General features: G+C 40.9%; 1 protein-coding gene across 3 annotated transcripts; it reads left to right on the forward strand.

Annotated features, from left to right (window-relative positions):
- The first annotated feature begins 3114 nt into the window (after positions 1 to 3114).
- On the forward strand, positions 3115 to 40929 carry LOC148039008 (Rab3 GTPase-activating protein non-catalytic subunit). Of its 3 annotated transcripts, none has more exons than XM_087674876.1 (9): positions 3115 to 3130; positions 3324 to 3805; positions 5613 to 5747; positions 5850 to 6047; positions 6126 to 6187; positions 39810 to 39979; positions 40121 to 40269; positions 40345 to 40488; positions 40568 to 40929. In XM_087674876.1, the coding sequence occupies exons 2-9, from the start codon at positions 3428 to 3430 to the stop codon at positions 40772 to 40774; spliced, it is 1443 nt and encodes a 480-aa protein (XP_087531002.1). In that variant the 5' UTR covers positions 3115 to 3130; positions 3324 to 3427; the 3' UTR covers positions 40775 to 40929. The 3 variants fall into 3 exon arrangements, with proteins under 3 accessions (XP_087531002.1, XP_087531000.1, XP_087531001.1); XM_087674875.1 differs by lacking the exon at positions 3115 to 3130 and adding an exon at positions 3200 to 3245; XM_087674874.1 differs by lacking the exon at positions 3115 to 3130 and having other exon boundaries at positions 3190 to 3805; positions 40568 to 40928.
- Positions 40930 to 72089: the final 31160 nt, after the last annotated feature.

Below are 72089 nucleotides of genomic sequence, written 5' to 3' on the forward strand. Positions count from 1 at the left end.
CGAAGAGACCAGAAATAGTTTTCATCTTTATGGATTTACTCTCTCTCTCTCTCTTCTTGGTGCACAGATCGGTCGCCGTATGTGCGCGTAGTGAGTGTCAGAAGGTCCCCAAGAACAAAAGAACTCTACTTTTTACACAAAAACCAATGAAGAAAGCTTGCACGACATGAACAAGAGACCAATTGGGTGCAATCTTCCCCCGGGCCTTGTGTGAGTGCTCCACAAAGCATACATTTAATATATTATTCATCTTCAAGCTCAAATAATAGCCCAATTTACAAAATAGCACGCTTTAGCTTTTGAGTTTGCTTTTGTGCCAATAAAGAATTAAAGTTAATGGGCACCCAAGAAGTCAGGTGATACCCAAATACAATGTCCAATACAAGTATTTAAATCGTGCGCCCATGCGCATACAAAAATAATAAATAAATATCAAATGCTTTAATAAATAAGCGCGTCAAAATATAGGCGCCATGCCTAAGATACGCGCCCATAAAAAATTGATGATAATTTGAATACACGCTATCCTCCAATGCTTCCCAATGCCACTGCTGCTTGCTTTACACATCAACTGAAGCATTCACAATTGTTAGAAAAATAATACAATTAAACCGACAAAAGTGAATACCTAGCAGTCTTCAGTTACATAAAATAAATTGGTTAGAAATCAATCCTAACCTTAATTTATTACGAGTGCGCACTCAAAACTCATAAACTTTTATTAATTTAAATATGTATTTTGTGGAATCACCCGCTATGGAATCACCCATGTACACATAAAATTAACAAAACGCCCGAAAAGGATAGGTATCCCCATCGACTTTTCGCACAAAGAATCCACTTTGTGTATGAGCCCCAGTAATAAAATTTTACGGAATCCACCGTGGCACGGAATCCACTGTGGCACGGAATCCACCGTAAAATATGTCTCCTGGCATCACTTCTATCTATGCCAGCCTCTAATGGAAGCTATTCTGCTATTGCAACTGAACCATGAGAGCAGGAAAGTAAAATATAGGGCAAAGGCATAAGCACAAACATAGGGTGTCTTCTTCATGTTAATCACCATAGTAGCTCTTCGAGAGGACCTGATCTTGCCACCTATGTCTCCATCGTAGGATGCCCTATCATCTCCATATGCTCCAACCCTTCTTCTACCTCCATACACTTGATATTGGATGGCTTTAGAGATTGGAATGAAAGTAGACTTGTACAAGGAGAAGAATGAAGGGGGAACAAATTGTAGAGCTTGCAAAGAATAAATCACACCACTAGCTACCTAGCTTAGCCATGGCTCTGATACCATGTTGAGAATCATGGACTTAGAATTAGATGAGCTATGTTAGACACAAATCGAACGCACAATATATGATAAAGAGAAGAGATTGTAACTCAAGTGAATTAGCTTCCAAGATAGATTATCTTGGACTCATAAACACAATCTTGAGTGACTCAAATTGAAAGTACCATTCCTTATTATGAGTATCAACCAAGTACATGATTTTATAGCTTTTTGGATAGTACCACTCTCCTCACTGTGCATATGGGATTCTGAACATCTATTCCTAGAGCATACATCATTTGCCTATCTTCTAGCCTCTATGGGCAAGCATCATTTGCTTTTCTCAACAAAGGTATGTAACAATGTACTCTGATTCAAAGACAAATGGCTCTAACTGCAAATAAGGCCAATTTTGAAAAAACAATGTAGATCTTGAAGGACTATGAGGAGGTGGCAAGATTCAAATTTAACTACCGCAAGTCCAAGTTGATAACCCTAACCAAGGAGAGATTACTTGATCTCAGTTGGAAAGGAAAAATTGTGCTAACATGTACAAATATTTTGGGGTCCCCTTGGGCATTGATGTTAGTGAAGCAGAATGAGTCCAATGGGTTCTGGACAAGCCCCAAGTCAAGCTTAGCCAATGGGAGAACACTAGGTGGCCGTTGTAGGTTAGGGTCAAAATTATAAAGCTCTTCATTTATAATGAAAGTAAAGGAGGAGTTGGTGGCACTCAGAGCAAAAGTGCTACTAGAATGCTGGAAGTTCAACATGTGATAGCAATGGCAGAGTTGCTTGCAAAGGAGAATAGGAAAGCAACAATAAGATGGGGACTTAGTAGTGAAGACATGCTAAAGTCCCAGTTCCTACTTAAAATTCGAAGGCATGGGTTAATAGGATCTCTAATAGAATCATGGCAGAAGTTGATAACTTGCAGCAAGGCCACTGCTATTGGGTGTGAACCCAACTTTGTGGAGAATATGTTTTGGCTATGGGGCTTCTCCCCAACACTAGCAGATCATCTTGGCAAGAGAGCAAGGCCTCTCATCTCAATGGGGGCCACCAAGGTGTCTCATTGGATTGACCAAAATGGTCAAATTCTCTCAAGTGATTGCACTTCCTTTCCTCACCAGCTAACCAGAGTCAGTGGCATGGCGTGGGATATCATTGTGTTCATGCTCAAGGAGCTCCAAGGAGTATCAAGTTTTAGTACTAGCATGGACTCCCTCTGGATTGGGAAAAAGAAATTGATTCAAGGAGCGATTGTCATCATGGTTAAGACTTTGTTGCCCCATGGGAGGATTGGCATATAGAGATTCTAGGACATTTGGGGGTTGGAGCTCTCTGAGGAGGAACTCGAAAAGGCATTTAGACTACTATGGGGTGTCTTAAGCTCCCATTAGCAACTGATAAGCTCTTTACTTGGCAAGTGCTATGAGGTGCTCTTTGGTTGGCAGAAGAAATCAACAAGAGGTGAATGTTTGATAGGAGATGTAGCTATGGAGAATTGGAAACCATTAGGCATATCTTTTGGGATGATTGCATGGCCAGGAGAATCTGGGATCAAATCTGTAGATTCACGGGGGCAAATGTTGACAGAGGGAATCTCTTAATATATTGTATTTTTGGTCTGAAGGGACCTAGGAGTTTGTTATGTAATTCAATCCATATCTTGACCCTTAGGATGTTCAGGAAAGCCAAGAACATGCTATGTTTCCAAAAGAGCATAATTGAAGTATCATGGGTTCGTATCAAATTTAGGGTCTTAAGTTTTTGAAGAGCAGCAGCATTGGTTAGAGGCTATGGACAAAGAGAGCCTCGTTCGGCTTGAGCAGCTAACCCCATACTGTACGTAGCGGTGGAAAATATTTGACTAATTTATATTCTCTTTTCGCAATGTGGAGTGAATCCTCCTCGTACATGAATATTGGCAGAGGGAAGAGAGAAGAGTTTCTACCTATTGGTAGGTTCACTAGTTCTTTACCTGTAATTGTCACCTTCAGGACTTCAAAATCGCTTTGTTATTCCCCCTTGTGAACAGTTTGCTCATCAATGGAGATGGTTCGAGGAAGACGATGGCCATGATCTCTCTCTCTCTCTCTGAGTTTTGATGCAAACTGACAGGAAGAAAGAGAGGGAGAAAGAATGAATTTGGGCTCCAACAAGAAGAGGCCGCAAGCCACTCGCCACTGCGGCTTCATCGTCTCCGATTTGGGTGACGTGGGGGCAGGGTCCGAAGGATGGATTCACGACCCCTCCCTATCGGTGGTCATGTGCACACACCCGCAGCACAACCTGATCGCTCTCGCCAAAGGAAGGAATGCAGTGATCGTGGGTTGGGAGGGCCAGGACAGTGACGCTCCTCCCCTTGTCCCAATCCACTTGCCCCACACCGAAGACGGACCCCACCAAATCAAGGCCCTGCAATGGCTCGTCTTCCGCAATGCAGTGGCCCTCGCAGTAGGCACGTCACTCGGATCAGTGCTCTTCTACTCCAGCAGAGGAGCTTTGCTCTTGAGACAGGTGCATTAACACTAGAAGTCTTTGAAATTTTTCCGTGTGGGAAAGGTGGACTCTTTCCCTTGCTTTTTCAACATCACAAGCTTCTACTTGGGAGGCACCCCATACCTAGCTAGGTGCGGTTGGGGGAAGGGGGACTGCTCCCTCCCAAAAGCTCATGATTTTGTCGTGATTCACAGTGTGGGAATCATCTTGGGAATTTGTTTAAAATTTCTTGTGTTAGACTGACATGCCAAATACTTGTTAGGATTGAGATACACATTTATTGCAGCCCCTAGTTTGCCTTTTGTCTAGCTCTGGAGTCATGGTTGAAGCATACAAAACACTCTTTCCCTAAGTGTTCTCTCTTGAAAATTTCAAAGATCTGAATCACCTGAAAATCTGCTGACGAAAAAGGACAGAGGACACTTCCTTTATCCAATTGCTTCCAAATGCAATTTTTACAAATAGGAAGTACCCAAGCTTGAATGAATTAGAAAATTGTAGCAAGTCTAAAGGCTTTGGATTGATTTCAAGCTCCTAGCTGCACGGCCTGCTCCCACTCCACTGGTGAACATCCTAAAAAACAGAAGCATTAGAGCTTTGTTTCATCATTGATATCGAAGATCAGTTAAAGTTATTTGGTCTATTAACACCAAACACATAAATGAGTTATCCAAATCTATAGTTACATCCTCTTACTAATGTGTTTTTTAAATGTATCTAAACTTTGTGTGTGGCAAGGGCAAACACTAGATAAACTAACAAAATCATGATAGATTCTGTTTAACAAACGAAACTAGCCTGCCCAAAGCATACAAGTAATATGATCTTCTCCAAATTTATTTCCCAATCATCATTAATCTTCTTGGCATGTTTTCAAGGACATTTCAATTTGGAGTTTTAAATATTATGGGGGCACATGATAGCCCACCCCATAATAAAACATTATAGATATGTCATATGATCAATTGATGTTCTACAGATGAGAGAATATTGTTTCCTTCATTGGTTATTTCATCATAGTTGGAAAATTTCCAACATAAGAAGCTCATTGAAAGAGCTTTTCACACTCTACTTTCCTATTGAGACAAATGATTCCAACAAAGTCTTCCAATCAGAATGTTTTTCATGAATGGAGAGTGATTACCTTTGCCTTTGGCAATTTCAAAACCTCTGCATACAAACGAGGTTGTCTCTCTAAGGTATTGAGGTATTCCAAGAGTATTCAAAAAATCACTCGCACTCAATCCCCTCATCATATGCAATAAACCAAAAGTGATATCCATCTTGATACAAATCAATACACAAACGCTTTACCATCTTTTAGATTCACACCAATGTGCAAGGAGTCCCTAAAAGCAAATGCTCCTATTAGCTTTTCATGATGAAATGATAGAAGTATCCAAACTTGAATGAATTAGAAAATTGTAGCAAGTCCAAAGGCTTTGGATTGATTTCAAGCTCCTAGGTGCATGGCCTGCTCCCACTCCACTGGTGAACAGCAAGCGGAAAGTCCACTTCTATTCCCTTAATATGCTCAGCATATGCAAGGTCACTCATCTTTTTATCATAGAGTCTGATGTATTTGTCGCAGATCCACCAAACTTGTGACCTCATAGTCATGATACGGCACTAACTAGAACATCATCTACATTCAAGTTGTAAAGCCTTACTGTCAAAAGGGTTTAGTTTCATGAATATGGTCAATACACGAATGGTCAGAAAATTTGACAGTTTAACATTCTAGTACATGCATTCAGGTATTTCACACTACAGTAGTTAGAGTTTGAGCAGGTCACAACTATTTGACATTGTAACATGCATTCAGGTATTTCACAGTACAGCTGTTCTACAGCTTCGAGTTCGGGCAAGCCACAACAGACCATCACGTCACAGTGTTGTAGAGGATCTCTGTGTAGTGTATTCGAAAGCCATAGTGCGAATTGACACTCTGGAACTGCAGGTTCCTTATTCCTTATGCCTATCTACACTAATGATTTCACCATTATGCAGTTCCTTGTTGTGGGATTTATGGGATCACATCTCATGATGATATGGGGCATAGCCATTGCTGCACAGGTGTTTGCAGGATGCAAAGGAAAGGTCAAGGAAGGAAAAAAGTGCTGCAGTTGATGATGCAGGTTTCCATTCACCAAAGCTGGCACATCAGGTCTGGAACATTAGCAGGAATATAGGAGGGAATGCCACATGTGTTGATGGGGTAATCACAGGTGTTATGGCTCCCCCCTTACTTGAGCATCAGGTAATCAATCCTAAGATGCCAGAATGTTATCCATTCTATTGGCCTAAGCAGCATTTACTAACTGCATACTATTTGCAGTCAACACAGAGGTACTTCTGTGCCATCACAGTCGGGCCAGACTGCGCACTTGCAGCACACAGGTATTTGCTCTAATATCATATGACTTACAATTGGACACAGGAAAAATAAGGATCTGGAAATGATTAGTGCATCAGAGTCTTTTAACTTTCGGAAAATGCTGTTATGAAAGATGAATCACCTATCACACTAGACCAGGAGAAATGTCTCTACAGAAGTAGTGTTCCTTCTATGACTTGTACAATGGATCGCATGACATTCTGATGTTGGCGCAGTGGAATATTGTATCTCATTGCCCAACACTTTTGAGGTCTGTGCTACTTGCAACAATCTTGTCTTCTCCATCTTCAGAATGCTGTCTGGAGAATGTTTTCTGTTGTTTTGCTCACAGACATGGAGCAAGTTGTGACTGTTGTACTACACTTTTGTGCAAGCAAGTTGAATTTGTTTTGAAGTATAGTTGGATCTGTGAACAACAGCAACCAGTTTCATCATCTATCTCAATTGTAATTGCTGAGTTGTTGCATGTTGTTGGCACACATAGCATATGCTATTGCATTTCAGAGTCCCTAGTTGCACTTGTGACCTTGGACTCCTTGTGATTACCCCATCTTAGGATTAAGTCACCAAATGCAATAGGTGCATGCACTTCTAGGTGTACATTTCACCAAGCACTTAGGAGCACCTCATAAAAGTAGTCACCTTCCTTTAGGAAGCAAGGAACCCTAGGACATCATCACAATGTCATCACACATCAAGCTTGATACCAAGGTCCTAGTCCCTTAAGGCATTTTGTAGCTCATCAAAATGCACTTCTCAAATGGAGCCTTGGTGCGGTTCTTCTGACGTCATCTTGCAAATGGAGCCTTGGTACAGTAGTGAAGCTGAGCTGAAGAAGTAGCAGATTTAGATTCAGCCTTGTGAGGAATTATTTTCTATCAAGTTAGGGAACAGTAAATGCAACACAGTTTCTCTGCCTAGTATGTGTACCCATATCAATATGCATGGCCTATGGGCTGTGAGGACATGCTAGGGTTCGCAGAGAAAAAATGGTGTACAAATACGACTTACACAATGAGTTCAAACAAGATGCAAATGAAGAGGAGAGCCAAAACACAGCAGTTTCTGATGAGCACAGGGATGATGACTAGCAGCAAAACACAGTGAATGCATTAATGAGGAGCAGTTCGGACAGCAATGCCACCAGCATGGATGATGACCAGCAGAGGAGGCAGAAAGGGACAAGATTCAGCAGCTGAATGCGGTCGCAGGTGGGCAGGCTGTAGGCTGCTGAGAAAACACAGCAGTCAAGATGATGGCGACAGTTGCAGATGGGCCTTCAATGGTTGAGGTGACTGCAGGATGCCAAGGACAGCAGGTTGTAAAGAAATGGTATGGCAAACATAGAAAACAGAGAGTGTATGATAACATGTAGAACAAGATCTTTAGAATGCTGAAAGAGAGTAAAGGAATCTGAGAATATGAATGATACAATCAGGGGACCTTGAACCTTCGTGTCTCTAGGATTGGTGTAGAGGTGTCTGAGAGTGGTGTTGGAGTCTGCCATACTTGATCCCTGGCAGACCCTGAAATGCAACATCAGTCCACCATTGGCTCTGATAGTGTTGGATGAAGATGTCAGGCATTGGCAGCAGTAAATGCAGGTTGATGTTAGCACTCCAGACTGTGATAGGAGGCTGGGTGGCAGTAGGGTAGCCTCTTATCTGCAGAAAATGCAGGTTGGAAAGTATGGACAATTGTAGATGGTCTCTAATCAGCAAAAGGCAGCAGTCACCACCAGTGGATGTGCCTACAATCAGATGGACTGCAACAAATCTGATGTCACTGGACTTTAGCAGCTATTGCTAGGTTGTGGCAGGCTCAGGATCAACTTGTTGCAGCTGGGACAGCTTGTGGACAGCAGAAGACTGATGTGGCAGCAGCCACATGTGAAGATCCTCCACCGATGGCGATGTCGTTCAGACAGGGAATAGGTTGAGATGGACCAGCAGCAGCTTCTGTTGGGGTGTGGTTAGTAATGTGAGGGTATAGGGCTGATGGCTGAAGGCCAAGAGCGGTAATGATCAGGGATGAAGGATGTAGAGACAATTGACTCTATTTATAGAGGATTTTGTGCATCTGTTGTATTGCAAAAAAATAAACCCATTTATTTTTGGTGATTTAGTATTAAATGCTTTTTGGGGCTGTTTTAAGGAGAAGTAATTAGTGATTGACGCATTGTTATTATTAGTGTAGACCCTAATATTAGAGGCTCAACACCGCCCTCTTATGCTCTGAAAGAATAGTGCATGAGGCGATGAGTAAGTCATTTCTTTGCCTTGATTATACTTGAAAGGTTCCACCCCAAAGAAACCAAGGCATTGGAGCAAGGTTGCCTCTATGGATTGCCCAAGAGTTACTGATATCTTCTTCCAAATGGCCAAATGTAATGGGTCTTACTTATTTCTTTTTTTTTTCTTTTGATGGCTACAAATGAGCATTAGACTTAGGATTTGTACATCCTGTAGATGTTGCAAGGCAAGGATGGGGGGGAAATTGTAGAAGAAGGAACGATGAAGTAATGCTGCAGGCGTAATCGCATAGTAGAAGATCATAATGATGTGGCACATGCTGCGGTTATGGTGGATCCAAGTTGATCACTCCTTTGACGGGGTAAAAGGAAAACATTCTAACAAAGTGCAATGAGTCTTTATATTTGAATGGACGTGTGCTATCCAAAGTGCCTTGTTTTACATTAGCAAAATGTCTATGCATGGATGATGCAAAGTGTCACGCTCAAACAAAATGCTATGTACAATGGTGATTCCACTTGAGCAATGCCGTTATAGGGAAATTGTTCACTTGCCTAAGCACGTGTTTACAAGCATGATTATCAAGGCACAAATAGATAATGATGTGGTTCTATGACGATATCAATACAATCACCAAGATCCTATCAGCAATAATAGAATGAGACCTTCTTCTCTCACTAGCAAATGATAGAAGTAGAAGCAAGTATCACTTCTCTCCCCATCATGTCAATGTCGAAGGGGGGAGGAGTGAAACTAGCCTTCTCAAATGGGGTGTTATTTAACAGTAATTACAGCACATATGTTAAATGCAAAATCTGAAATAAACACTTAAATCACTTAAATCTTGGACTATTGACACTTGATTGGCCCCAAAATTGGTGCCCCTTGTGGTATTCCTTTAGCTTATATTGCTTCATGTGAAGTACATTAAGATGTAGGTTGATCTCTGTACAAATTTGGACTCCTTGGGCTGTCACAAATTGAAACTAGCCTTCCTGAGAGAGGGTGGTAATGACTTTGATTAATCAACAATTACGGTTAGTACTTACATAAAACTGAAACACACAATTTACCACTTAATCTTGGACAATGGATAGCTGGTTGGCCCCAAAATTGGCACCCCTCGAACTTGTATTGCAATGTGATTGGAATACATTGAGATTCCTTGAATCTCCTTCGCTCTCCAATTGCCTCTTGTTGTTAAGAATGAGCAACAAGCCTTCAAACCAACTTGCCCCTTGGTTTGCTTGGGGATTAGTTTTCAATTGTGCTCTATGGGTGACAAATTTAGCTCCAAATGTCTATTGATTGAATGACCACTTGAATCTCATGAAATTGCTCCCATTGTAGTGATTGAAATTTAAGTCTCTAGGCCTTAATTCTGTACACACCTCCCAAGGTGGCTGTCAAACCCTAATATCAGCCCTAAATTAGGGTTTGCAATAGAGTTTAATCAATATCTCCATCTCCAATGGTTATTCTTGTTGGAAATTGTTGAAGAAGAATTGCATAGGTTGGAGGATGAGAGGGAATGCTAAGGAGGGAGAAAATTCCGATTTTTGTTGCGAGAGTTTGGAGAAAATCAACTGCTACCTTGTTTAGATAGCCATGGAAGTTGTCAGAGACTGCCAAGATCTCCCAAAATTGATGTCACCTAGAGCCAACGGCAGGTTACGTGATCACACAGCCTCTCCCTAGCCGGTGCATTGTTAAACGTCTCTCTCTCTCTCTCTCTCTCTCTCTCTTCCCCCCCCCTCTTAGCCTCCAAAAACGTTGTTTCCACTTGCATGGGATTCAACGTTTGAAATATTGATTGAGCTCACTAGTCCAAACAACGAGCAAACTCGTATGCTTTTTCTTGCTATGGATTTCTTGAGCAAAGGATCAAGGGTTTAACAATCCTAGCATAGCCCTTGATGAGCTTCTAAAAGAACCTAGTGAAATTTAGAAAAGACTTTACTTGTCTAATGGTTTGCAGAATAGGCTAATGAAAAACTACTTGTACCTTTTCGGGATCAAATGTTTGAGATACAAAAGCTTTGTGTGAAAGAGCTTGTGCTTAGGTCAAAACTACTCTCATCTTAAGAGACGTAAGATGATATGCTCATTTTGCCGACGACTTACTATGAATGAGTATGCCATTGAGAAAGATAACTATCCACTTTCAGGTATGGATGAAATAGATTGTTTATTGTTTACTAGAAAGGCATGGGAACATTGTTAACCTCAAAAGGCAGGACCAAGAATTGACAATGTCCATACCGCATTCAAAACGTGGTTTTTAGGACGTCATTAGGAGCTATATTTATTTGATGATAGCTTGATCTAAGATGGATCTTGATGAAGTACTTTGCACCATAATGTCGATCAATAAGATTGTCCATTTGAGGTGATAGGTGCCTATTTTTTATGCTCATCTTATTGAGATCTTTGTAATGTATGCAAATGCGCTCAATTGCCTAGCATCTTGTCCTTGCAAGTTTTGCTAAGTGGCAACCTTCTAATTGCATAGTTCAACAATTTTCAGCCCAATTAAATTAATTTTCAGAATATTAACTAGGTATGCTGACAAAAAGACATTAGTGAATTCATATAATAGCGGATCCAAAATTAGTGTGAGCGCTGGAAATAAAATGGATTAGAATTACATTGTAAAAATCATATGATGAGGTAACTTTTTCAATGAAACACACATATCTTATAACATTAGGATTAGAAATACATTGATTGAATTTCACTGTCAATATTATATTTACATTAGATTTAAAGATCTTGAGGGGTGGATTGCCCTCGATCACAAGGAAACGACCATAAAACTTCAAAGGGACTACATGAGAGGATGATCTATTAAATAACCATGCCATGCTGAGAATGGCACATATTTATTAGATATAGTGCACTGAAAGCAAAGGCTACTGACTTTATCAACCTTCTATTGGCAAGATTATTGTCAGTCGAGATGTTAGCTTTGTTGAAAATGCTTGTCATCCTTTGCTAGACTATCAAAAACAGCCTATTATTCAGCTTCAAATATCTTTGAGAATCTATTATAGCTCTTCAATAATTGTTTCGTGTGGCTGATCTTTCTACTCAGCCTTCATTTCCACCACATACAAGCTCACATACCATGCTTACAATGGCACATATTTATTGGATATAGTGCTGAAAGCAAAGGCTATTGACTTTATCAACCTTCTATCGGCAAGATTATTGTCAATTGAGATGTTAGCTTTGTTGAAAATGCTTGTTGTCCTTTGCTAGAATATCAAAAACAGCCTATTATTCATGCTTCAAATATCTTTAACAATCTATTCTTGCTCTTCAATACTTGTTCCATGGCTGATCCTTCTACCCAGCCTTCATTTCCACCACATATAGGTTCACTACAGTGGCTGAATCAGCTTGATTTACAACCACAATAGCAGCCCAATATCTTGTCCCATGAGGAGCCTACTATTGATGATCATTTGGGGCATACTAGTGCTGAAATTCAGCAGCCTAAGAGGGTCCCTTTTTGGCTACTAGACACTCTTTGGGACAGCAAGCAACCTCTTCCTTCAGTTGCTTGCACATAAGCCTCTGCTCAAAAGGAACGAGGTAATCTTCTTGCATGTGCATGGGTAGCTGCAGTATGAAATGAAGAATTGTTATGCTATAAAGATGCTTTTTTAGATGATCATTGGATAGATGCAATGAAGGTAGAACTTGACTTTGTCCATCAAAATGACACTTGGATCCTATGTGACTTGCCTCTCGGCAAATGGGAAATAGGTACTAAATGGGTTTTTAAAATTAAAAGAAAATCATATGTTTCTATTGGTAGGTACAAAGCCCACCTAGTTGCTAAGGGCTATTCCCATAGTAGCAAGGAATCGACTTTGTGGAGACCTTTGCCCCTACCTCTTGCATCACTACCATCAAGAGTATTATTGCCCTTGCTACCTACTGTCATTGGGAGGTGCATCATCTAGACATTAAGATGGCGTTTCTCTATGGGTATCTCATTGAAAAGAGACACATTTCACACCCTCCAAGATTTGAAATCAAAAGCTCCGAGCACAAAGTTTATCATCTTAAAAAGGCCTTGTATGGTTTATAGCAAGCTCCACGGGCTTGGTATCCCCACATATATTCTCATCTATTGCATCATTGGTTTGCCCATTTCATAGAGGGCACTTTGTAGATCATCTCATAGGCTATGCATTGATTCTCTTTAATTCATGATATGGGCTTCCTAGGCATTTAAATTGTCATTAAGCATAGTTGTTGCCTCCAATGTCCTAGACCCTAAGTGATACTAGAGTTGGGGTTTCATGCAATGGTTTAGCATTTAGGGTCAGGTTTTATTAGCACATAAGTGTGTCATTATTCATTGTGATGGCTTGGAGTGTTGTACTTTCTTTCAATCGTTGATACATTGTCTCTTATTTTGTGATTGAGTATTATTGTGCATTGATACACCTCTCACGCTAGTAGTGTCCCATCCATCCTATTTGAGATAAAGGTGAACTTGTTAGGCACGGGCCATCATATTCCCATGAGCGAACAATGGTTTTGTGTATGTCATCTTGTCTTGTGCTAGATAGTAGTTGGACATTTGATACTAATGAATTACCCCCTTAGGATTTGACTTAGGCACAAGACACAACATGAGCCGTGTGAGATATGCTAGGGTTTGCACTGAGGAAACACAGCATGTACGATCAAGACTGAAACACAAAGACTCAAATAGAGACAAGTAAAACTCAAATCCTAAACGCAAAATGCAAAAAGCAAAATGCAAAATGCAAAAACTCAAAATTCAAACTCAAAGAGAAGAAACTCTAAAGTGAATGAATGCTGTAAATGAATGTAAGAGAGTACAGAATGCCCAAGGGTAGAGCAATGCAGTTTTAGAGAGTGACGCCCACTGGAGACGGATCCCAAGTGCAGTAACCACCAATTGGAGATAAGAGAGTGCTAAGTAATGAAGGGTAGTAGGTTGGTTACCAAAACATAGCAGTCGGAGGTTGAAATCTAGTAAACGCTGCAGTGTACCACGAGAGGAATGCTGAAAACTAATCACCCGAGGTAGAGAATTGTCAAGTGACAACAGAAGAGGTGTTTGCTGATGTAGATGGCCTGTTGGACAGCAAAAACGCAGGTACTGCAGTAGTCACCCAATGGGAGAGATGGCAGTAGCTTGTTGCGTGGCTCTAGATGCTGAAAACGCAGGCTGAGTAGGTGCTATGATGATGTAGTAGATGGAGACCTAGCGATGGGTTGTAGTCCGGGATGGTTGGACAGTAGATGGTAGGTGGTTGATGGCTGAAATTTGCACGCTAGCATGAGAAACCTGCACAAAAGGATGCGGTTGAATGGCGGGCAGCTTAGAAGTGGAGTGTAATCTGTCACAACTCTATAGAAACAGAATTTGTATCCTTTTTCATTAATTTGTCTATATAATGATTTATTAAATTTATTTCCTTTGCACTAATTAGATATAAAGAAAAGTGCATTGGAGCTGGCCACTGATGAGTGGTCACAGGTTATGGTGGATCCACGCGGTGGGTTAGAGAAAAGATAGTTCACACTTCCACCTATATGGCCCGATTGGGCGCCTGTGACCAGAACTCACGCATATCAGGGTTAGACTCGCACACAGAAAAGATTGATGCCTTGAAGTGTGAGCTAGATCCACCAGAACAGACAGTTACAATCAACAAGATGGCATGATCATGAAATGCTTGTATAATGTGCATGTGTGGGCTGAAAGCTTGAAATGCACATTTCTTTGCATAGGAAAGTCACATGAAGATTCTGATACCGTTTTTGCAATGTACACGGAAAAAGCTTTCATATGACACCCATATTGGGGGGATCCCCAAATTTTAGGAGGTCCCTAAATTTTAGGAGCCTCGAATTAGCCTAAAAATGCTAGTCCTAAAAAGTAGGGATGCCATTCTAAAAATAGTAAGTTTTGTACTCTGACTGTGCTTACTAAATTTGATTGTTTCTATTCTTGACAGTATTCAGCCCAAAAAGGAAGGCCATAGAGAAAAGACAAGTGTCAAGACACTTGTCACACAAGTTTCCAAGTGTCCCACCACTTGTCACATCTCGTGACATGTGGCTGGACACTTGTCTTGTGCTACTCCACTTTCTCCTTTTGTACTAGCTCTTCCCTCTCCTATAAATAAGAGCTCGTTTTTCTTCATTCAGCATCATTTTTCTTTGTTGTAAACTCATGTACAACACCCCCAGATAGCCAGAAACTAGCCCCATCCATCCCCATCATCATTCCCCACTTCTCCATTATCAAATTCCTCCATATTCCCTCTTCTATCACTGCTGTTTTACAGGACAGCAAGCCTGTAAATTCATTACAGCACCTCCTTCTCAAGCTCTTTCTTTCATTTTAGCAACAAGAAGCAAGCCCTATCCATGTACTACTATTCAACGATGGAGAAAGGCTGATTTCCCCTCTTTCTTCTCTCATATTGTAAAGAAATTAGTTCTTATCATTGCATAATAGATAATGCATGTGTGTTTGTACATCTTTGTATGATCTTGTGAGAGTGAGAATTACTTCTCCTCACTCTTAGGTTGATTGTAACTGAGCTCTTCCCTAAGGGACTTGGGTTGAGCAGAAATACATTCCTTCGGGGAGGGGGTTGCCCATCTTCAACCCCTCAATCTTGTCTCCATTACTTTTATATTTTCATGGCTGTAATTTTGTGAGTAATTTTCATTTTCAGCTTTAAGTGTTCATTCTCTTTTATATTAAATCTCGAAAACAAGCGAATATCATAATTGTTAAGCATACTACGTTGTTCGGGGCGTTTACATAATCTAAGATCTTGGAATAAAGATGTGAGGAGATTAGAATGTGGAGAAGGTAGTGGTGGGATGGGAGGGAAACAAAGGAGAAATAGAAAAGGATTTTTGCTCATACGACTCAAAAGGGTTATAGGAACTTGACACAAGGCCTGGCTGTGATGAAGAAGATAAATTGCCCGGCGTGCTGAATGTCGTGGTCCCTCTAAGATTAGGGAGATGACTAGTCTCACCAATCGGTCCAAATGGAATAGTAGCACTCGTTGGAGGTGTGTAAACCGAATTGTACGTGATACACATTTACTCTTCAAACTCTTCATTTATAAGATGACCAAAACGAGAAGAAGAAGATGGTAAAAGTGAAGGCGTGTCTGTATCCTCCTCAAGAACATAATGCCTTCTCAAAGCCTCCAATGATGGAGAACCTTGATAGGGTGTCATAGGATCTCTAGAAAAAGGCGCGTGAGACATTATGAGTTAGAATCGAGTCGTGTGTGAGTCTCCCACAAAACTAACCTCCACAATCAGTGCTGGATGCTCTTTAGAAGAGCATCAGCTTTGATACCATGTGAAGATATGCTAGGGTTTGCATTGAGGAAACACAACATGCACGACCAAGGCTAAAACACAAAGACTTAGATAGCGACAAGTAAAACTCAAGCCCTAAATGCAAAAGGTAAATTTAAAACTCAAACATAGAGACAAAAACAGAGAGAACTCTAAATTGAATGAATGCTGTAAATGAATGTAAGATTGTAGAGAATGCCCGAGGGTAGAGCAATGCAGTGTGGGAGAGCGATGTCTCACTGGAGACGGATCCCAAGTGCAATAACCACCATTTAGAGATGAGAGAGTGCTAAATAATGAAGGGTAGCTGGCTGGTCACCAAAACATAGTAGTCGGAGACTGAAATCTGGTAAACGCAATAGCGTACCACCAAAGGAAGGTTGAAAATTGATCACCCAAGGTAGAGAATTGTTAGCTAACAATAGAAGAGGTGTTTGTTGATGTAGATGGCCTGTTGGATAGCAAAAATGCAAGTATTGCAGCAGTCTCATAGTGGGAGAGATGGCAGTGGCCTGTCACGTGGCTCTAGCTGATGAAAATGTAAGTTGATTAGGTGCTATGATGATGCTGTTAGCTTGCCCTTTAGTCACGTTAGTCTGTCATCTCTTGGTTGTAAGCTCTTGTCAGAGTTTCATAGGAGACATTGACTGTCTAACAGTTAAATGTGTATTTCTATGCATTTCCTCCATTATAGGCACATTTCTTATGCATTTTCTTTGTTTGTCAGTTGGATTCCACCCCCTGACAGTGCCTACCTGCTCCATGACTACTTGGGATGTTTTGTCATTATTTTTCCATTTTTTATGTGCAGTCAAACTGCAATAAATACAGTCATATCACCTATTTTAGCAAGTTGGCCAGATTTAGAGGCCTTTTTAGCAGTTGACCAGTGTTAGAGGTATTTGGCTATTTGTAGCCATATACACTTGACTGATCACTTTTTCTTTTGCAGATTCAGCACACTCTCTGACATTGGTGCTGCCATCATCTCAGCTTGATTTGGTGCCCTCACACCAATGCCATGGGCTGCATGCGGGGGACTGATCAGTCCACATCATTGTAATATTTCTTCAGTCAGTGCAATATTTCTTCCTTCATTTTTTGCTTTCTCTCTTTGTGTTCGTGTTCCTTCCAGTCAGTGCAATATTTCTTCGTTCATTTTTTGCTTTCTCTCTTTGTATTCATCTTCCTTCTTCCATTGCGCACTCTCACATGGCATCATCGCCTAAGTGAGGTACAAAGTGCAGATTTCTTTGCCGAGGAGCATACCTAGTCATCAAACACAGCCATTTCTAGAGGTTTTTGGTGGAGGCGACCTTCCCTAGTGCTGAATTGTCAGCTAGTTGGTGCAGGTGGCAGCTTTTATCACCCAAGCGGCAGCATTTATTGCTGCCATGTTAGCATTTGCAGCCGATTTTCCTCTTTTGGAAGCGGCGGCACCTCTTTGGCTTGCAGGCGATATTCTTTTCTTGTGCAGATAGCCCATCTACATCTCCTAAAGCTGATTACCTTCTAATATTTCCACTATTTCCATCAAAACACAACATTTTTGGGTGATTGTAGATGTGATTATAGGGAGTTTTGACGGGTGGAGTCTCCTAGAATCTGTCCCTCTTCTACTCATCTTTCACAACTGGCCCCATTTGAAATGAAGGCTCCATCGGATGTGAAGATGCCTTCTTTGATTCTCTCTATTCAAGTTTTTGTTCTTCCCTCTTTACCCAAAGAAGATAAACTCAATGGTGCCAACTACTCATTGTGGTCTTGCAAGATGGAGTTCATTCTCGACACTTTTAATCTTTGGGAGCTTGTTTTCGAGTCTATTCCTCGCCCTCAAGAGGATCCAACTAATCCTAGTTCATGTTTGTAGGTTGAAGATTGCGGTAGAGGTGTGGCGCAAGCTTTCATCTTTGTGTCAGCACAAGACCTTGGAACACAAGATTTTCCTTGAGAAGAAGTTGCGGATGCTTAGTCTTAATGACTCTTCTTCTATGAAGAAGCACATCACGAAGATGGAGGACATGAGAGGTGAGCTTACCTCTCTTGGACGGAAGATATCCTTTGAGGATGTGGCTATGATCTTGTTAATGCAACTACCATCTCCTAGGCTTGATGTTTTCTAATCCAGTCTCATCACGTCAAGTATCCACGACCAGCTCCGAATCCACGATCCGCTCTCGAACATAGTGATACTGAACCTCAATGTGCTTCGTACGAGCATGAAACACCGGGTTCTTGGCGAGAGCAAGAGCACTCTGGTTATCCACGCGCAGCTCCGTAGGTCCGGTCTGGGAAAAGCCAATCTCCGCAAGTAAGCGACGGAGCCAAACTGCCTCCATAGCGGTCGAACATAGGGCCCGATACTCAGCCTCTGTAGAAGAAAGTGCCATAGTAGGCTGCTTCTTGCTGCTCCAAGAGACAGCACCAGCACCAGGAAACAGCCCGGACAGAGGTCGCCAGCAGGAAAGGAGCAGCCTGGGTTGGAAGCGACCGGCAGAGCAGCAAAACGCAGCCTGTAGGGAGGTCGCCCTGCAGCAGAAGAGGTTGCCTGGCAGCAAACGCAGGGTTGCTGCGTCACTGGATGACGTGGCAGCCCCTGTGTACAGCAAACGCAGGCTGTACAGCCTCCTGATGCAGTCGCCTGGCTGGGATGGACCTGTTGGCAGCTGCCTGAAGCAATCGCCTGGCTGTTGTGGATCTGTTGGCAGCAGCAGTAAGGTATTTCTCTCCTGAAGGTCGTCCTCCGTGCTCTCAATCAGGCGATGATACCATGTGAGAGTGCGCAGCGAAAGAAGAACACGAACACAGAGGAGAGAAGAGAGGAAGCAGAGAATGAAGGAAGAAAGTCTGCATTGACTGAGATGAATGCTGAATACACTGGAATGGACAGAACAGTCCCTGCACGCAGCCCGGAGCGTCAGTGAGGGAACCAGGACAGACTGGAAGCAGAGGCAGCACCAATGCCGGAGACGGAGACGGAGCGAGCAGTGCTGTACCTGCAGAGAGTGAATGCTGGACTGACTGGGGGGGCTGCTATAAATAGCCCCCAGCCAGCAAACTGGCCGACTAGCCAAACTGGCCGACCTGGCCAGATCTGGCCGACCAGCCAGATCTGGTCCGACTATGGCCAGATCTGGCCGACTGCCCAAAATAATGGGCAGTCAGCCCAGAAACAGCCCAGATTGGGCTGTAAAATGCCCAAGGCTGCATGCTGGCTAAAGCAGCCATAAAAACATACTGACAGAGCTCCTCTGTCTCCTGTCAGACTCTGACAGGAGCTCATAACCAGGAGATGACAGACTGAGATTGAATAAGAGCAGGCTAACAAACACTAAGAGAGAAGAGAAACTTAGAAACACAAGAACACAGTGGTGATGCATTGAATCATGCTATGAGAAGAAAAGTTGATACAGTGGAGGTGAAGCTCAGAAGTTAACTACACAGTCCTGTCTGAATCAGACGACAGCATTTGTGGGAAATCTGCATAGTGAAGGGAGCGAAACGCAGTCCTTCGGGTTGTGGGCTATTGAAGTAATCACTGGAAGGTGAAGGATGGCTCTCAAGGGAGCGGACCGCAATTCTCTGATGGAGATGTGGAAGATGATCACCAGTTGGCAAGGGAGCGAACCACAGTCCTATAATGCCGAGGAGTGACTTGGGCAGCAAAACACAAATCCCAGAGTGTCGAAGTAGTCAAACATAGAGAGAGCAGCCCAAATGTTGATGCCAAGTGGATAATGATGACGCTAGATGATAGAGGATGAGCCAAGCTGCAAAATCGTAGGTCCCTGCAGCCTCAGCGACAAACGAGTGATGCCAAGTGATGGAGGAGGAGCCAAGCTACAAAAACGTAGGTCTTAGCAGCCTTTATGACAGACGAATGACACTAGGTGATGGAGAAGCCAGGCTACAAAAACGCAGGTCCTAGTAGCCCCTGTGATAGAGGAGTGATGAAATCATTGACACTCGATGATAGAGATTGTCGCTAGAGACTAGGATACTGACACCAAACTGGAGATGATGATGCCATGCAAGGAGAAGGCCTTCAACTTGAAAAACAGTGGTGAAGGTGGAGCTTAAAGGAGAAGGGTGCTGATGCCAAGCAGATGGTGATGACGCCAGGTGGAAGATGCTCCGAACGCAAGGCCTGATGATGGAACAAGGTGCCTGAAGCAGAAGTGGAAGGGTGAAGGCGGGACGAGCCATGAACCACAATGTCCTCGTGAAGGGATGCGAGGGTAGTGGAAGGGGCTGGTGAGAGAAGGGATGGGTGTTTGATGATGAAGAGGGGCGAAGATTGATTGAAGAGTGGTGGGGTGGTAGAAGTGTTATGAATGAATGAAGTGATTGCCTATTTATAGACATAAGGTGTCTAGGGTGGTGCACCATTGTGTGGGCGCCCATTGAAAAAGTGGCCAAAATGTGGACACCGGCCATTTTTGGGATTGTCAATGCGAAACCCTAAATAAAGTATGTAAACTAAAGAAGTTTCTCAACATCCTAGTGGCGGGAAAGGAGGAGAAAGCCAAGGACAAGAAGCAAGAGGACAAGAAGGAAGAGAAGAAGGAGAAGAAGCCTAAGTGCATACACTATGGGAAGGGTACTTATCTTGAGGAGAAGTGTTGATAGAAGTATCCCCATTTGAAGCCAAAGGAGAAGGACTCGGAGGATTCAAAGGTTGCACCCGACACGACAGAGTTTGTCTTTGTGCATGTCTTTGCCAAGCTGGATACAACTCTTGCTTCTTCCACTCAGGAGAAGCCGTGACTCATGGATAGTTGAGCTTCTTCTCACATGACCTTTGGACGGGATTGGCTTCAAGACTTGAGTTCCAGAGGGGGCATCATCACCATTGGTGACAACTCTACGGTTCCAGTTCATGGAGTGGGGACCATTCCCATATAACCAAATAGGCAGCCTTCCTATACTTGAGTTGGCCTTTAACCTTTTGTTTGTCTATGGTCTTACCCAGCTAGGTACACGTGTGGTATTCACCAGAGATGCAGTTACAATGGAGGATGAGTCTACAAGTGGAACTCTTTGGACATGCACGTAGGAGGGTGGGCTTTATACACTCACAGCCCTAGCCGCGAGGTCTTCCCATGAGCTTGGGCTACTTTGGCATGCTCAGTATGGTCATTTGAACATGGTTGCGATCTGACGGCTTCCCGGAGGAAGATGGTGAAGGGACTTCTAGATTTCCCTCCTGTTCACAACCTTTGTCCTAGTTACTTGAGGGGCAAGCAACATCGGCAACCACATCCACAAGTTGCCTTGGAGGGCTTCTACATCGCTTGAGTTGGTTCATATTGATCTTTGTAGACCTATGGACATGGCATCCCTTGGGAAGGCCAAGTACTTGATGTTGATTGTTGACGACTTCAGTGTTATGTGTGGCTATACTCCTTGGAGTATAAGAGCGAGGTGTACTTGGTTTCTGTGAGTGGAAGGTGTTTGTTGAGAAGCAGATGACCTTCAAAGTTCGTGGTGCTCGAGCTGATCATGGTGGAGAGTTTATTTCTTACGTCTTTTATGAGTTTTGTAGGGATCACGTCATTTGGGTGGAGTATACCCATTTGAGAATGGTGTGGTGGAGCGTATGAATTGGACCATGCTAGAGATGGCCCGATCAATGCCAGGCATCGAGGATTACCTCATTCCCTTTGGGGTGAGGTGGTGGCGATTGCCATTCACATCCGCAACTGTTCTCCTATCTCAGCTTTGCAGGACATGACTCCATATGAGGCTTTCTTTGGACAAAAGCCTTCCGTGTCTCACTTTCACATCTTTGGGTGCGATGCCTTTGTCCATGTGGACAAGAAAAAGAGGAAGAACAAGCTTGACTCTAAGTTGAGAAAGCTCCTCTTCGTGGGGTACATCATTACCACGAAGGGATATTAGCTCTATGATCCTACGACATGGAAGATTGAGGTGAGTAGGAATGTGACCTTTGACAAGGTTGCGGCCTTCGAGGATCTGATTGATGGTTCTAGTAGAAGTGATTCTTCGTCATCAGCTGCCCCTCCCTTGCCCTCTATACCTCTTCTTCCCCCCAGGTTACCTCTCCGTATCCCTCCTCTGTCATTGGCTCCCCCTTTACCCCCACCTCCTCGTTCTTCTACTTCAGCTTCCTTTCCATCGTTTATAGGTCCCTCTACTCCTTCAGAGAGTATCTCGACCCCTTCTTCATTCCCCTAGCCTTCTGGGGATGCAAAACCATCAGGTGGGGAGCTTCCTTTAGACGAGGCGGATGTACCTTCACTTAGTGAGGGAGAGTTCCTTTTCCAGATAGGTGCTTTGCAGGTATCAGAGGCTTCATAGTCTCTCTCACAACATGAGAAGCCTATCACCATTCCTCAGTGGTATTGGCGGCTCGTGGAGGATGCAACTATTATCCATTTTCCTACTACTAATATAGGCCCATGTAGATCAGCTTGTTTACAGGCCCAACAAGATAGTTCACACAAAGTGAACTATGCTTTTATGACCTAAATTCTCCATGACAGTGAGCTTATTTTAGTTGACAAGGTTCTTGCACAGGATGTTTGGAGATGGGCTATGTAGGATGAGCTTGATTCTATTGAGCGAAATCAGACTCGGGAGTTGGTTCTGCGTCCTTGACGGCGGAAGGTGATTGGTGTGAAGTGGGTCTATAAGATTAAGTATCTTGTAGATGGTTCCTTGGACAAGCATAAGGCTAGGCTTGGCAGCTCATCACCATTGGCTTGTCTATCAGATGGACGTCAATTCTGTGTTCTTGAATGGCATCCTTGACGATGACATTTATGTCTCTTAGCTTCCAGGTTTTCTTGTGCAGGGAAAGGACTATGTTTATTGATTGCAAAAGGCTCTCTATGGCTTGAAGCAAGCTTTGAGAGCTTGGTACCAAAGGATTGATCACTTCTTTCATGACAGTGGCTTCTAGAGATTAGCTCATGACCCTAACCTTTACTATAAGGTTAAGGGTGCCAGGTGTGTTTTGATCATCTTATATGTGGATGATCTTATCATCACAGGAAGCGCTTCTACGGAGGTTGCTTGGACTTGCGACATTTTGAGATAGGAGTTTGAGATGATGGATCTTGGGATCCTACACTTCTTCCTTATTCTGGAGATTTATTAGTTGGCACAAGGCATCTTTATCTCACAGTATAGGTATATCTCCGAGTTACTTTCGAAGTTTGATATGATCGCGTATCGGGCTATTTCTTGTCCCATGGATCTCGAGTCCAAGCTTGTGGCAATAGGAGACCCCCTTTCAAATGCTACTCGCGAAAGATGTCTTGTTGGCTCCCTTATGTGGCTCATCCACACTCAGCCAGATATTTCTTTTGTGGTGGCTTTGTTGTCATGAGAACATGTATTTTTGAAACCTTACTTAACATGTGGATTAATTTTTAATCACATGGTTAAGTAAATGTTGCACATGTGAGTTGTAATTGGGGTTAGAGTAAATTTACGAGCCTGGGACCCAAGGAAATCACGAGATGTCAAAGGCAAAAGTTGCTATAAGTTATGTTGCACAGGTACTTGGTGGTATCTAGTGCCACTTGTTGGCCTAGGTCATTCATTTGGCCATAAGTGTCAGTTTTGGTGACACTAGAGAAGTGACGTTTAATGGTATCTAACGCCAATCTCATAGTCAAAGATGGCATAGATACTCGAGAATGGAAGTTGCCTAGTCAATTTAATTATTGGCCAGTCAGATTATTTTTCAAGGCATCGAAATATTTATTAGATTAATTTTCAGTATTTAAAGACTGAAAATTAATATTTAATTATGGATAATGCTGGAAAAACCATTTGGGAAGGTTGACACTTGTAAAAAATGGCCATGCAAGATTGAAAAACGTCTTTAGAGGCTAGAGAGAGGTATTTTTAGTGTATTCAGCCTGTAAGTGAGAGAGGAAGGAGATGCTGCTGGTTTGATTTGCAGCCATTGGAGGACCTTCTGCGGCAGCTAGGGGCAGGAGAAGACCAATCAACAGTAGGTGACAACATCTATAGGCTGTTGAGACAGGGTAGCAGCAGTAAGTGATTGATTTTCTTCAGTTCTTTGCATCTACAAGCTGTTAAGACAGGGCAGTAGCAGTAAATGACAGATTTTCTTTAGTTCTTCGCGAAGAAAGTCTGAATTTTCTCTCTCCTCAGCATTCTCTCTCATCTTCCAGTATTTCTACATCCTTGCTTCAAAGATTGCAGCATTGAGATCACTAGAGGCTGAGAAATTTCAGATTTCTCTGCTATAAACCCTAATTTGCAGTAGAAATTAGGGTTTAGCAGCAGCCTTGGGAAGCGTGCCAAAAATTGGAAGCTCCAAGACTTCGATTTTTCAGGGCTAGAGGTGCATTTCAGCTAAATTCAAGTAGAGGACCACCTAGCCATTGAAATTGGGTCATTTCCATTGTCTATGAAGTGGGTCAAGGCCAATTAAGTGCCCGAATTAAGGGGCAAAATAGATTGAAGACTTGCTGGTCAATTTGGACAGCAAGGGGAGTTTGGATTGGGAAGGGGATCGGGAGAATCCCATTGTAAATCAATTTTTTCTTCAATAAAGCTAAAGAAATACTGAAAGGGGCACCAATTTTAGGGCCAATTGGGTGTGCATTGTCCAAGATCAGTAGGTAAATTTGTATTTTCAGATTTGCATTATTTGTTTGCTATCGTAATTAAGTTGTAATCAAGGATTTACCACCCATCCACGGAAGGCTGGTTACACTGTTGTCTTCTTTTATGAAGACTCCTACACAAGATTATTGGAGGGCAGCTTGGCATGTTCTTTGGTATTTATAGGGGATTCGATCCCAGGGGATCGCATATGGAGAGAGGGTTACTCTTTCTGGACGGAGTGACTTTGATTGGGCAAGTGATGTGTATTCGAGATGGTCCACTATTGGTTATGCCTTCTCCCTTGGATCGAGTGCTATCTCTTGGAGCAACAAGAAGTAGCCTATTGTAGCCTTTTCTTCTATAGAGCCTGAGTACCATGCCCTATGTTCAACGGCTATGGAGGCAATTTGGCTCTGTCGTATGTTGGCAGAGATTGGCTTTCCAAAGACAGGACCTATGAAGTTGCATGTGGATAACCAGAGTGCCCTTGCTCTGGCAAAGATATAGTGTTTCATGCTCACACGAAACACATTGAGGTTCAGTATCACTATGTTCATGAGCGGATCGTGGATTCCGAGCTAGTGGTGGCCTATTGTCCCATGAAGGACAATGCGACGGATCTCTTGACGAAGTCTTTGCCCAAGGCTTTTATGCTTCATCATATGGGATTGTTGGGTCTTTAGACACTCCCAAGATGTGAGAGGAGGTATAAGCCTGCCCTATTTAGTCATGTTAGTTTGTCATCTCATGGTTGTGAGCTCCTTGATGGCAGATGTGTAAGGATCGAGAAAAAGTATAGGTAAGATTGAGTGCAGAGTTCAAAGCAGGAAGAGTGAGCAGGAGTGAGAGCACGACACACAAGGTGTTTGGTACAATGACGAGATGTACCACTTTAGGTTTTCATAATATATATAAAGTACAAGTACAAGGGTGCGTTCACACCCGAACATTGTAAAAGGCATGTTGAGCCTTTATTCCTAACAACCTTTCACCTAAAGGCAACGTGGCTAAAGGTAGAGAAAAGAGTAAGCTAAGTCTATGTATGTACAAAGCTGAAATACACATATACTATCCAATCCCCATCATTTGGCAACAATGAGCAAACTACTTTGTTGGAAGACCCTTCGTGAGGTCTGTAGGGTTATCATCTCTATGTACCTTGACAAGCTCAATGCTTTTGCTATCAAGTATATCCCTGATAAAATGATACTTCACTTGTATGTGCTTTGTCTTTGCGTGAAAGATAGGATTCTGTGTTAGCATGATAGCACTTTGATGGTCACAATGGAGGATAGGAACCTCTGTAATACCAAGCTCTCTCACCAAAAGTGAAAGCCATAATAAAGGGGCGCAATGGAGTGCGAGATCAAGGCGTGAGCTGCGGAGGGAGTGAACACAGAGATAGATGTACCAGTTCGTGATGGTACACAAAGAATAAAAGAATGTATTTATATGTTAGGGTACAATGAGGGTGTGTTCACACCTGTAAGACTATTTACACTGAGACGAAGGGACTTTACACCCAACAACCTCCCACTTAAAGGCTTGAAGTGGTACCTTTAAGCTAACCAACTCCCATTAAACGAATGCAATGCTCATATTGAGCCTTTGCAAGACAGTGAGAATATCTGCAGGGTTATCTTTGGTTTCGACCTTAGTCAGTGTGACAAGATCATCATCCAAGATCTGTAGAATAAAGTGGTACCGAACATCTATGTGTTTGGTACATGCATGGAACATGGCATTCTTAGCTAGACATACTGCACTCTGGCTATCATAACCAAGCACTGGAGTATGTGAAGAAAGACCAAAATCCTTGACCAGACGGCCAAGCCAAATAGCTTCCTTAGAAGCTTTTGTGGCTGAAATATATTCAGCTTCTGTAGTACTTTGCCACAATTTTCTGCAATCTTGAACACCAAGAGATAGCCCCACCAGCCAAGGTAAAAGCATACCCACTGGTAGATTTCCTAGTGTCAAGATCTCCTGCCATGTCTGAATCACAAAATCCTTGCAACTCTAGTGTATCCTTTCCATAGCATATACACCTTTCTTGTGTACCTTTCAAGTATCTGAAGATACATTTCATTGCTTCCTAATGTGGCTTGCCAGGGTTAGATATGAATCTACTAACAACTCCCACTGCATGAGTGATGTTAGGGCGAGTTGCAACCATGGCATACATCAAAGATCCACAAGCTGATACATAAGGTATACCCTTCATGGCACTAGCAGCTGCATCATCCTTAGGGAAATCAGCTTTGCTAGGCTTTGTATGTGGTGGTAAAGGCACACCAAGAGGCTTAGCATCAGCCATACTAAACCTGTCAAGTACTTTGTTGATGTACTTGTCTTGTGAGAGAAACAACAAACACTACCTGTTCAGCTGCCCCCAAATCTTTCATAGAGAAGGCTGAACTCAGCTGCCTTTTAAGAGCATTCAAAGTACTCTTATGCTGTCCTCCTGCAATCAGCATGTCATCCACATATAAAACCAGAACAATAAAGCTTCCATCATCAACTTTTTTAGTTTATAGGTAGTGATGTGCATGATTGCGTTTAAATCCATGACTGAGCGTAAAGGTATCAAATTTTTTGTACTATTGTCTAGGGGGTTGTTTCAGCCCATATAAGCTGCGTTTCAGCTTACAAACCAAATGCTCTTTTCCTGGAATAATAAATCCCTCAGGCTGCTTCATGTACAGCTCTTCATCTAAGTCACCATGAAGAAAAGCAATCTTTACATCCATCTGATCCAACTCTAAATCCAAGGATGCAGTGAGAGCTCCTTTGGAGCCAAAGCTTCTCAATGGAGTTTCTTATTCAGATTCTGAGTCTTCTCTTCCACCGGCTACCCCAGTGGAGATCCCGCTGGTGGATGTACTTGAGTCTTCAATAGATGGGGAGCGCCGAGGAGAGCTTCGGCCTCCTCGTTGGGCCCGTGACACACTCTGTGATTCAAGGATTGAGGGGATGTTAGAATTTGCCGATTCTATGGGCAGCACCCGATGTAATTTGTGTGGTGTGGATACTTATTAAAGTGTCAATGTAAGGTGTGTACACCTAGTGTCTTAGAAACTTAAAGTAGTGACACTAGGCTCTAGAGTAAAATAAACCTAACTCTAGTTAGTTGGTGGAAGGCTGGTTAGGTCAACCCTTGACCTAAACATAAGTTGTACTTTCACTCTATCTTTCATTCTTGCAAGTACACTCTTCTCTTTTTGCTTTAGCTCACTCTCTTGCTGTCATTGTCTCTCCTCTCTCTCACCATAGCTAGCTGCCATTTTCCAACATTTGGTATCAGAGCAGCTCGTACGTGCGGATTCCGTTCAGCCATCGTCAGCTGGTGCCATCCCACCCAAGGTCCTACTGCTGCCAGCTTGGTTCTTAGTTCGAGGAAGAGTTTTCAGCTGCTGTGAGGTGCAGCTGAAGTGGAGGAGTTGTAGCTGAGCCGTCTCTTGTCTACTCCAGATCTGTCCAGTTCAGCCATCAGCTCCAAATCTGTCCATTTGCTCCAGATCTGTCCAGCTTAGTCATCTGCTTCAGATCTGCTGTTTTCAGCCTGTGCTGATCCCTGCACAGAGTCCAACGTGCAGTCCCACATGCAGTCCTGCATGCAGCTTGAGAAGCTGCTGTTTGGAAGAGCTGCTGCTGTTTTCAGATCTACCCGCTATTTTCTTAGTCCTGCCTGCCAATTTCTACAAACTCAAAAAAGTGCAGAAACCCTGATTTTCAGATTTGGGCTTTTCTTGAAATTTTTGGAATTTCTAGTCTATTTCAGCATCCTCTTCTTGAATCTCAGCTCGTGCTACCCAAAAATTTGGGGCTTTTGCTAATTTTTGCTCCCGGAGTTCGAATTGATAACCAATTCAAAGAAACTTCTCAATTTCTTGGATATTCCCACAAAAAATTTGGGGCTTTTTCTTGATTGCAGGCCCTTTGTGCAAATTGTTACCGAACTCATAGACATTGAGCAATTTCTTCCACATTGGCTCAAGAAAATTTGGGGCCTTTCAGTTTTTTGGATCTGGCACGCATCAGGAGGCAGATTTCAGTTGCTGTTCATTGTTAACCGGAGGCGACATTTCTGCAAAAACTCCAGTTGTAAGGTACAAATTTTTTCAATTTCTTTGAAATTTTAGAAAGAAATTTGGGGCTTTTGCTTGACATGCACTCCAAGGCAAGCAACAAGTAGTACAATAGCATTTAATTGCTGTTACATTCAAATTGGGCAGAGAATTTTGAGAAAATTTAGTAAATTTTGGTAAGAATCAGTATTAAGTTGTTGTATTTTGTACTTTTGTGGGCACACATTTTGAGGTAGGTGTGGTGCAGCAATATAGTGCTGTAATTTACTGGATGAGTGCTGATTTGGGTGGCATTGTGCACACTTTGGCATTTGAGTGATAGTTTGGTACTTGTTTCTTAATCCCGTGGGGGATTTTGGCACCCTGAGGAGTATACTTTATACTTTAATATTGAAGTATTTGGATGCAGATTTTTGTCTATCATTGACAGCATGGCACGTCAAGGGAATAATGATCAGAGCAGTATCCTTGGTGTCCTCACTCAGGAGGACAAACTTGATGGTTCAAACTACTCACTGTGGAGTTTAGTGGTCCGTAACCTTCTTGTGGCGAAGGACTTGTGGGACTATGTTATAGGTGATTTGCAGTGACATGTTGGTGGTATTGGTGCTGCTACTACTGCTGCCCCTCCTCTCCCTCCTACCGAGGATCAAAGGAAATGGGACTCAAAAGATGCACAGGCACTTTCTTTGATTGCCTTGTCAGTGAAAAGGACAATTATTCCGCACATTCGGTCTTATAAGACCTCAAAATCAGCATGGGAGGTGCTAGTATGACAGAGCACCTTACTCACATACAAGATTTGCGTGAGCAGCTACTCAATGTTGATGAGGTCATTCAGGATGCTGAATTGGTAAACATCACACTGAACTCTCTTTCAGAGTCATATCTTGGTTTCCAGATCTCTTTGATGTTGTCTTTGGGGGGGGGAGGGGACGCAGCAACCCTTTACATTTGTGGAGTTGGAAGGCTTCATGCTGCAAGAGGAATAGACTTGGAAGAATGTGGCATTGCGTTCAAGTGATGTGGCTATGCTTTCCAAGTTCAAAGCCAAAGGAAAAGTCAAGCAAAATGTAAAAAATCAGCAAAAGGGTGATGTTGGACAGCCATTAAATAAGGTTGTCCAAGACACGGAAAAGACTAAAAGAAGGGGAAATGCCATTATTGCAAGAAGCCCGGTCCCTATATCGATGAATGCAGAAAGAGATTGGCCGAAGAGAAGAAAAATAACTCTGGTGCTTCTAGATTTCTTGTTTGTACCTGGCATTACAAAGAATTTGTTGTCTATCTCTGCTTTTAATAAGCATGGCTTTCAGGTCATCTTTGAGGATGACAAATGCATTGTTAGAGATAGAGAGATGGATTATGCACTTAGGTTGTCCGGCACCCTGCATAAGGGTCTATTTTTGTTGGATACATATGACAGACAGTCTCATGATGCTTTAGCAGTCAGTACTCTTTCGCCCGCTATGCAAAATGCGGAGCTATGGCATGCGTGCTATGGACACATAAGCTTTGGGAGTTTGATGACCCTTCAGAGGTGTCATATGGTAGATGTATTGCCTCCAGTGGAGACTCCACCTCCTCATGCATGTGAGGGATGTATTTTGGGCAAGATGCATAGGTTTGTGGTTAAAGGGAAAGAGCACATGGTATGTAAGCTGAATAAAGCTCCTTATGGCCTCAAGCAGGCTCCTCGTGCATGGTACTCCAAAATTGATGCTTATTTGGCTAGCAAAGGGTTCAAAAATAGTCCAACTGCTCCCACTCTATACATTAAGAATGAGGGGGGGACTTGCTGATTATCATTCTTTATATAGATGACATGTTGCTCACTGGACCTACAGACGAAAAAATTACAGATTTTAAGGCTGAATTAAAACATGCATTTGCTACGTTAGATATGGGCTGCCTACACTATTATTTGGGGATTCAATTCACCCAAAATCAGCATGGTATCATCATGTCACAGTCACAATATGTGGATAAATTGTTACATAGGTTTAGTATGCAAGATTGCAAATCTATGGCTTAAAGTTGTCTATGCATGATGGTGAAGAGATGTTTGATGTTGCAATTTACAGCCAGGCTGTTGGCTATCTTATTTATCTTTGCAACACACGCCCTGACATTCAATATGCAGTATCTCAGGTGAGCAGATATATGCATAGTCCACGGACCATACATTAGCAAGCTGTTAAGCGGATCTTCAAATATTTATAAGGTACTCAGTCACATGCATTATTATTTCCTAGGAGGAGACTTGTACTTACAAGCTTATAGTGATTCAGATTGGGTTGGTGATGTAGATACTAGGCAGTCTACTAGTGGACAATAGTAGGACGAGTCTGGGGGTAGCCAAGCTTCTCCAACAACCGCCGAAGCCACACAATCTCACATATGGTAGAAGACGCAAGCCGATACTCTGCCTCAGTCAAAGATAGGGCTACCGTGGGCTGCTTTTTGCAACTCCAAGAGATAGCACTAGCACCCAAAGTAAAACAATAACCTGTAGTAAACTGCCTCTGATCCATATCGCCAACCCAATCTAAATCACTCCAACCTGCAAGAACAAGATCAGAAGCATCTGTACCTGCTGGATAGAAAATCTCGAGATCGGAGGTCCCTCTCAAAAATCGAAGTATCCTCTAAGCAACTTGTCAAAGTACCTAGTGAGTGTAAAAACATGGATCTAGAACATGGCTTGAGGCGAAAGCTATGGAGGTTGGAAGAGAAAAAGTGAGTTCATGAAGACACTGACATGATTGACTGTTACACAAGTGAATTAGGTTCCAAGATGGAAGCTTGGACTCATAAACACAATCTTGTGTATAGACTGACAATGACACAGAGACTTTATTGAAGGACAAAAGTACTATGACATTGCATTAGAAAAGAGAGTAAGTACAATGCTTTATAGGAACTGGATGGTAGCACTTCTCCTACTGTGCTTATGAGATTCTAGTCCTGAGCCCACACTACTCCATACAAAGAGGCTAAGTAGATGTGATTGCAGAAATCTCAACAATGAGGTGTACTCATGAACCCAGCCAAGAGACCTACAGCAAAACATAGATCAACCCGTATGTTGAGGAGCCAAATCAATGATCCAATCAACTGACAATAGCAAGTAGCATCTGCCAAAGGAAAATCTGCGTGTGAAGTAACCTTCTAGTTTGGATCCATAGGAGTAGAAATGGACTGACAATCCTCCATCTCAAAAGACACCAATAGCTCTTGTACACATCTCTGCTGAGAGATGAAAATCCCCCTTTGAGACTGATAAATCTCATGGCCCAAAAAGAAATGGAGAAGTCCTAAATCCGTCATCTCAAACTTCTGATGTAGGACTGCCTTCATCTTGTCGACCTTCTAGGGTCACCTACAACAATCAAGTCATCAACATACAAAACAAACAACACACGATCTCCCTTGGAAGTGTGCACATAAAGCTACGGATCTGCCCTAGAGCGCCAATATCCCAACTTGGCCTGGAGAAACGAATCAATCTTCTCGTTTCAAGCATGTGGAGCCTGCTTCAGGCCATACAAGGCCTTCTTTAACCTGTAAACCTTCCCATCTGAGGAACCAAAGCCAAGAGGTTGCTCTACATAGATCTCCTCCTTCAAATCACCATTCAAGAAGATCGACTTCACATCCAACTGAAAAACAAGCCATCTCCTATGACCAACCAAGGCGAGAACAACACAAATAGTCGCCATGCGAAATGTAGGGGCAAAAGTATCAAGGAAGTCAATACCTAGGCGTTGTGCAAAACCTTTAGCTACAAGGCGAGCCTTGTACTTGTCCAACGAGCCATCACTATGGTAATTGGTCTTAAAAGACCCATTTGACACTAATCACCTTCTTATGAGAGGGACAAGGCACAAGGAACCAAGTGCCATTCCGCTCAATAGCCTCCAACTCGGCTTCCATCGCCTTCCGCCAATGATCAGACTGTAAAGCCTCCTTCACTGATATAGACTCTCTATCCTGCATAACACGAGACATCAAACAGTAGTTCGAGCAAACAAGCTCCATAGAATGTGCCTGGTGCCTCCATGACCTCCGTGGTCCATCCTACGGTTCCCACTCCTCAGGCACCTCTTGTTGGAAAATGGCAGCCAGCTATGGTAAAAGAGAGGAGAGACAATGACTGCAAGAGAGTGAGCTAAAGCAAAAAGAAAGAGTGTACTTGCAAGAATGAAAGAGAGAGTGAAAGTACAACTTATGTTTAGGTCAAGGGTTGACCTAACCAGCCTTCCACCAACTAACTAGAGTTAGGTTTATTTTACTCTAGAGCCTAGTGTCACTACTTTAAGTTTCTAAGACACTAGGTATACACACCTTACATTGACACTTTAATAAGTGTCCACACAACACAAATTACATTGGGCGCTGCCCATAGAATCGGCAAATTCTAACACCCCCCTGCAATGCCAATGTGATGAAGTACAAGGATGATCAATCACCAAAGGGTAACAAGTTTAGGGACTTTCGAAAAGCCTCAAGCTTCTTGCGTGGTAGTGACTTGGTGAAAATGTTTGCAACATTTTTCTGTGTGGCTACATATATCAAGCTAATCTCTCATGCATAGCATCTCTCTCTTACATAATGGTAATGCACCTCTATGTGTTTCGTGCGAGCATGAAACACATGATTTCGTGCTACTACAATAGCAATCCGAGCGGTGTGACAATGAGAGTTGTATTGCCTTGGCACGGAATCCCGTATTCTATGCTCGAACGAAGCACATAGAGATCCAATATCACTTCATCAAGGAGAAGCTTTTGGATGCGATCATTGATATGGAGTACTGTAAGATTGAAGACAATCTTGCAGATTTGTTTATGAAGGCACTTCCCTAGGCTTTACTTCATCGACATTTCTGATCTCTCAATCTACTGCCTTGTCCAGGATCTGAGAGGGGGTGTTGAGAGTCATCTCCTGCCACATCAGCAGTGCCACTTGGCAGCTGTGAAATTTGGCAGCATAACAGTACAATTACTGACCCAAAACAAGCCGATCCCCCGCCCAAGTCTGAAACTTCTGGTTGGAGTGCAGAACTGACCATTTCAGTCTGCTGTAATTACTGGTTCAGACCTGTTCTGAAACCTGTTTTCAACTCATACTGCTCCTTGCACTATTCAGCCCACTGCAATTACTGGTTCAGACCTGTTCTGAAACCTGTTTTCAACTCATACTGCTCCCTTCACTATTCAGCATCATCTGTGCCAAGTGCCCCTTGATTTTGACATCAATTGGGCTCTGAAATAACCTCTGAACAGTCCAGAATCAGTACTGATTTAGTGCTGTTTCAGACACTTGCTTGGTGAGGTTAACACCCTCACCTGTCCCTGCTGGGAACTGCAAACAACTGCTCCTGTTCCTGAAGAAAAGAGACTCTTGCCTCATGCAAAAACAGCATATTCCACACAGCTGTACCTGAATCAGAAGAAAGGCCCTTGATTCTGCAGCATAACCATACTGTCAGGGAGAGAGAGAGTAGGAAGCAAGCTCAGCCTTTTGTGCATCATAGACAGGGTAGACCAGCTCTCAAGAGCTCTCCATCTGCAGCAATCCTTCTCCCCCTTCACAAAATGAGCCCCTTCAGCCCAAAAACTGCACGCCAGCCCTCTTTAAAGAGGTAAGTGCACACACTTGTGCCAAGTGGCAGCACTAGAAGATATTTCCCGTTCTAACCTTCCAGTTTAAAATTCTCCATCCTCGGTTCGAAATTTGACCTCGGCACAGACCAGATGATTAATCCTCGTGCAAAAATGAAGATAATGACGCGAACAGATTCTGGGGTCCGAAAATAGTAACTCCCTAAATTTTAGGAGTTGCTTCCATTGCATCCCCACTAGCCTTTTGACCATCTTTGCAGACTATGGCTACATCCAAATTTGTAATGTAGCTCAACTGAAAGTGAATTTCCACTGATGACCCCACATGGACTAATCTCTTGAAGATTTGTCCATCTTCACTTTGAACTAGTCTCTTCCAGGCTAGTTTTTCAACACACTTGTCCATATACACTTTCACAAGTCTCTTCCAGGCTTGTCAATCTACAATGCCATCAGTCTCTTCCAGACTTATACTGGACCTTAACTGTCCAGTCTTGACTCAGTAGACATTCCTGTCTATTTCACATACTAGCCATGCAACTCAGGCGTTTAGATTTCAAGAGGGATCCTTCCAAAAAGAAAAACCAAATAAAATATGTAATAAAGAAATCAACAAAAAGGTAATAGTTGTCACAATCTTGTGACATTGCCACGTGGCTGTAGTAGGACTGTCCGACTGCAATCAGTTGCATTTAATTAAATGGAGCTGATCTGGTTATTTCGAGTATATTTCAGGCATTCTTTTCAGCTTGTTGGTGACGGAGACAACACTCGAGGTTGAGGGAGATCGATGTCCTCAAGGCGGAGACATACGCAAATATTCTCTCTGCACCGGTATATAATTCTGCATCCTTATACAACATTCTTCACTGCAGATTTTCTGCGTTTCACTGTCTCTTTCTCTCTCTCTCTCTCTCTCTCTTCTCTCTCTGTCACTCTTTGTCACGGTCATTCGCTTCCGTATTGCTTCACTCAGAGAAGAAGTACATCACCGTCACTGCCATTCTCATGAGTGACTACATTTACCTCTTCTATCTTCACACTGCTCTTCTTTGCAGGTTGGCTGTTCTTTTTCTTATCATTCCACATCATTGTATTCAGCATTCATCTTCAGTTAGTGCAATATTTCTTCCTTCATTTTTTGCTTTCTCTCTCTCTTTCTCTCTCCGTGTTTGTGTTCCTTCTTCCATTGCACACTCTCACAGATGCAATAGATAGAGGCCTCCAAACAACAAGGTGATGATTGAAAACAGCCCGCCTAGGGTTGGATAGTGATGAGCTGCAGTTGGTGATGGTTGGACAACAGATGGTAGGTGGTTGATGGTTGAAATCTGCATGGTAGAGTGAGAAACCTGCACAAAAGGATGAGGCTGAATGGTGGGAAGCCTATCTATTTATAGATGTTGAAGGGTGCTCCAAAAAATTAGGGTTTTGGGGGACCATTGAAACTCTCTCGAACGGTGCACCAAATTTGCATTTTTTATTAATTAAGGGTATTTTGGGGTTGTTTAAAATTTCTAATCAGATGTAAGTGTGTTTTAGCTTAACAAGCCGTATCCATCCGTAAAGAAGATGGGCATTTAGATTGACCTTGCAGCCATAGATCCAAAAAGGACTCACCCCCAAGCTTGGGACAAGTAGCATAATGGGCCACAATCGCATCCTTGGAGCCAGTGTCCCATATCACCAACCCACACCGTCTTGGTTTACAAATGCGATGACCATTGGGTCTAAAGTCCAAGAGTGGAAATAACAAAAATGATGTGCACAAATGGGCTCAAGTCCTATAAATAGGATTTGGTTGTCCTAAACGTCAAGGGTCCCTAGTGTATTCGCACTAGGTTTCTTTATGACTCAAGGTTGCGACCAATGTTGGTGGTGTCTGCAAACACCCACAAAAATCTATGTTTTGCTATAGATGGCTTTGAATGGTGGAAAGTAGCTACACCTCCACAAAGGAAAGATTGTAAATGTCCCCCTCGAGTCACATGGATTAGTCACTCGCAAAAAATCTGTGTTTTTAGCAAGAGACAGAGTGTTGAAATTTGGGTTTTCAGCCTGGGGTGTTTCTCTTGAGGGGGGACCTCTATATCCTCACTTTGGTGATGATAGCATGTGAGAGTGTGCAAGAGAAGAGAATCACAAACACGGAGGGAAAAGGAGAGGAGAAGAGAAGGCAGAAAGAGAAGAATGATTTACAGTGAACAAAGAAGGCTGAATACAATGAGGATTGATTAGTCCCTACACACAGCCCAAGGCATCAGTGAGGGCACTGGATCAAGCTGAATAATGATGACAGCATTGTGGATGGTGGTGATAGAGAGTGAGAGTATGCAGCTTGCTGTCCATGACGAAGGAGAAGACTACAACCACTTGACAGAGCACCGATGAGGCAACAAAGTGAATGACTGCCCCAACAAAGTGACCAGCTACATATAACCAGCTGCCAAAATAGCCCAAAAATCTGGCCGACTGCATTTAATGCAGTCAGCAGCAATAAAATAATGCACAAATGCTGTTGTGGCCATCCTGGGAAAAATCATAGCATGCTGGGCAAAATGGCTGACTGGCAGGCACTAACAAAGCACACTAAACTGGAAGAAAGGATAATCAGAGCTCCAAATGTCCTTGTCAGACTCTGACTAGGGCTCACAAATAGGAGATGTTAAACTAACAAAATAAGGTAGGCTAGTAGGTGGTGCCCATCTGGATGTCCTAGGATGTAACACTTAGTCAAGGTTGATACACTAGGTATGATGGATGTCCTAGGATGTAACACTCGGTCAAGGTTGATACACTAGCTACAACCATCAGCTGCATAGTGGGCAACTAAATGTGTCCAACACTCAGATGCAATGTCAAAATGTTGTAGTTATGAGTGAAACTTTGGCATGAGACCTTGCATGAGCTCAACAATAGTTGTGGTATTTTCTCTCTTCCAAGGAAAGACTACCTTGTATGAGGAGCAATTCAGGTTAAGTTGGGGTTCAAACGCTTGAATAAGATCCGCAGAGTCCAAAACTTGTTGCATTAGATAGGACAAAGTTATGAAGTTTGATCCTATTGACATTAACATACTAGCAGGTTGTGTAGCTACTTGAGTGATTGGAGGGACTTTGTACATGTGACTTTGATACCCTTTCATGTAGGTTCCATTGGTGCTTGGTGTAACCGAGTAGGAGTGGGGCTCCCACATAGTAAGGGATAAGATTTAAATTTATGAGATGACATGCCTAATAGATTGGTACTCCTCTTGTGGTGAATTGTGCAATAGGTTAGTGTATGTATGCAACGGAAGCTGTGATCTATTTAATGGGTGGAATGGGTGAGAATTGAATTTGTGGAAGTTGGTTTTGATTGAATGACGAAGCAACACCGGAAGAAAAATCATTGGAATGAGCATGTAACGTAAAGGTATTACTTGAACTTTTACTTCCATAATCACCTCTTCTTACATTCATGTATTGGTAAGGATTTGAGTCTCCATGATTACTTACCCTCATGCCTTGCACTTCAGAAGGAGAAATGAAAGGAGGACTAGCAAAATTTGAATCATACATACCTTTGCACTAGATTTGATGGAGAGAATGACATTGGATAGTGCATAGTTTCCAACTCAACATCCTCTTTGAGTTAGGAATTCTGGATCAGCACTAGCATATAAGTTTGATTGATGTGCACCTCGCTATAAACTCAATCACTAGAATCATATGCCAAAGGTGATGGAGGAATGGATTGTGAGCATAAGGAATTAACCCTCTCAGACTACCACATATTCATCTTTTGTGACAAAATGCATAAACCTTGGTTAAAGACCTTCCATCTAAGGGATGTCTACCTCTTTTGTCTTGAGGGGAGATGGAGGGTACCAATCCCTTAGAGCTGATGGAGCAGTCTCTAAGGGAGACTATTTCGGTGAAGATGTGTGAGACATTTTGGAATGCATTTTTGCATGCTTTGGAATACTAACTTTAAAGATAGCTACAAGATACTCGTTATAAGAGCATCAACTCTAATACAATGTAAAGAAATGGTAGGGCAAACACAAAGAAACATAAAATGTAATGATAGCACAATGAACATGATATGTAGAATATTCAATGAGGACGAGTGAATGAGAATATGAATGATACATTGAGGGGAGCCTCAAACCTTTTATCTCTAGGACTAGGGCAGAGGTGAATGGTGTTGGAGTGTGTCGAACTTGTGATGGATCCCAAAGCGCAAGAGAGCAGTTGATTGTGTGGGTTGATGATGTGGACAACATTGGAGGGTGAAACTAGCCTTCCTTCTTGGACAAGGTTGTAAATAACATGATTTAACACTAATTACAGCAAGCATAACATTCACATAAACTAAAATATACACTTACAATTGAGATTCATTGATATCCTCTGCTAGTCTAAGTGCTAATTGCTATCATTAATGACCAACAAGCCTTCAATTCAATTTGCCCTTTGGTTTGCTTGGGTATTGACCTTCACCCTGCTCCTTGAAAGATAAATTCAACCCCAAATCTAATATTGGCTAGCTGGCCTTTTGAATCGCACTAAATTTCTTTAATTTCAATTGTTGAAATTCAAGTTCTAGGCCCTTAATTCTGAGCACATATCTCGAGGTAGTTGTCAAATCCTAATTTCCACTTTATAATAGAGATTTTTCAATATCTCCACCGTTGATGACTCAAATGCTTGGATTTTGCTAAGATAACTTGAGAGATGGTTGTAGATTGAGAAAATGTTGTAGAGAGAGAAATTTTAGAGTTTCATTGCGAGAAAGGCTAAAATGCTATTGTTGCCTTACTTTGCACCAAAAGGGCCTTGGGTAGCGGTCACTTGCACTTGGAGGGCTCCAAACTGTTGTTGCCTGCTATAGGATGGGTCCTTGGTGGCTACAAATCACAATAGCAACATCTCCTTGCTCTCTAATAGCGTTCTCTCTCACAATGGTTGGAATAGACTTCTACGAGCTCTAAAAACTTTTTTTCCACTTGCATTGGCAAGTTTTGCCAAGTGGCAGTCTTCTAATCCCATTTTCTAGCATTATCTAACTTATTAAATTAATTTTCAGAATATTGATTTTGAAAATTAATGTAATAATTATTCCAATGACTAGAATAATGATTCCACTAGCCAATAATTAAATAACTGGTTTGTGAGAATTTAATTTTTTTCCCAGAAGTTTGACACTATCACCTTAAAAACCTTGAATGTGACACCTTAGCAACAACCAGGTTATATGTTTCCCTGAGTATTCCCAAAATCCTTGGTTTACACTTGGAAACCTTTAAGCAAAGGCAACCATGAAGGATCCTCAATCTTTTAGTGGCAACACAGGTCCAATCAGAGAGCCTGTCATTCTTTACAATTGATATTACATGACACAACAGAAATTCTTCACAATATCTACCTTTGATTGGAATCTGTTATTTACATAAGATTACACAGGTGTATTTTATTTGAGAATGGGATCTTTATTTACATGTGATCACATAGATATATTTTTGTGTCCGCTATGCCTTTTGATTACATGATAAATGTTTGAATCTACAGTCTTCTTCACTGTAATTGTGTGCATGGATGTGTGTGGGTTACCTGCATTTGTGGATTGCTTGTGCGCCTGCCTGTGCCCGGCTATATGATCTGAAAGAGTATTTGTTTCCAGGTTGTCAGAAGACAGAAGTAGTTCAATCACAAATCTAATCATAAAGAAAATAATGCCGGCAACAGTGTCAACTGTCACAGCATTGGCAAAAATTCTATGGCGCAGTAATGATCAGCCGTCAGCTTCTGACTCTCGACCACCTGAAGTCAAACCTCAGGACTTTGGTAGATGTATGTAATAATGAAAAAGCATCCAGCTACGTTTTCCCAAGCTTGTTTCTTTGCATGGTCTACTTGCGTACTTAATTTCACTGGGATGTTATACTTCTCTGCCATATGAACATTGGCTGTGGTTATTTGTGCTGTAACCAGCATCACTTATAACTGCATTGAAAGATCGGCCAAGGCAAGGGGAGAAAATCACTCTATCTCCAAGTGGGGCCATGGCAGCAATAACAGATTCTCTAGGTCGCATACTTCTAATTGACACCCAAGCTTTGGTTGCAATAAGATTGTGGAAGGTATGGCAGTTGCTATTACTCTTCAATCCAGGATTACTGTCACGGCAACTGATTAGCTTTGTGTATCTTGTGTAGGGCTACCGGGATGCTCAGTGTTTCTTTCTAGAAGTACCAGCTGGTGACATGGCATCCAATTCCCATAGGTCTTCATATTCAGTCAGGAAGCAAGATCTCTTTTTATGTCTTGGAATACATGCCCCACGAAGAGGTGTTGTGGAGGTACCATTTTCATTGTTATATTCTTGAGGAAACTATCAATAAAAGGTGGTGCATGTGTGAACCAAACTTCTTGTTGCAGGTATGGAAACTGCGGGATGGTCCACGGGTTTGCACAATCAAATGTGGAAGTGGCTGCTGTGTTATTCAGCCTGCTTCTCAGTTGCGAGGTTCAGATGATGATGCTGGAAGTGAATATGCTCCTGCACTAGCATACATTTTTGATGGTGATTCTGGACATCTGTCTGCCATCAGTCCACTCATTTCTTCCCATGATGATGTATCGTGATTGCATGCTTTTGATCAAAATTGTTGTATATTGGAGGAAAGATAATCAGCTCCGCATTGGTGCTATTCAAAGGTTGTTGTGAGTTGTTCATTCTTAATAATCTGTTTTAAGTATCCTTATTTTAACCTCAAAATGAATACATTTTAGTACCAGAGCGAGTTGGTATGTTGATGTCTGTCTTGGCAATAGAGTGTCAGAAGTTTACTTTCAAAAAGCACCTGTAAAGTGAATAAACTTTTTGGTTGGGGTATTACACTATGGTCTTTGCCAATGTAGAGTTTGATTCTCTTGTGTCAGTGCTGGCTATGGAACCCAAGTACCACCATGCATCCATGGCATATAAAACTATAAAACTACGACCAACTTCAAAAATTAGGTGCATGGACTAAGCAGATATGTTTGTCATATCTGTAAAGGGTAGCTAAGCTCAGCCTTTCTATACGCAGCATAGCGTATATCTTACTTGAGAGTCGATGGATTGCTGTCGACTACATCAGAAGCAAACCTAGAATTGTCACTATGAGAACTCACAGTACCAACTGAAAATATCATGTTAGCTAGCCTGTTCTTGGAGGCCTGCTCTATATGCAGGGCAATCTGGTAGTGTTTGCTTTACGGCTGCATAAGGTTTTTGATAGCTCAAGTGAAGATGCATGCTTCAACAAACCAGTGAAAATTAGGCTGATGTACATGTGCTCACTGACAGGAAAGCTTAGTTCCTGTAGCCAGAATGTCTGCAGAGATGTATAATACACTACGTGTACAAGGTGATCAAAAAAGCAAGAGGATCATGTAACATCCGTTGACAGATTAAGGTTTACTTGAATGCCAGCAATTAGCATAGATCTCCATGATCTTTTATTGGAATTAGACGTAGCTTCTGGACGTTGGCCTTAGATTTTTCACTTGCTCATTTTGTGATCTCCTTGTTTATAAACCTCTAAAAACTCATTTTGTTTGGACTGCTATAGAACATGAAGTTCATGTCTGCATCTATATTATTTGCTGCCCCAATTGGATTATGATGGATGCAAGAGCAGACTAGGAAAAATCAACAGGAGAATATGCTCACATGCAAGTGAGTCCTAATAACAAAAGAGGGAATGGTTGCGTTGCTACGCTGGTGGGAAAAAAAGAAAGGGCCAAAACACAAGAAAAAGAAGTAAAATTTGTAATAATGCATGAAAGATATCGGGATGTTCTTTGAGAACTAATTGCAAGTTTACACTTGGAATTACTTCAAAAGGATTTTACATATTAAATTATTATTATTTGGATTTGGACACTCAAGAAAGTGTGTACGACATACAAATATTTATTCACTCATACAAAACCAGCCACAAAATGATCATGGTTATGCATGAACAGGCGCCCATACATCTTGTATGTTGGATAGACTTTTTGGAGTGTTTGAATCTCGACTTTTTGGAATTTAATTTGTAAAGTGACATCTAAGAGCTTCTTGTCAGGAGTTCTAGGTGTGCTTGCAATTATTTCTCAAAGGAAAGCCCTGAATTTCTTCACGGACCTTGAATATCCTCGCATGAATGCGAGAGTACAAATGGTGACAAACAAGGAACAAAAATGTATGCCACATAATTAGGGCTAGTTCGTTGCAAAGTCAAATGTTGAGTGACTCTAAAAATAGGAGTTTTGGTTGATGCTTGGTATAGTGAACATGGCATTATGGAAAATGGTGGCAAGGGAGATAATAAAATGGATGTTGCGTGGAACGAGAAGGATGGAGGGGCATAGCCAAATTGAATTTACCGCTTTGAATGGAGGCAACAAAAGGTCTCTTTTGGAGGCTGATGCAATAACAAAACTTCGATGCAACATTGGCTGAGGAGCAGAAAGTGCATGTGAAAAGTGGTAGCGCTTTCACTTACATAGAATATGCATGCTTCGTAGAAGCAACAGGAGGATCACAATGTCTCATTGTAATGAAGGGTCACTATAATATGAGGTTAAAATTCAATAGTGATAGTTGGAGAATTCTAATAGTCACAATTAACTAGCAAGGTGATTCATTGGACTTAATTAATGTTTATGGGTTCAATGAGTCTAGGAAGAGAGAAGGGGTTACTCAAGGAGACCTTAATATAGTGATAGATGAATGTGATGCATCCATTGTAGCCTTATGGGCTCAAGGAGTAGAGAAAGAAGCATGGTAGCAAGCCTAGAATTCCTTAGGATTAATGGACATCAAGGAATACATTCACTCAAGAAACCCTCATCAAGTTATCTAGGCCCTTGACAAGATTAGGTTGATGGTGCAACATGTAGGAGGGTCAATGTCTACTGCAAGTGGTGACACTAAAATTAGAATCTAAATGCATACTCTCAGATCATGGGTCAATAATACATTGAAAAAAATTTAAACAGGATAGAAGGGCAACAAAAATGGCCACTAGCTAATCTAAGGCATTTCAAGGAGATGACGTCCAATTACGTGATAAACGGGGCAATAAAAGAACTAGTAGAGGACATGGAGAATCATGAAGACATTTGGAATGCATTTATAGGTATAGCATAGGAGTGCATTAGTTCGTATAACTATGCAATGAAAAAAAAGAATTGTAGTGGGTTGAGAATGTAATTTTAACCTTGGTTGAAAGGGCAAAGGGTAGAAAGCTAGAGCAATGGGAAATGTTACTACAAAGCAAAGCATAGATAATAAAACAAATGCTAATAAGGAAAATGGAAGTAAAAAGTTTCACTTATGTAGCTCCAATTTACACTAAATTACACATCTAAATGTTGTTATTGATTTTAGTTATAAAAGTGTATATTTCAAGTGGTGGTAGATTATCCATGAAGGCCAAATTAAAAGAGGATTGAGGTAACATAAATCCACTGTGGTATTATATCAACAAGATAAAACATACAATTTCATAAGCATAGATGCTATCAACTGGTTGGTAGTCTTAGAGAAGTAGCAATATCGCGGTACATTCATTGCAATGAAAGATCCAACCCAACTATTCTAGGGAACAACTTGTATTGCTTAGGGCTTCCAATATAGGTCAACAAACATTACAAGAAGGCTAGGACACATAGGCAGATGCATCAAATGCAATAATCAAAATCGTTAAAGAGGACAATCAAAAGTATGACCACATTGATCGTGCAATGCAAATGTAAATTGGAAAAATCTAGACGACATTGTAGAACTCACAAACAAGAAGAGAATTAATCAAATGACCAACTTAAAAACAATAGATATTTAAAAGTACACATTAAGACCTGAGAACAATATAAAGAAAAACAACCTTTAGAGATGCATAGTTGAAACACATGCCAATACATTGCCATCAAACGCACTTTAATATTATGGCATCCAACACAATTTACATGTCATTGATTGCTCATTGAATTTAGAATCAAGAATGCACTCAATAAATTTGCATATAAGAAAGAAATAACCCACACAAAGACTACTTCATTATTGGGGATGCAAGGATCAACAAACCACTGTTCAAAATATTGTTATTAAAAAAAAAAAATCTCAAGGCACTCTTCAATGCACCAATAGTTAAACCTAAAATTTTAAAATTCTCACACAATGAAAACAAGTATAAAGCATTGATTATTTAAAATTTATATGTAGCATGCACAGTACCAATACATGAGAAATGTGTATTGACCTAACAAATGAAAAGCTAAGCAACAAAAGCATACTCCTAATAATTTTCATTTTCTAGATTTGCATTGGCCTAATTGCATGTTGAGTATATTCTTGCAAAGCCTTTTCAACAAGAATCTCAAAGACATGAATTGGAGTAGGGTTAGTTGCATAAACGAGTCATGTTCATCATCCTCAACTTTTGCCACCACAAGTCTATGCTTTTGCCTTAACAAGACCTTACTCATGGTGCAAGGCTTATCTTTTACCTCAATGTGGAAGTGATACCATTTCAAAACCCAAATATTTTTTTAATTTAGCAAATTTAGACACAAGTCTTTCAAGCACCATGTGGTAGGATAGTCAAGCATGTGTATCCTAAGAACTATGACACTAACTTTGATCATTGGTTCTATGGTCACTGAAGGCTAGCCAACTTGACATTGGGATTATACCAATTTGATATTTGTGATCTTGATTTGTTAACCTTCTAAAACACTCACCTCATGTACTAGAGTTTCTTTTTGTGCACAATCATTGATTCCATGGTTGGTGTAGGCTAGCCATCTTGACATTGGGATTATACCACAAGTTTTTGTTCACATCACTATCTTTGATAGATATTGCAATAGTTCTACTTTTCTCCCAAAGAGGAAGCTCCCATACCTTTCAACTTCTCTTTAACCTTCTTGTCCATTTTGCTCTGAAACACACTCTTACCTAAACCTTTCGATTACTTCCCTTAGCTCAACCAAGTCACTACCACTTGAATACACTTATCACTTAGTCTCTAGCAAGATTTACACTTCAAATTAGCAAGACTGGAAGAAATCAACAACAACATCAAGCAATAATAATATCAAGCTTCAAGCATAATATCTTTTTGATACTCATTCAATGTTGTTTAACACTAATAACTCTTGTGTCCCTTGAGATAGTCCTTGTCAACTAATTTGCTAGTTTGATCTAGTATTTTTGGTGCTGATTTTTCACCGCTCCTACCATCTAATATGGGCAAAGATTCACCATCATGCCACTTCAAAGGAATGGGCTTCCACACATGGTAGACAAGGATAAAGCTAATCATGAAGAAAAGTCTTCAATAACCAATGGACAAGGGAAGAAACCTAGAGATGTTGCTATTGCAGCAGTATGGTAAAAGAGTGATGACAAAGCCCAAGCAATCATCAAGCTTACACTTGATGACAATTATATCCACCATGTAGACACGTCATACATCTCATGCCACTTGGGAACAGTTGGACACACTGTTTGGTGCCCAATCCAAATCTTCAAAATATGGATTGTTGATTGAGTTTTTTAAGTTGGATATGAAGGCTAATACATCCATTGTAACTCACCTTAATTATATGGAAAGTCTACTAACTAAACTTGCAAGGATTAACTTAAAAATGGAAGAAGATATATGCATTGGAGTCTTGCTCAAGAATCTTCCTCCAAAATTTGGTAATGTCTCCACCACACTACTTACTATGCTAAATCCAAAGCTTGTAGAAGTCAAAGCATCACTCCTTGAAGATGAGAAGAAGCTGAAAGGTAAAGAAGAAGCAAGCACTTCAAAAGAAGAACAACTGCTCTAAGTCAATAAGTACAAAGGGAAGAAAGACATTGTTTGTGACTTTTGTAAAAGAATTGGGCACATTGAAAATTTCACGCGAGTGGGAGATCACAGAAGGCCTACCTTGCAACTGTCAAAGAAGAAGAAGACCATAAAGAAGAAGAAGACACTCAAGAGCAGAAGGACAAGCCTCATCAATCCTTCTATTCCCACTATTTAGACTGACTTTTTTAAGCCTTCTATGTACTTGCATTAATGCTCCAATCATAAGCCTTGTAATCCTCATGTAACTTGTGCACTACAACCTCTACACACTTAATCAGGCCTTGCCTCTAGCTTTATATGGTTGGTTTTTCCATGTCTACATTTAGCAAGGTTCTACTCATGACAGCCTATGTATACTCAGTGATTTTATGGTTGTGATTGAGGAGGGATACTGAGGATTATGCAATCACACTCCTATGATAGCCTCTTTGTATGGAGAAGTAAGGCAAGATATGTGGAATAGCCTATAAATGCATTGTATCCCATAGACATAGTGAGAAAAAGTGGTACTATTTGACAACTAATAAAGAATGTACTTGAGAATCATTTGAATGAAATGCTATTGTACTTTATACTTTTAGTCTTGCCCATGACTACTCAAGATTGTGTTTATGAGTCCAAGCTAATCTTTCTTGGAACCTAATTCACCTGAGTAATACTCTAAGTCATCATGCTTCTTGTCCATGAATTCCAACCACCATAGCTAAACCTTGTTCATGTTCTCAACACTATAGTGGTAGGATTGTGGCAAAGTTAGAGTCATGTCTTGTAGCACCAAGGTAGGGCATTTAGGTTAGAATCGTGGTCTCATGGATCATGGGGTAGGTATTAATCTTGGGCAACAAGGGAAGGATTGTAGAGCGATGATGGATTGTGGCTAGCAAGTCGTGGGTAAAGTTGTGATGGATTGTGGTCAAGTTTGGATTAATTTATGCAGCATGGTGTCATCATCATGGTAATCATGGTTTGCTTTATCATGCTAGTTTTGGCCATAAAAAGCACAAGGCTATCCTTTTCTTACAATCATGGGGTGGAGTGCAACATATGATTGTGGGTTGATGGGTACTTGTGGGAAGGAAATAATGATGTTGAAGTAGCCTTTTTGGCATTCTCGTTGATGGGCTCAACTTGAGATAGTCTTTAGGTCAGCTAGTTTAGCTAAAAAGTAATATCAAGTCAAAAAGCATGTGTTTGTTGATGGCTCCTCCCCTAATAAACTAGTTATGGGATGCTCCTAAGAAAAGCATCATTTATTTTTTTGTCTTGTTTGGGTATGGCCACCTAAATAGGTCCTAGGTCAAGTGGAATTGAGGATCTTACCATGGTGGAGGATTGAGTGGGATGGACTAGGTCTTGCAGTTCATGTACACAAGCAGACAAGCAAGTTAACTCTAGTTAGTCTAAAAGTGGTTAGGCACATTAACTAAGTAAAGTCCAAGTGTAAGTAGAAAATTAGACTAGGCTCTTTCTATCAAATATGAGCAAGTCTAAGTATATCGACAAATAACCAAAGTAACTAACTAACTCTTTGTCACATAGTCGTGGGCTCTATAGCAACCTTGCCCACTTTTGAGAACTTATTATTAAAATTCCCAAGCATGTTAATCTTGAAGCACAACCAATCCCATCCAAGAAAACAATGAATCAATAGTGCACAACTCACATAAGACCAAAATATTAGTTGGTTTTTAAAAAGATTTTTCTAGATTTTTTGCTAAGTGCTTCCTAACCTACTCTAATATGTTCTAATCAACTCTAATATAATTACACAAGCTATTTTTTCTAGGCCTTTTTCTAAATGATTTCTATACTACTCTAATATATTCTAATCTACTTCTAGTATACAAAGTGAATTCTCATTGATTTGGTCTTGTAACTAGATGTGAATGTTTCAAATTGAGGAAGATGTGCAAACAAGAGATCAGTTCTTCAATGTCCCATCCCTATTAAAGCATAGAATACAACCTATTCTACTACATGGTAAGAACACAAGCACTTTTAGGTGAATCAATTCCATCATTGTCCTCACACTCCTCAACAATGGGATAATATTAGACAGAGAGTCTTATTATTTTAAGAGCTTAATACACTTATGACTCGACTACCTCTCACTTAGTTAGCTTATACTCTTGCTTTGAACAATCTAAGATTCCTTTCTTACTCAAAATGAACAATCAAAGCTAGAGATCCAAATGTGTAGTAGACTCATTATCCCCAATCCTCACATCCCTTGTGGCCCTTTTAGTTCAATATTAGGAGCTATTACAATTTGCAAGGCAATGAACTAAGATCTCACTTAATATCTAAAAGAATAAATAATATTTTCACCCTAAGTAATGCGTTGGAAAATATTACATGTGTATGCCATGGATGAATGGTGCATAAAATAATATATTAAGCTCCTTAAACTTTACAGAACTTGCAAAAATAGTTTTTGACACCCTTGACCAATCTTCCTATTCTTAGAAAAAAAATAAGCATGTTGGCAAGTACATGATTTGATAAGCTCTTTGTGGTGCAATCAAAGTGATACATTGAGCACATTATTAACAACTTCAACAAAAGCCCTATGGACTCTTAGAAAAGTTATTATAAGCTTCATGCTCTTTATTAAAACTCTTTTCAAATTCAAAATGAAACCATCTTAGACTTTATTTATTGGCAAAACATGAACATTCCTGGCAATAAATGTGTCATGCTCTTTATTAAAACTCTTTTCAAATTCAAAAGGAAACCATCTTAGGCTTTATTTATTGGCAAAACATGAACATTCTTAGCAATAAATGTGGTCTTAAGTGCATGAATTTGAGAAGGAGACCAAAATACCACAATTTTAGTATTTTTTAAAAAAATAATTCTTATATGATTATGCTTGTTTGGATCATTGCAAGTACTTTAGTCCTACACATGAAAAGGTCTTGAATTTAAAAAAAATATATGTATCACAATTGCAAAAGGCTAGCTAAATTAGAACTCTAATAATTACAGCTGACTCACTAACTTTTACCTAGTTTATATAATACTTCCCAATACGATAATACCTTATACAAAATTTTGGGCTATGTGACTTGGATTCTAGACCCAATGAAGATGAGACTAATTCTTGCCTCTCAGATTGACTTAAGGGTGAAAATCTTGACAAACTAGATTTCCAATCTTTCCTCCTCGCTTAACCTTGCACAACAACCAAAAATACATGCCATCATTTTCCTTTGCTCATCCCCTTCAATTCTGCAATGGTTTTGCACTTTGCTCCATACATCCATAGCCATGTACCCATTGGAAAAGAGATGATTAAGGGTTTTCTCACTTCATATGAACATTGTCCATTGGATAGAGCCTTCTTTTTCACTTTTTTTATTATTAGAATAACACCAACTAATTATTTCCATAGGAAATTCAGTTCTTGATTGTTTTCCAAACAATTAGAGAAGATTTCATCTAAAAATAATCTCCTAGACCTTCATACTAGAGGAGGAAACCTTGAAATATCTAAGTAGCAGCTATTTGATAAATCTACTATGCAAATTTGCAACTAACTTCTCCTTGCCAAATACCAAATTAGGACTTTCCATCATGATGACAAGAGCCTCTAAGCTAAGTCTTGTTAGTGTGTTGGTGACAGCCATCCATCCAATTTTAAGAGATGTAGTTAGGCTGGATTTCTATTTGGCTTCATTAAAGGTTTTCCAATGACCATCTTTAGCCCATGCTTTGTTGTTACTAAGACCCCTTTTAGCCAGTGAAACACCCCTTCTTCCAAGCCATTTTCCAAAGAAGGGTCAGAAGCCCAAAGCCAAAATGCATTAGCACCAAGGTGTAGGTGCTTGTTGTTTTTGTTCCAACTTGACTTTGCTAGGATTATTTTGTATGACTCCAAAAGTTTTGCTAGTAATCTAGAAGCCTTTGCAAACCTAATGGCCTAGGAGAACAAGATCTATTTTCTTCATACGCTTGAACTCCTACACAATTGCTCATTGTGTGCCCCTTGAGAATCTCAATTATCGTGAGGGACAAGGTACACTATGCATCTAGTATTTACTTAAAAGTTATGCTCTTAATGCATTTTCAGTGAGATTTGGAACTAATAGTTGTAAAACCCTTTCGTCTCTAAGATGCTTGAGAAGTTGCATAGGGAGAAGCGTAAAGGATTTGGTACTACATGCTCTTTTTAATAAAGCTCCCTACTAGGAAGTGCCACTCTCCAATAGATTAGAGGGAGGTAAAAATTAGTTATGGGGAAGATAAAAATTCTTGATACTTCCAATTTTATATGTAAAGGCCAATTTGTTTGATTACATGGAGCTTAGGTCTGAGATGCTAATGAGGGATGACTTGTTGAAGTTGATGGCAAACCCCACAACATCACTATGGACACTCCATAGATCCATGACTTTATCTAATTGTCTTTGGTCAATATTGAGAGTCATTTCAAAAGATCGTCAACATATCCTTGTCCAAGGAGCTACTTCCCTTGAAGTAGATGCCCTCCAATGTGACTCTTTTGTGGTAATGTTAGATATGCTCATTACTCCACCCTAGTAAGGTGCCACTAATGATCTATGGTGCTCAAAATTGTAAGGCCCCCATTATGAGGAGAATCCATATATGGGCCTAGGCATTGGTTAGGTCTTGTTTTTTATCTCAAATAAGGCTTATGTGATCGGATGGCAAAAAGGTGAGTAATTAACCATTGTGGATCTAGCCATTCGGAGAGATAGAGTAGTTAAGTTGGTAGTAACTCGAGGCACACTACATAGAGTTGCAAGAAGTGGGAGGTATTGGGATCCCTATTTTGGGGTATTCAGTCCCCCCCAACCTCACACTAAAGGAAATAGCAGACAGCCTTCTTAAGCTATAAAAGGAAGACCCCTCCAAAGCCATCATCAATCTATCTTTCAACCATAGTTCTTCCAAGTAGCCTTAAGCTCTTCACCTATCATCTATCTAGATTGCCCTGTAAGCTTCACAATGGTGGATAGAGCCATCTTTGTATCAATTTATTTGGAATTAAGGAAGTTTTTTTTCTTCTCATATTTACTATGTACTCTCTATTCCTTACTCAAATTCTATTCGTTGCACCATGTAATTTTTTATAGCTAATTGTTCCATCATGCAAAATAAGGGATGAACAATGATGGCAAATAAGAGAAGGTAAGTGGATAACCTTGTCTAAGTCCCTTGCACACATTAATTTCTTCTAATAGGGGACCATTGAACAAGATAAAAGCTTGCACCTACCCATCCAACAGAAAGTGAAGATTAGCAAGATGAGAATCAAAGCCCATTTTAATCATTATTCCCCTAATGTAGGACCATTCAACTTTATCAAATGATTTCTCAACATCCAATTTGAAGAAAGACAACCTTTTGACCTAAAAAATGAGCCCATTCTATTGCAAACATGGCACCTAAGACATTATTAGTGAGATTCCTTCCTTTGATGAATCCAAATTGATGCTTATTTATCTACTTTTGAATTTTATCCCAACCTCTTAGCCATGACCTTTGTAAATAGTTTGTGTCTAACATTCATAAGTGAGTTGATCCTCCCATGAGAGAGCTTGGAGAAATGTTGTTTCTTGGGAATCAATGTAATAACACTTTTGGATCCAAATTTAGAGAGGTAACCTTCCTCCTACTATTTGTTAATCAAGTTAACCACTTTGTCACACTAATAGTTATATCGTAATCCCATTGAAGCCCATGGATTCAAGTCAATAACCAATTTTTTATAGAGTGATAAACTTAGTTTATCCAAGTCATTGACCAATGCCACTCTTCTAATGATTTGGGCTTCCTTAATCAAGTCTAGTTCAACATGAGTAATAGCTCTAAAATCAATAGTTGCACTTTATTGTGATGATGGCTCAATTGAGTTCTTTCCTTTCTCTATCACAAAGCTAGGTTCGTGCATGCTACAATGTTTGGGAGAAGCTTGCCCGTGGGTTTGGAAGGTTCATTTCGATGTTTTCTCCCAACTTACCCATTGCTTCCATTAGCATATAATTGGAATTCTAGCTACTTATAGTGCCTTTCATTGATTATTAGTTGTTTATGCATGCCTTCCATTTTTGAGAATTTTAGTGATCTCAATTCCAAGATGATAGACCAATGATTTGAGAGCAAGTAGTTGGAGTCAATGCTCATAGATAATATTGGGTGAAGTTAAGAGCCATTATTACATCTATAAAATCTATGCACTCTAGCCCAATAACCATTGTGACTTAGTGAGTTGAACATGAACCGTGCATTATCTGGCCTAAGATGGTCTACAAGATCTAGATGTCCTAAGCTATCTTTGACCTTGAGCCATTCCTCCCTCTAGAGTAAACACACCCTATTTCTAAATGTATTTTCCAGAGGCGGCATATACAATGACTTCCCAAGACCTCAAGAAATGTTGGGTAGCATATTCCAAAGGTAGGCTAGAAAATTTGGACTTTCCACCCAAATGGGGCACTTCTTCTTAGCATTGTCTTTGTTTCTTTCAATCACTTGCCAAGGCATAACATAGACCAAATCAATGCCCCAAAAATACAACCCTTGGTTGAGAATGCTTTGTGTTTATTCTCTCATATTGAATACCACTTCACATAACCCCTTCCCCCTATAATACATTTGGTCAACTTTCCCTTCATGCTTGAATGGTGTTGAACCATGATGTTACATCCATGGCTTTGGGTAGTTTGCCTCTAAAAAACATAAGAATCACTTTGAAATGGAAATGAACCGCGTTATTACACATCTTCTTAGCATCCAATGCTAGCCTTTTATCTATTATTTCCTTTTTCTATTTTATAATCATTCTAAGGACAATGTCTAGAATCTTAGATATACTAGTTGGGGTTTTACTTTGATCCTAGTTTGTAATCATCTTGTAAACTGATGGGGATAGTTTTGTGCATATCCATGAGCTCCCCCTTTTGATTGAGTTGACTTCTCTTTTGTGTTCACTCTTGTTCTTCTTGTGGCCAGCTAAGAAAGCATCACTCTTCATCGGACTTCCATTGCATTGCTCAAGGCTTCCATCTTCCATGTTGACATCCTACATGATTGACTTGCCTTTTGGTTGAGTTGACTTCCATTGCATTGCTCAAGGCTTCCATCTTCCATGTTGACATCCTACATGATTGACTTGCCTTCTGATTGAGTTGACTTCTCTTTGTGTTCACTCTTGTTTCCCTTATGGCTAGCTAAGAAAGCATCACTCTTCATCGGACTTCCATTGCATTGCTCGAGGCTTCCATCTTCCATGTTGACATCCTACATGATTGACTTGCCTTCTGATTGAGTTGACTTCTCTTTGTGTTCACTCTTGTTTCTCTTGTGGCTAGCTCAACAAGCATCACTCTTCATTGGACTTCCATTGCATTGCTCAAGGCTTCCATCTTCCATGTTAACATCCTGCATGATTGACTTGCCTAATATTAATTGAGCAAGCCTCCATGCATTCACTTGCATGCAGAGGATGATAGTGTGTGGCCTCCTCTACTGAACATATAATAAATTATAATAGATTCTTATTGCCTATATTCTCTTGACACTTCATCGGTGTTCTCTTAATACTTTGCATCAAGGTTCAAAGGCACGTTTCATGCAACGAGAGGATTTGCGGGAGCTTGATATAAGAAACAAAATCTAAACTTTGAAAGATTTGGTAACTTAAACTAATACGTTGTTGAATGAACAAAGATGTAATACATGGGGGTGTGACACTCACTGATATATAGAAAGTGAAAGGCCAACATTAGCATGATCAAGACTAAACTATATCTCTAGAGGAACCTTATGACCATTTCTCAAATTTTCTCAAAGACAAACACATCTAACTTTCATATTGAGCCTGTCATGGCATGCATATTATCCATACACATTGAGCCACTACTACTAATGCTTCTTCTTCTTCTTCTCTCTCACACACATTTAATTTGCACAATTAAGCCTATCGTGGCATGCATATTATCCACACATTGTGCCTACAACATTATATAAATTTAATAACACACGAAATATATTGAGAATTACTACTACAACAACCACCACCACCACTTCTTCTTCTTCTTCTTTATCTTCGTCTTCTTCTTCTTCTTCTTCTTCGCTCGCTCTCTCTCTCTCTCTCTCTCTCTCTCTCTCTCTCTCTCTCTCTCTCTCTCTCTCTCTCTCTCTCTCTCTCTCTCTCAAATAGCCATCAATCGTTGGAAATAAAAACCATATGTACATATTAAATTTGCTAACAATTATTTATGATATTTTATTGCAATATGTTTGTTGACTTAGGTATTTCTCCCATGAGAATGATTGAGTACCATCATTGCATTTTTTATCTTCTATATTTGTGCTAATTCTATCCCCTCATGTATTTCCATGCCCTCATGGCTTTATCTAGGCCTAGTCCTACCCTCCCATGACTTGATTAGTTTGTTCTAACTCTATCCCATCAAGTATTTCTATACCATGAATGGCTTGTCAATTTTTGTTTGAAAGAAAGTACACCATGATTTTGGTATTTATTCAATGTATCAATAAAGCATGATGACATGTAGTTTTTTTCACAAATAAAGTGTGATATGACTCATGTTGATTGGTTCAAAGGACCAACTAAAATCCACCTAGTATGAAGTATCATTGGAAGAATATATGGATGCAGGTAGCAACCACATCAATGATATGAATGCGGAAACGGTCACCCAGGTATGTGAGTGTCAGCTCGTGGTGCTGAGCTTAACATATTGACACTTCCCCTTAAGCTCAACTCCATGACATGTACTCCAAGTTAGCTTCAAAATCATCGAAGCTTTTCTGCTCCTAAGGCCTTAGTGAAAATATTTGCAACTTGCTCCTCTTTTCTTACATATGTATGAGATTAATGTCACTTGCCAAGAATCACTCTTTGATAAAATGGTAATGAACCTCACAGTGTGTCATACGTGCATAAAACATTGGGTTTCTCACAAACTATATGCTACTCATGTTGTCATAATAAATGACAACCACCCTAACTATCTATATCCCTAAATCATCAAGTAACTTTCACATCTCCAAGCTACCTCATATGTTGCCATAGCAACACCCCTGTATTTTGCTTCTACACACTCGATAATGCAATAGTGGGTTTTTTCTTACTACTCCAAGTCATATTCCTACTCCCAAAGGAAAACACATAGCCACTGGTGGATTTCCTATTAGACACACCAGTTGGCCAATCTGCATTAGTATAACCAACTAACTACACCATTGAATCAACCTCATAAAAGATACAATAATTCAATTTGGCCTTAAGGTACTACAAGGTATGTCTCACACTGTCCAAATGAGGCTTGTAAATCTACTTGACCATTACAAGACCAGACTTGAGTTATGTTATTGGTTATCTTATGTAGAAACCATGCAAATCACATTTGGATGTAGTGAGAAGAGTTCTTAGGCATGTGAAGAAGACAGTTGGCTATGGCTTGTTTTTATAAACTAACTCTCAAAGCTAACTATGTAGCTATAGCCTAGCCTAGTGATTGTAATGAAGATTAAACTTCCCACCATCTTCTTGTGGGATCCTCCAATATCTCACCTACATCATCACTTAGCTTCACATTTTGATCTAATGGCACTAAGATTGATACATTCAAGATGTACTATCTTTGTCAGAACCATACCCCATTAGATGTCCTGATCACCTCAATGCCCAGAAAAAGTACTTCAAATCTCCGAAGTCTTTCATAACCAATTTATGCTTGAGAAGTCTCTTCACATGCTCCACCTCTTATACGTTATCACCTCTCACAGTCAAATACATACAAGGTAATCATAACAATAACCTTATCACTCTGATGCCCATAAAGTGAGTGATCTACATTTCCAACATGAAAACCAATAGAGACAAGATAATATGTTATCATGTCAAGCCATGCTCTCGATGCACATTTCATTCCATACAAGGTTTCGCATAGCCTACACATAATTGGGGTGAACCATGCTATCATAACCCTATGGATACTCCATGTATACTTCTTCTTGTAGCTCACCATGAAAGAATGCATTCTTTACATCCATTTGATGCAAAACCCAACCTTTTGATCTACAACCATTGCAATGATATCTTAATAGTTTCCATATTTGCCACTAAAGCAAATGTCTCGTCATAATCATTCCCATAAGTATGTGCATAATCTTTGGTAACAAATCTTACTTTGTACCTACTCACACTTCCATCTACATTATGCCTTACTTTGTCAATCCACTTACTACCTATCGCTTTCCCCTTAGGCAATGGCACCAAATCCTAAGTAAGTCTAATTTGCATCCAATGCAACCATTTCTTCATCCATGGCCTTCTCCCAATGCACATGACTAATAGCTTCCCCAAAATAAGTAGGCTCAACTGATTTTATAGCATTTGCCCTATACACATAATGGTAAGCAACATAACCATCATATGTCAACCTATGCATAAGATACCTTATTCTTGTTGACTTGTGCTCCAACCATTTGCATCCAAGATAAACATTCTTTCCATATGCTTACCTTTTGCAACTAGTTTACATCCATTCATGAAATCTTCTACAAAGTAGCCATCCTGATTGAACTTTACTTACAATCCCTACTCAACAACTTGCCCAATAGAAACCAAATTCTTTGTAATGTTAAGCACATTTCAGCACATCAACTAAACACAACTTTTCCATGCTAAATAGACAATGGAACACTCCCAACATGAGCAATAGGATGCATTGTATTGCCATATGTTTTCACAAAACCAAGAATTTCAAGATTTTTCATTTCTCTAAACTATTCTCCATGAGATATCATATGGTTAGAGGAACTTGAATCCACATGCCATGCATCATCACTCACTATTCGTACATTCGTAGTTTTTACATTTATTATGTGCCACATAAGAAATAACTTCTCATTATTAATTTGATTAGTAGATGTATAGTTGTTATGTTGTCATGTTGAGATGTACATAACATAATATACATACTATGAAATATATTAATATATGTTATAGCATACTATAATTATACAATACTATATGATATATACTATACATGGTTATATATTCTATATAATATATTAGTATATAAATCTTGTTAGGCGAGCATGGGGGGTCCCTTTTTCAAATGGCAAAAGGGTCCTTTTTCAAAGACATGGGGGTCATTTTTCAAAGAGATGGAGATCATTTTTAGCGAGCAAGTCACATGTGGTTGATACATGGCACATTGTTGAGATTGGAAGCTCAACATCTGGCACTAATTCCCAAACCTCCACTTAAAAATATGAATATTTATTGGAGCCCCATGAGGAATACCAAGAAAACGGGGAATCTACTTCAAAAAAAAAAAAATTGTATCATCAACTAGCTTGTTATTCATAGTTTAATTAACTACAAGAAGAAAAACAACACCAATCTTTGCAAATCTTCATGTAGCATCATATAGCAATTCTCCCACGGATTTATCACGATAGAACTTCAACATTCTTCATTGTACTTCATAGAAACCATCAAAAGAACCACAGTGACACAAAAAAAAAGATCAACTTTGAAAGAAAATCATCATAGAGTATTCATCTTTCATCATCTTCATAGTCTTCATAGTCTCTCTCATGTAGATACAATGTTTCTCATAGAAAATTGGCTATCTCTCATACTATCTCTCTCACACTAATGCTCGCTCACAATAGTACATTAGAATAATGAAGAAAAATCACTCCATAATCTCTCTTTGGTCGTGGATACCCCTCCCAAGAGATATGTCTAATATGAAGGGTCATCAAAGCCACTATAGTGTCCTTTCAAAGCTCAATAATGTCACTGTCACTTCACTCCTTGAATCTTTAGCAACTACTTCTTCCACTTCTTTGAGTTATTTTGAACTTGTATTCATCCCTTCCCAAGACTAGAAAACTTTCCCAAGCTACACATTCATCCCATAGAACACTTACAGAGACATACAAAATAGAAATAAAACAAAGATTGAGGCTCTATAAAGCTCAACAAAAGGTCTATAGTATCATACATAAGGTCATCAGAAAGCATTTAGCTCAACTGAAACCATTCAAAACCATCAAGAATCATTCAATAAGCTTCCAAACACTCTTTAACTCCATCATTCATCATTTCAACCTCTCATACAAAAAGAAATTAGAACAAAATAGAAGCTAAACAGAACCTATCAGACACTCAATCAACAGAACCTTTCAGCACATCATATCTCCACTGAAAAACATTGTGAGCTTCTCAAACCTATTCAACCTTATCCAAAACTCTCTCAAACACTTCCAAACCAATCAATAATCATTCAAACCATACAAAAATCACCTAAAAATCCAACAAAAAAGCCAAAAATATAGTCATATAAATACTTAACATTTATAGTTAATATAAATGTTAAATATAAAATATTAATCTCTAAATATTAAGTACAAATGATAAATATATATTAATATATATATATAACACACTCTCTCTCACTCACACATTGCCTTCATTGTTACCCACCTCTTCCCTTCACTATCACCTATCTCTCACATAGACAATTATAACATTAATTATATATAATGTATATATCTATATATGTATGTATGTATGTATGTATGTATGTACACACATATATATGGTAGCTAACAAATAGTATCAAAACTTCTTATCATCATATATCATCACTAATCCTCCATGTTCTATCGTTGAGTAATTCTTTTTTACTTCAATGAGTTGTGTGCTAGCAAAGCTCATAGAGGGAAATCCATATTATGCTCATTAGGCTAGCAAAACATTGCTCCAAAACTTTGGATACATCAATGTGCATGTCGAAGGTGATTGTCCAATCAGGGCTCGTAAAATGGGCATGGTCATGAGAGCCTTTTTCAAAGCTTTGTACAAAGCTTGGCACTTTGTCCATTCCTAGACAATTAACTGCTTGTAAATATTAGAAGTGGTCATACCATAGGTTTACAAGCACCCATAACCTAATTTATGGGTACCCTCTTCATTCTTTATTTGGTAATTTGGCCAACCTGTTTTGCGGTAGGACAACTCCTTTATATATGTCTATAAAAGGAGGATATGTGGCCATAATACATGATCCCCTTGTACTTGTAGATGCTTGGTAGAGAGAGAGGGAGCTTTGGAGTGTGAATTAGTGCTCAACCATTGTACTTTTGTCATAGTGGATTCCTAAACCTATGGAGAGAGAGAGCTTTGGATTGTGAGTTAGTGCTCAACCATTGTACTTTTGTCATTGTGTGGAGATATATGTGCACTCCATTTTCCCACTCCATTTTCTACTCTCTCTAAGCTAAGGTGATATATGTGTACTCTTCTTTCTCATTTCAATTCATTATGATCATATAGGTCTCCTTGTGATTGTGAGATATGATCGTAAAGTTGTCGTTGAGTATTATGATGCTCACCAATGTTTTTCAGTGAGGATATTGGAGTGATCCAACCTTCAGAGGAGCCTTTTCTTTCATCATGATGTGGCAACACAATGATCATACATGTGAAGGATAAGCGAGAGAATGGTATGGCATAGCATCATATTTGCAAGGAAGGATGAGACAAAATACATATTGTTGCTTGTCCAATGGATATCATGGTTGTGCTTGGCAGAGCATGAGACCACATACATGTCTATATCATCTTAGTTCATTCAGGGCCTACAAATGGCTCCAATGGAGGGTTCTTCTTAGCTCTAGCGATGCTAGGTGTTCTCACATGCTCCTAGCCAAAGGAGGCAATTGTGAAGGTGGACAGAGGGCATACTAATACTCTTTCATTATTGATGGATTTTATGTGAAGGTGAACATAGGGCATACTAATACTCTTTCATTATTGATGGATTTTATGTGAAGGTGGAGAGAGGGCATACTAGTGCTCTTTCACTATTGATGGATTTGATATGCATCATCAAGTTCACATGTTGGGATGAGTGACATGATGTGTTTGTGCGGTCTAACATGAGGGGACTCAAAGGGCATGCATATGCTCTAGTGTAGGAATTGTGGTGTCACAGTGAGCTACCCATGGAGCTTGTGTGGCTACATGAGGTAAAAGGTGGCTAGCTTGATTACTTTACTTTCAGAGAGGAACTACAACATTTGGACTTCTTATTTAAGGTTCTTTCTTATTGAGGTGCATCTAGTAGAGTGCACACTACCAAAGTATCTATGGTGCATCTTGAGTGTTCTTGTTCATCTATGCTCTAAGAGATAGTATTAGAAGAGATCATATCATACATTTATGGACACCCATGGTCTAATTTATGGGAACTCTCTTTATTCTTTATTTAGCAATTGGTCAAACTTTTTTGTGGTAGAAAAACTCCTTTATTTTGTCTATAAAAGGAGAGAGTGTGGCCACAATCCATTAACACACTTGTACTTTCATATGCTTGGTGTGAAGAGAGGGGGCTTGTGGAGTGTGTGAGCTAGCATTCAACCATTGTACTCTTATCATAATGGATTATTATTCCTAGTTGCAACTTGTGCATTATCTCTTTTTTTTATTTTGTGTCTTTCATTATTCCAATATATGTTTTACTATTCTAATAGTGAAGAGATTTTGTTATAGAATCGTAATCTAGTACCAAAGACAATAGTAGCCAGTATATCTAAGAAAACATTGGATGCCTTTATGGCTATGGGTGTAGTGGGAAATCCATTATTATCTTAATCTTGGTTGAATCCATAATAGTGCCATTCCTAGATATTACATGGCCCAAAATGATGTCATGTAAAATTGGCACTTCAAGGGATTCAAAGATCGGTGTCATTGCCAGCATTTCTTAACGACCAATCAAATATTTTTGAGATGTTCCTCCTAGCTAGAGTGGACATGAAGGTTGTCCACAAATACTTTGAGCCAACATCTCATCATATCCTTGAAAATAGTACACATAACTCTTTGGGAAGTGACTGGTGTATTCATTAGGCCAAAAGATATGACAATGTAGGCCAAAAGCTTATAGCTTCTTAAAGAGGATCTACCATGTCCCCATCCTAAACTTGAGTAAAATTCTTGGACCTATTCACCACTTCTTTTAGATGATTCAACTTGCATATTTATCTCTTTAGTGATCATGAGAGAGACCAACTCATCAAAATCTGAAAATGACTTTCGTACATATACAAAAGTAATGAATGATTTCCAAGCCTTCTCATTATTAAGACTACCCAAAGTAGATGAAATCAAATCATCATCACCAGGCATTGTATCAATCGCTGCCAAAGCATCTACAATGCTCCTCATCTTTAAAACATACTCATTGACAAACATTTTACCTTTCTTCAAGGTATCTAACCCTTGCTTGAGTTCTCCGTGCCTTTGTATTTACTGAAAACATGTTCTTAAAATTTGTCCAAGCTGTATGTGAAGTTTTTACACTTTTTATATGCCCCAACATAGTATTATCAATGACTGTAAATAGCCAATACATCACATTTTTGTCCTTTACATTCCATTCTTTCCACTTCTTTAATTTATTTGCAATCACAAATTTACTCAGCTCTAGCTCATTTCTGAAACGAACTCGTAAATGTATTTTTCAATAAGAAAGTTCATCACACGGAACTTCCATGATGGGTAGTTATTCTTATCCAACTTCTCAATGATGGAGTTTTTATTATTCTCTACCATTATCACAAAATTGATACAAAACAGCAAGCAAGTCTTTTGCAACCTTTCACAATAAGTGCATAGCAATACACCGAGCAACCTTTTTCACTAATTGCTCAATAGTACATGTAATCTGCAACCTGTTTGCAAATAAAACTTGTGTTTTTTTTCCAGGAAAACACCTCAAGACTTACAAACTTGAAATCTGTAACATGTGCACCCATTTTCGGCCAACACAATTGAAATCATAGTATACCCTGAAAGTGTTGTCTGCAACCTTGTAGCTCTGAAATGGAGCTCAAAATGGCCTAGATGGCCAAAAAAGTAGCAAACAAAGTTTGCAAAATATATATGCTCTGCTTGAACACTAAATTTCACAATAATTTGAGATTTTTGGTCCACCTTGCTTTCAATGCCTCCACAAGCACTATCCAAGAGAAAGAGTGAAAGAATGGGAGCTTACCCATTGCTTGCTTACTCAAATCCTTGCTTCTTCTTCTTCACTTCAGCCTTCAAAACTAGCCTCTCTCAGTGGCTCACTCTGATACCATATTAAGAATTGCGTGGTGGGGAGACTTGCTTGAGTTTCTACACCAAACACACACCATAGACAAAAGAGGAAGCTCACTCAAGAGCAAAGAAGAGAGATGGAGGCTAAAATGCTTTCTTGCTAGTTTCTTCTTCTTCTCTCACCCACAATATAATGTAAACAAAGCATAGATAAGACACAACATAAAGAAAAGTGGCCTACTAAGTCAAACAGTGCATAATTGACCATACTAACTGACTAGCACTATAACTATGCTAGCTATATGTAGGTGCAACAAACTAAATATAACAATTGATAAGTCAATGGCCATGTGAGGATCATAATGACCATCGACATGCTAAGTGTAGATGTACGGACCCATCTAGCCAAGTGTACCATCATCAATGTCTGCACATGTTGAGCTTGCCATCTCAACAACTTTCATGACTCAGATAACATTGGTGAAATTGTCCAAAATGAAAATGCTCAAAAAACAACTCCCACAAAGAGATTTACTTGCAACTGTATGCATCTTGAGACTAATACACTTTTGCACCAAGAATTTTCAATGTGTTGGATTTTGAATGCATAGAGAAAAGTATGGACAACGAGAAAGAAATGAAACACATGCAGTTAGATCTATTTTGTTACTCTTATGTATAAGGACCAATGCTACTTGCGTGTACTTTTTATCATGTGCATGAGTGCACCCTTTTTTTAGGCCTTGTATACAATTGATAAAGTCACATATTCCACTTTCAAGGAAACTTGCATAGCAAAGGGTACATTAGCGAAAATGATAGCTACATTGATGCAAATAGGTGTGCAATCGAGGACTTTATTTATCTCTATTTCGGCATTTATCTGAGCTAATGTAACCTAGTCAACTTTGGAAAAACTTTCTAGTACTTCTCATAGAGGATATAATACATTGATTAGTCTTGCAAAATAGGCTAAGTGCTTCTTTATTGGATGAGGCTACTAGTGAAGCATTGATGCATATGTAGGCTCTTTTGCATTAATCATTGCACTTTAGATGACTATCCAAAATTGCTTGAGGTGAGGATGTATCAATATGCAAATACTTTGTTGCATGACAAACTAGTTCATGATGAAATGGAAGAAGATAGAACTCACTTTGGAAGCTATGCTCAATTATGGGTAAAAGAATGCTTTCCTAGCTATAATGGATACTATGGATAATGGTTCAAGTGGAATATTCTTTCTAGATGGTCCAGGTGGTCCAAGGCAAACAATTATTTACAAATATTTACTAGCAAAGCTACATAATCGAGCTCACATTGCCTCAATTGTAGCATCTTTTGATATTTTCACATTGCTTCTATCAAATGGTTGTACAACCCACTCCAAATTTAAAATTCCCTTGCAACCTAATAACCATTCTACTTGCAATATACATGTTTAGAGTAATCTTTCAAAATTATTGAAAGAAACTATTTTGATTTTGTGGGATGAAGCTCCCATGATGCATTGATACACAGTTGAAGCACTCGATAGAACTTTGAATGACATAATGCACAATGATAAGCCATTTGGGGATAATATTATTTTGCTTTGTGGAGATTTTAGGCAAATCTTACATGTTGTACCAAAGGGTCACTCCCTCTCTCAAGCACAAGCTCTAGCAAGCAAGAACAAGAAGAAGAAGAAGAGGAGGAGAGCTACTTTTGGCCTTACACAAGAATGAGCTCTCATTCACTTTTTGAACTTTATATACAAAGCCCTAAATCCCATTTGAGCGGTCATGCCCTTTTTACATGGCTGGCCTATGTCCTTTTTCCCATTGTCCTCCTAGCTTTCTAGTTTCCTTCTTATTGCCCGTCTACATTTACAATTTGCAAAAGTGAGAGATTGGCGCTCTTAAAATAAATCAAGATGCGCTTTGCGCTCTTTTACAAAAGTATTGACTTGCGCTTTTTCTTGAGCGCCTCTCCTTGATTTAGGACTTTTTCATACTTCTTGTGATTCTCGATTTTTATTGGCATGCCTTCGTTCTCCATTCTGCTTTTGCCTTGGCTTTGTCTTCTACTTTAGATTTTCTGGATTTTCCACCTTGTTCATTTGAGGGTTAATATTACCCCCCTCCTAGTTTAGTGCCAGTCCCATGGCACTTGTTGGGGGATGAGTCGAACACTCTGTTGCTGGAGTAGCCAAGTAGCTCTTTGAGTTTGTGTACGAGTTGAGTTGGAAGGTGTGTTGGAGGGATTTATGGAACTATGAGGCCCCAAGTTGGAGATGATGCCTTGTGTTGGAGGGGTTTATGAAATTGTGAGGCCCTTGAGTTGGAGATGATCCCTTGTGTTGGAGGGATTTATGGACCTGAAAGGCGCTTGAGTTGGAGATGATCCCTTGTACTGGAGGGGTTTATGGAACTATGAGGCCCTTGAGTTTGGACTAAGCTGTGATTGTGGAGAGAGGCTGGTGGGCAGATCTGGCATTGAAATTGAATATTGTATTGGATGGATCTGTCACCCGGCCCTTTGCAATGACCTTCTTATGCACTATTTGAAATGAGCTTCTTCATTCACTTTTTGATGGGAATTATGGCATCCGCCCCTTGGGTTGTTGGGTCGGCATGGTAGGATGTTTCATAAGATGGGGAGTACATTGCATGGATGATGGGGTCACTGAAGCTGGTGGGGGGCCTTCGGTTGTGCATTACGTGTGGGTGTGTGCCATTGTCGTGTGGTGCATTGTGCGCATGCTAGTGGGATGGAGCTTAGGGTGACAAGTCTAACCACAGACAAGTGTTACCTTCGTGGGTGTGTCCTGCCCTTGATGTGCCCTAAGCGTGATGTGGGGGGTCAAAATAAGGCTAGGGGGTTAGGGACAGAGCCGGGCGATTGAAGCCGCTGGACGCACCTAGCTTGAGGACCCCTAGGTATAGTGGTTGTGGTGGATATGCAACAAGTAGTGGCAACGCATGATTTTTTTCTATTTTTTAAATAATAATAATAGTAATAATATAGTTACATAGTTGTGACAGAAGTTGTCTTTGCTATCAAAGTGAGGTGGAAAAGGGGGCTTAATAGATTTACCAAGGAATCGATGACTTTGGAGATACCTCTCGTGGTAGAGAGGAATGGATGGGTGAAGCGGCTATCATTCATGTCCTCTAGTAGAGTTAAGCAAAATGAAGGTAATAGAGTGGCTCACATCATTAGCCGCGAGCCACCACGCAGCTATCTATAGCATTAGGATCAAAATGGAGCATTGGGAGGCCACACTCCTGTGGAGTGGGGTTTTGCCTAAGGAGTACCCTAAGCAATATAAGGTAATTACAAGTGGTAATAAATGTGGGGTTAGGGCATGAAGAGAATTGGTTAGTGAATTGGATTAAAGTATCATACAAGTTTTCTGACGTAAAGATGAGGGCATCTTCATATGTAGTACAGTGACGGTTATAGATTACATGGAACTCGTAACATCCATGGACACTAGAGTCAAAATCCACTCCCACCCTTCGAGGGTAAGCATAAATGTTGGGTTGTTCCGCTCGAAGGGTTGAGTGTTGCAGAAGGCCATCCAAGTGTCCAAATTGGTGTCTCAGACCCTTTTTCTCCATGTAGGTTGGCATTCGTAGCCGAGCACAGACCGTGGTACTTCAAAAACTTTATTTTGCCAAAATTCGACATCTTTTGTGGCCCATAATGTGGGGTTTTACTCTCTCTCCTCCAACCATCTTTGTTCGAGTGTGCTTCCGATGTTAACCATCTCCTCCACCACCTTGATAGGTAACACTCTACACATGGTGGTGGGAAATTGGAAGTTGACGTCAAAGGGGCTCCTAGCCATTTCTTGCCTCTCCCAGATTATGAGCTCAGCGTAAAAGCTTGTTGGGGTGTCATCCGCACATGGTAGGATCGGTGCTCGGGGTACCCTCACTCCCCTAGCATTCCATTTTCTCCTTGTCTCCTCCACCATTTGCTTCCTTTTTTCTCTAAGTGCCACCTTTCTTTCTATAGAGGTGTCTGCGTGTTGTTGCTCTTCAGGCATGGGGAAAGGAGGGGGTGGGACAAGCTCGTCTTCATGTGGTCCCATCTCAAAGTTCACATCCACCTCCCTTTCTCGGCTTGGCTATTGCTGCTCCTCTTCAGGAACCCGAGTGCGTCCACTTCTTATGAGGTTAATCCTGCCAATAGGAGATAATGGCGTTGTTCTTCCAGGCTTGGACTAACCCCACGAAGTTGTGGCGGCATCTACAGTCCACAGCCTTCAGTTCCCTCTGAGGCATTCCCAGTTTCTTTTTCATTGCCTCCATGGACTCTCCCTCCTTTTCCTGGGTGATGTCCAATAGGGTTTCTAGGAAGGCGCATTATTGGGTATAAAAGCTCACTTGGGCGACCTCCACTTTGCTTTCGGCAAGTAGCTTTTCTTTTTCGGCTTGAGCAAGGCGATGCGCCAAAGTTTTGACTCTTTTTTCATTCTGATTGGCCCATTCCTCTGCCCTCTTGTTCATGTCTTTGAGGCTTTTCCTCTGCCTCTGGGCCAGCACTGTCAGCCTTCGTTCTTGGTGTTCCATTTCTACCCTTAGATGTTGCTGCTCTTCATGTGCCACGATAGCCTCTTGGGTTAGTCTCTCCATCTCTGTTTCACACCTTGAGCTCTTTCGTCCCTCAACTCCTCCAGCACTTTTGTGGTTTTAGTGAGTTTCTCCATTTGAGCTTGCAGACCTTCCTAGAGTGCCACAATCTCTTCATTGTGCTGCCATAGGCATTGTGTGACCTCAGTTTCTCCATTCAAGCACACTTGTTGTTCGGCTTCTGTCTCTTCCTTAGCTTGTAGCTGCTCTTTTAGCTCATTGACTTCCCTTCGGGCCATGGTCATTTGGTGTGTTCTCTCCAGCTGGAATGCTGCCATGGCCTCCTTCTCAGCTTCAAGGTCTGCTATCGTGGTTCTCTTCTCCTCCTTGACTTTCTCTAGTTGAGAGAGGAGCTCTTTGACATACTCATCGTATTCTTCGGGCGGCCTCTCTGTTGCAGGGATGGAGGTTGTAGAGCCTGTGACCTTTTGCTTCTTAGGGTCTCGCCTTGACTCGGCGTCTACTCTACAGCCGGTCTTTTGGTCCCTACCATGGGGGGTTCCTTCTCCTACTCCTTGGCCCATTTCCTTATTTACAAAGTATTGGACCCAAGCCATTAGGTTGATGGCATCCACTTGGGTTGTGGAACTGGGAGTGGAGATAGGGTGGTGATGGCGAGTGTCAAGAGGGTGGGTATGGGGGTGATTGTGGCCTTTCCCTTGCCTTCTTGCATTGCAGGTGGCATGATCTCAGGCACATAGGTGCTTGAGCTAGGCCCCTCATCTCTGATGGGGCTCATAGGTTCCGGCTCATCGTGTTGCATGGACTGCTCCTCAATGGACCTGCGCATGGCGAGGGCCATGTCTTCCTCCTCTTTTTTTCTTAGCTCCTCCTCCTCCTCTTCCTGCTTCCTGTTCCTTTTCTCCTCAGCCTTTCTGGACTCCCTGCGGGACTTTTGCAAGTCCGTCTTTTCTTTTCTCCTTTTCTCCTCTTCTTGCTGGTCTTGTGCAGTTTTCTTTTTTGTTTTCCTAGCCTTTCCCCAGCTAGTTTGCTCTTCTTGTTCTTTGCTTTCCTCTTCTTCGCTCAACGTCCTCTCGCTCGACTGTGCCTCTTCTTCTTGGTGAGGTGGTGACCTACTTGGTGTTTCATCCACCCCCTCTACTCCTTCCTGCCCCTGTCCCAAGGCTTCCCTGATGATTGTGGTGAGGACCCCACCGAATCCAATGGTTGCAGCCTTTGAAGATGAAGCTTTAATTTTAGATTTGGTGGCGAGAGATTCTCCTTCAGTGGGCTACCCTCTTGTTGCCAAGGCTTTTGCTGAGGCCTCTATAGTCTTTCTCACAAACTTGTTGAGGTTGACCTCATCTAGCAACTTTGCTGCAACACTCTCTAGTAGGGGGACGTTGATGCGGCTAATGATGGAGTTGTATCTTTGGCTAGAAAATAGCACGTGTACCATCTTGGCTTGGAGTTGGGGATTTCGGGATTAGGAATGTCCGCCAAGATGATGCCATCATCGGTGTGGACTTTCACCTTGTCCATCCCTAGTAAGGCATATACGTCTCTTTTTGGATTCCTTTCTACTTTGTTTGCTAGGCCCAATACCTTTTCCACCAGCTTTGGGGTCAATTCAATCTGCACTTGGTGAGTTCCCTCTCCCTCATACATGGTTATGGTGCCCCAATTTCTATGGAAAGTCCTCAGGAACTCTGTACAGTGGAAGTAGTCCACCCCTCAGCTCACTACTTCCACATATTTTTGTAGATTGCATTCCTCAATGATTTGCCTTATCGCCTGTTCTTCAATGGCCATGTCATCTAGGTTGAAGATATGCCAGAATTTGAATTGGTTGAGGGCTCGCATTTCCATAGAAAGTCCATACTTTTCTTATTCTTCCTCTGAAAAATGCAATTTGCTAGCCTTGTCTTGGCCTGCCATGATGGGTGCCTATCATGAAGCCATATTCACCATTAGTGGTTTTTAGAATAAGCAACAAGAAACGACTACATGCTTGTTGAACTGAAATGCTTGCATGTAGAAGTAGACTTTTCCTTCCAGTAATCTATTGATTTTAACTTTTATCAACCTTTTCCTTAATCACAAGTTGTTGCATTTTACCCTTGCAATGTGTGCTTTTCCTTTACTGTTTTCTCTATGTGTTTGGTTTGATTCACCTTACCCCTGTTTGGTTTGATTCAACTTACCCCTCTCCCTTTACAATGAAAAGAATCCTTCCTAGGATGAAACGGTTAGAGGATGAAGGGCCTTAGTGCATGATCTTAGTGTTTTACTTTCACATGAGCCAGTCATAGAAACTTGGATTATATTCTAACCAAGCATAGCAGTCCATATCAAAAGGGTGAATGCCCACATGTGTAATGTAAGTGAGGACATCAAGTAAGAAGTCACTAGAGGCCACCCTGCTATAGCAACATGCAACTCCTCCTCGGTGAGGATGTGATCTAGATAAGGGTGTTCTTTAATGTTGTCTTCCATGGGTCGATATACGGGTAGTCGACACCCTATATGAAGTTGGAGCGACATAGGTTGGGTCATATTCAAATGCTTTGATTATAAGTCATTGTTTAGCATTGGTCATTATTTGGCATCCGTCTAGCTCCCATTGCAATCGTAGAGCATACCATTTCTGCAAGAAGGGGAAATTGTTGTCAACAAGCCGTTGCAACTTCTCGGTTTCCTAGTTCATGGCCCTAATCATGCTCTTGCTATACGACGTGATGAGACATTGTTTGGTTGCTTGTTCCTTGGATACCTCGGTTGCAGTTAACTCCGCAATTGCTTTGAAAGCTTTAACAAGTACGAATTCCGACTCCTCCTAAGAGCAAGGGAGCGTTCGCACTTCCGTTGCTATAGGTTATTCCAAGAGTCCTAGATCTAGTCAATCATAGCTTTTAGCCAATGTCATGAAAGTAGCATCCAAACGTTGGAGGCAAGCAACCAAGTCATCCCCAGTATTTTCAGCTAAGTCTGTGGCCAAGGTTAGAATTGAGCGCTGCTCATAAGAGGGTCTAAGCCCAATAGGTGGTTGAGGTTTGATAGTGCAAGAGAGGTCAGTAGCTAATGGTTGTCGCCTGGTTTGCTCATGAGTTTGTAGCTTGACCTTATGTTCAATGGGCGTGGTTGTGGCTGTAGGTGATGCACTACTTGGTGTATTTGAGAGTTGAGGGGGGGCGTCATTGAGACTAGATGGGGTCGGTTTGTTAGTAACAGGTTCCGATTTTTGCCAATATATTGGATTATGCCCTGCTGAGCTACGCTTTAGAGGTTCCATTAATTTAGTGGCTTGAGTTGCTTGTGGTTTGAGTGGTTTTGATGGGACGTCTCGTGCGAGTAAGCTTGAGGATGGCGTTTGAGTAGTGCCTTTGGATATTTGGGCTTTAGGCAGCCAAATCCAGGTGTTACCCGCATAGTAGCATTGCACTTGCAACAATGCCTTAGGGATCCATTGTGGCTTGACCATATGCCGATGTTTATAGTTTCGTCTCGGCCTCCTAGGTTTCAGGCATGGATCCTTAGCCTTGCAAGGCCACAGGTTTCTATTCCTAGGTTGTGCTCTTTGTTTAGGTACCCATTTGAACCGGGGTTCACAGGCTTTAGTGTTGGTTCTAGTGGGTTTCTGGCCTTGAGGCTGGGTAGGTTGTGATAAGTCCCGACCCCTCTCCTGAGACTTGGCAGTGGGTTTCTCTACCGGTGGCTCTGTGGGCTTGGGAGGAGTCACAACTCCCTTACTGAAAGCTATGACTATGTAGACATTACCCACGGCTAGGTGGATACGCTACGACTCATAGTCGACATGGCAAGAGGCTTGCTTCTTGAAAGTTCGTCCTAACAGCGATTCCGTGCCTGCATTCTTAGTGTTGGGCCACACAGAAGATTATTGGCATGCTTTCAGTCTCAATAGAAACTGCAATCTTACACTTTCCCAAAACTGCGTAGGGTTAGCCTCCATAAGGGGTGAGATGAGCAATAGTGGGTTGCAACTGTGGTTTGCCAATTTGGGTCCAATGGTAATGAGTCAAGATGTTAAAATTGGCTCCCTCATCAATCAATGCATTGATGGTGCATGTGCGTTTAGCAGTGACTGTCATGCATAGGTAAGCTGGTACTGCCTCCTCATCCTCACCATCCACCTCAGTGATAGTGGCTACTCATACGTGGATGGGGGGTGCTAGCATTGGGAGCTCATGCAATGGGTGTGAGTGAGGGAAATACTTCTTTATGCAGCTACCATTAAAGAAGCCTATGCCCTCACCCTCTAGGATTTCTAGCTCAATGTTGCCAGTTCAACTGATGGTTCGAACCTTGAAAGGTCCAAGCCCTCAAAACTTCAGATTTTGCTTATGTCCCTTGACTAAGTACAGCAGTATAAGTCACCCTGTTCGAAGTTGCGCTGCTTGACATGCTTGTCAAACTAGCTTTTGCGTCTTGCCTTCTTGTATATGAGCGCATGGGTGGGGGTTTCCGTTAAGCATTTGAGTTCACACAAGCGTTCTGTCCATGCCCCCTTTCCATCCCATCTTTCTTGAAGGGCTATCTTGAGGCTTGGTACGAAGAATTCCAATGGAAGGATTGCCTCTGTGCCATATGTCAATCTAAAGGGGGTTTGTCCTACCACCGTCTTGTAGGTTGTGCAGTAGGTCCACAAGACCGCCATCAATTTGTTATCCCAATCACTGCGTGACACAGAGACGACCTTGGTCAAGACGCTTACTAGGATTTTATTTGTTGACTCGGCTTGACCGTTTGCCTGAGGGTAGTAAGGCGAGGATTTCCAATGGATGATTAGGAAGGAGACATGAGGTGAGCTATCACTTCGTTGATGAAGTGTGTGCCTTGGTCGCTAACTAACTCAATGGGGCAGCCGAATCGTGAGATCACTTGCTCCCATAGGAACTTAGTAGCGGTCCTAGCGTCATTCTTTCTCGTAGCTCATGCGTCTGCCCATTTGGTTAGATAGTCGGTGGCCACAATGATATACTTAGCCTGTGAATATTGTGCCGCAGGACTAATGGGTCTGATGAAGTCAATCCCCCATTTCTCGAAGGGTTGTCGTGTGATAATTGGGGTTAGCTCCATGTGATCTTTACAGATAGGGACTTTAGTTCATTCGCACTCATCACAATGCTTCACGAATCACGTCGCATCTTGAAAGAGGGTAGGCCACCATAGGTGGGACTGCAACACCTTGTGAGCTATCACATCTCCACTAAAATGTCCTCTTGCAATTCCACCATGTGCCTCCGTCAGTACGTCATGCATCTCATGCTCACACATGCATCTGCGCAGCAACCCATCTTGCCCTAGCCTATAAAGTTGGCAAACTATCAACTGATATGGTTGGATTTTCAAGATAAGCCGCC

Source organism: Lygodium microphyllum, chromosome 3 (assembly GCF_053477565.2).
Source record: "Lygodium microphyllum isolate KBCC chromosome 3, Lygodium_microphyllum_v1.1.10, whole genome shotgun sequence".
NCBI classification, from domain to species: domain Eukaryota; kingdom Viridiplantae; phylum Streptophyta; class Polypodiopsida; order Schizaeales; family Lygodiaceae; genus Lygodium; species Lygodium microphyllum.

What these genes read in the sequence shown, in the direction of transcription:
- LOC148039008 (XM_087674876.1), top strand. Translation starts at nt 3,428, where the DNA reads ATGAATTTGGGCTCCAACAAGAAGAGGCCGCAAGCCACTCGCCACTGC. An exon ending in CCCCCTTACTTGAGCATCAG is followed by an intron (nt 6,048 to 6,125) that starts GTAATCAATCCT and finishes TACTATTTGCAG; the next exon opens with TCAACACAGAGGTACTTCTG. An exon ending in ACCTCAGGACTTTGGTAGAT is followed by an intron (nt 39,980 to 40,120) that starts GTATGTAATAAT and finishes TGCTGTAACCAG; the next exon opens with CATCACTTATAACTGCATTG.